At 39.4% G+C, this 66,171-nt stretch overlaps 1 protein-coding gene across 1 annotated transcript; it reads right to left on the reverse strand.

Annotated features, from left to right (window-relative positions):
• Nucleotides 1-14,688: 14,688 nt before the first annotated feature.
• On the reverse strand, nucleotides 14,689-60,679 carry TRPA1 (transient receptor potential cation channel subfamily A member 1). Its single transcript, XM_054590049.1, has 27 exons — nucleotides 60,554-60,679; nucleotides 54,623-54,782; nucleotides 52,025-52,200; nucleotides 47,959-48,066; nucleotides 44,964-45,072; nucleotides 44,643-44,788; nucleotides 44,037-44,173; nucleotides 41,243-41,291; nucleotides 40,107-40,206; nucleotides 39,354-39,454; nucleotides 38,207-38,376; nucleotides 37,957-38,121; nucleotides 36,277-36,394; nucleotides 34,991-35,157; nucleotides 33,376-33,469; nucleotides 29,805-29,864; nucleotides 29,169-29,261; nucleotides 26,240-26,310; nucleotides 25,521-25,683; nucleotides 24,638-24,727; nucleotides 23,010-23,179; nucleotides 21,357-21,486; nucleotides 20,759-20,941; nucleotides 17,930-17,998; nucleotides 17,338-17,451; nucleotides 15,443-15,540; nucleotides 14,689-14,887 (listed from the first exon to the last, which is right to left on the reverse strand). The coding sequence occupies exons 1-27, from the start codon at nucleotides 60,662-60,664 to the stop codon at nucleotides 14,689-14,691; spliced, it is 3,351 nt and encodes a 1,116-aa protein (XP_054446024.1). The 5' UTR covers nucleotides 60,665-60,679.
• Nucleotides 60,680-66,171: the final 5,492 nt, after the last annotated feature.

A 66,171-nucleotide genomic window follows, 5' to 3' on the forward strand; every position in this document is an offset into this window, starting at 1 on the left:
TCATGATAAGACAGTTTTATCTTTCCTGAAGATGGAGATTTTCATCCAAACCCTCTCTCATGGCTACCTTAAAATCAGTCTTCTAACATATTTGTAAGGCTTCTCTGTCTCTAGCCACTTGAGATTGAATTTTGATGCAGCTTCTAGAATCTGGAGTAAACCCTCCTTGTAATGCCACCCGTTGGTTCAGCAATCAGGGGCATGCTAGACCTTCCCAAACCAACGTGAGGACCTGAGGTCAAATTTTCAGGAATTTTTCAAGCATCTTCCTATTCACCATTTTTGCCTTGTGCTCTTTATTCCTGAGATTACCAGATCACAAAGAAAGTTACTAACTAGTTCTTTTTTGGCTAAGCATCCTGGTGGCCGTGAATCAGCAGCTACTGAACTCAGGGATTGAGCAGTGAGAATCAGTGGCCTAAGTACTTCCAATAAGCATAGCGTGGTGAGAAAAGGAGAGAGCTCCGGGAGTGAAGGTGGAAGCAGGAGAGGTGAGGTAGTCTTCTTTAATGTTTCTCTCTCTCCAAACTTCCTGTGTTAGCTGTAGGCAAAGTTCTGCTAATAGGGAAGGAAAGGGTGATGGACCTCACAGTATCACATCTGCAATGAGAGAACTTATTGCCACCTCTACTGCACTGGCCTTAGGTGGGCTCTGCTTCATCATTTAAATATTCTGACCTAAGTGTGAGCAAAATCTCTTGACTCAATAGCTGGCTCACAGCTAAAACAGGAATAAAACGTCCAAAAATAAACTACAGTAAATTCTTGGGTAAAAAGAGAAACACACAGAGTGCTGTGAAACTAAATAATTTGGCTTGCAAAAAAATTAAAAAATAAAAAAAAGCAAATGCTTGCTCTCTGGGCGCTTTCAACTGCTATCCCATTGCCCCTGACCTCCAGAAAGGAAAGAACACCTTGCCTCGAATGTGTCAGTGACTAGTGTCCATTGTACTTCCTTAAGACAGGTTTTCTGTTTAAGACAGGCAGAAAGTACAGACATAGGCATTATCTGAGGCCTTGCTCTCTTTTTCCTGTGTTCATGAGTATCATACACTTGGTCCCAGGCAGGAGTCCATTTCTTTCTCCATTTCTAAGTTATAAATACTTTAAAAAAGAGTCCTTCTGCGTATTCTTAAAAGCTCGGGCAGGCTTCAGCTCATCTAGGACTTTTGTCTTTCTTAAATATTTACCCTGGTGGTTAGGAATATGTGTATTTTCTCTCAAAAAGTGATAAAATATGATCCATGCTCATTAAAGAAAAATTTTAAGCAGGGAAATTTACTTTTGAAGTAAAGTTATTCAGTCTTTTCTTTATGCACCCCTGTGACAAATGAGCAAATGATGAACAGAAACATTTGTATATTTTTTTCCCTATCTATCTACTTATCTAACCGTCTGTCCATGCATCGATCCATCCATTGCTGAGGTGGGAGAGCAGACGTCTTCCGTTTTGCCTGCTTGGCATCCCAGTGGTTCTGACGGGAGTTGATCACAGGGTCTCATCTTCCTCACGGAGCTGAACACAGGAACCGGCCTGGCCAATCCCAGTTATTCATCACCCTGGCCACAGTGATTGTGGCCAGTTTTACAAAATAAACATTAGTTTACTATGTGCTGTTTTACAATATTTTACTAAATAAATATTAGTTATCTTTGATACCTTTAAACTATATAATATACTTTATAATGCATTGGTAATAAAGGGAACCATTTAACATGTGATTCTAGTGTTTTAATAATACACACATTAGAAAAACTTAAACACTGCCTATTCAGGAAACGAAAGATTGTAAATGTGCCTCAGAGACCAGACTTTTCCCTATGGCTTCTGGAGTTTGTGTCATAATTATAAACGTGGTCCCTATTCCACAGCAATGAAAATATTTATATTGGGGTTTCATTTTTCACACATAATCTTTGCCTATCAGGGATATTCCCTTTCAATAAATATGTTAATTTTATTAAAACCAAAAAAAAAATCAGTCTCCTCCTATATTACTCAGTCAGACACAAAAGGCCACATATTAGGCATAAACTGACTTACATGAGAAATCCAGAATAAGTAAATCCAAGGGCAGAAAGAGCCCATTGATTGCCAGGGACTGAAGATGAGGAGAATGAAGAGTGACTGATGAATAGGTCCTGGGTTTGTCTTTGATAAAAATGTCCTAGAAGTAGATAGTGGTTGTGATGTGATGGTTGTAAAATATTGTGAATGTGCTCAAGGCTGCTTAATTGCACACTTTGAAGGATTATAGAGTTAAATTCTATTTATTTAAATTAAATTTTTATTTAAAAATAAAATTTATTTTAGTAAATACTCTGAGAAAAATATAGGAATCCTTTAAATATATGTAAGATAAAAATAGACAACTTTTAAAATGAAAATATAGGGGTGGGGGAAAGACCGCTCTGGTGAGGCAGCTCACACAACCTGAAGCTTAGGAGCCGGCACTAAAGGCACTGCGGGAGCCGAGGCTCCTTGCAGGTTTGATGTGGCTACTTGTTGTAGCTCTTGAGTTTGACTGGAAGCTGTGCCTTGAGTTTGCTCAAGAAATGGAGTTGGCATATATGCTTGTTCTATCTCTTGAACTTGAATGAGAACTCCAGCTTGAGCTGCTCTTGCTCTGTAGCTAGAACCAAGTGAGGTGTTTTTTCCAGAGCTTGACCTTTAACAAAAACTGTGGCCTGAACATGCTCTGACTCTAAAACTGAAGCTAGTGGAGTTGCCTGTTGTAGCTCGTGTGCATGAATGAGAGCTGTGGATTGAGCCTACTCTGGTTCTGGAATTTTATCCTCATATGTGCTTGTTTTACCTCTTATTCAATTCTAAATTGAGCCTGCTTTTGCCCTGAAGCTTAAAGTGCTGCAGCTGGTTGTTTCAGAACATAAGCTTGAACTGAGATATGGCTTGAGCTTCCTCTGAGTCTAAAGTTGAAGCTGGGATAGTTGCATGTTGCTTGTTCTAGCTCTTGAACATGAATGAACTATCTGGTTTGAGCCTGTTCTTGCTCTGTAGCTAGAGATGACGCGGGTGGTTGCTCTAGCCCTTGGGTTCAATGAGAGCTGTGGACTGAGCTTCCTCTGGCTCTGGAATCCAAGCTGGCATATGAGCTTGTTCTGGCTCTTGAAAGATCTCTGGCTAGAGAAAGATCTCTAGCTTGAGCCTGCTCTTGAAGCCACTGATGGAGCAGATGCCTCTGTCCTGCTCTTGACCTTTAAGGAGAGCTGTGGCTTAAACTCACACTGGCTCTGAAGGTGAAGCTGGTGTTCTGGCTTGAGTCTGCCCCAGTTTTGCAGTTTGAACTGGTATAGTTGCTTGTTCTAATTTTTTAGTTTGAACGAGAGATGTTGCCTGAGCTTGCTTTGGCTTTATGTGGAGCTGGCATGACTGCTTATTTGAGATTCTGAGCTGTGGCTTGAGCCTATTTCTGCTCTGAAATTGGAGATGGTGTTTGTGAATTGTTTATCTCATCAGCTTAGACAAGAGCTATGGCTGTGGCTCTGGAACTGTAGTGGGCACTAGCACAGCAGTTGATGTTAGCTCTTGAGGTTGCTCTTGATCATGCTCTGCAGCTGGTTCTGCAGCTCTGTGGAGAGAAAGAATCATCAGTATGACTGCCTTTCATGTGCCTTCCGCAGACAGAAAATCTCTCATACTTATCAATGAAGTCTCAGTTCAAGAACCTGCCCCCAGGAGGTGACCTGAGCCTGCTCATTGCTCCTGGCCTAACCTTTGCTTCTGGAAGCCCATCTCTGTGTTACCTATCCCCATCCCCTCCATACACACCCAGATCACCCACCCTGAGTCCGCCTCGTCCTCTCTGTCTGCCTCCCTGGGTTCAAGGTACTCCAGTCCTGAGAGGAGAAGCTGGGCCTGGCGTTCCAAGTCCAAGCCTGGAAAGTTGAGCTCTGTGTAGGCCAACAACACCTTCAGACAGGGAAATTCTGGGGCTTGAAAAAATCCTCAGGGTGTTGGTCCAGCCAGATGCCCAGGATGGAGAAGATGGCCCTGGGGATAGACTGATGGGCAGCAGAGTCTGAGGCCTGACACTTCCCTCCACACAGCTCTCCCAGAGCACATCTGTGGGGGTCCAGGGGTCTGTGATTCCCGCTCCCGCCCACCCAAAAGCCAGTGCTACCCCTTATCTACCTTCTGCCTGGCAGTCCCAGCAGAGACAAGTCTGGTCACCCAAGAGGGGCTGGCAAAAAGCCTTTGTAACTGAGAGCTGCTAACCAATGGGGTGATGACCTGTCCCCTTCTTCAGGGAAGCCTGACATGCTTCTCTGTTTGTCTTCCTGTCCCATCTCCGCTGGAATGTCAAGCCCATGAAGAGAAGGAGGGGTGGTACCTGGTCTGTTCATTGGTCTCATTGGCACAGAGTAGGTGCTTCATGAATATCTGACCAATGAGAGAACAATGACAAACCCTGTCTCCTGCCCAGATTTCCAAGGGCCCTCCTCACACCTCCAATTTTAGCGCCTATGCCAGTGCTGCCTAATTCACTAGGTGCCCTGTGTCAGTCTCCTCCTTCCACTGACACTTATCTTTCATGGCATGGCGAAGGGAGGGTGGTTAGCTGGCCTCTGAGCCCTCACATTGTCCCCCGAGCCCCAGCTGAGCACTCGCTGCTGACGTTCTACTGCATCAGCGAGCAGAATGCTTCCCACATCTCCCGTTCTGGGCCCCAGGATGGGGCAGTGGAGGCAGAGATGTGGGTAGAGGCAAGCCTGGGCTGAGGAGGGTATGGGTATGGGTTCTCCTAGGGGCTGACTCTGTCCTCTGACCCACCCCCCCGTGCACTCCTGCAGCACCCAAAGCCATGCCTGCAACTCCCTGGACTCTTTTCCTCTTTTCTTGGAGAAGCCCTAACACCTGTGCTCTTCTGCAGAAATCCCATGATGTGTGGGATGCAGGGCTCTGCCCTCACTTCCAGTTTATAGTCCCCACACCCCATTCATAGTCCCGATCCAAAGCCCACCCACTTTTTCAGCTGGTGCAGAGGTCCACTGTCTTTGTCAGAACACGGGAAGACGCATTCATATCTAGAGGAGGGCGCGAGGGCATCACATCGACTCTCCTGAGGACAGTGCATGCTGTGAAGTCTAGTGTGACTGTCTCCGACTAGAACAGAAGCGCTGGAGGGGAGTGTTGTCTGCTCTGTGCACTGGGTTAGGGTCAGTGACTACAGGAACCTGGAGGAGCTTCATATATATTTGCTGAATGAAAGAGCCCCATCCAGCCCCACTGAAGATATCTGAGTGAGCCCACCTGCCCACCCCAAGATTTCTTCTGTGGCTTCACCTCAGATAGGGACTTACAATGGAATCTCAAATATCCTTTACAAATGAGAAGAGAGGCCAGGCTAAGGCCATGAGGACTGTGAGGGATGAGGCAGAGCTTTCATGATGGGGAAGAGGAAAATGCCCAGTTAGCACAAGCACAGCTCCCCCAGCAGACCTCGCCCAGAGAGCACTTTCCAGGGGGGACTCCACCGCATCCCTTCAATAACTCTGAGGGTGGTCTGCTGTCCAGAGGAGCAGACTGAGCACGCACAGGTAGCAGGTGGCCAAATAACCACTGTACTGTAGAAGGCCACGGTGCTCACCTTGTCCACCACCTGTTGGGTGGTGGCAAAGGCTCTGTAAATGCCCAGGAAAGTGGAGTTGAAGGTGAGGTCACTGCCCAGGAAGGCAACACCAGGTGTTCCACCAGCACATACGGCTGGAGTGCCAGGACAACATTCGCACCGTGCAGGTCTCTCTTCGGTCCGCCGGTGACGCGCCTTTCCCCTGAGGCAGAACAGGGGAGGGCCATGCAGTCATCGGCAGCAGCGTGGAGCACGGGGCACCCTAGGGGCTGGAGCTTAGACCGAGCCTCCAAGCCCTCAGGGACCGGTAGCAGAAGTGGGACAGGAGGGACCACAGAAGGAAAGTCCCCGGCATTGGAAATAGGATCGGAGGTGGGCAATGATGAAACACATTAGTATCTTGGGTCATATTTTGTCAGCTGAGGATTGGCAGAACCTCCCCTATTAACAATGTCACCCTGGGATTTCTGACAAAACACCCCTTCTAAGATAAAAACACAGAGGCTTTTCCTGGGAGGGGGGTCAAGATGTTAAGCCATGTGGACTCTTCAGGGCAGCACCATTGAACTGGCAGCAGAAGGGAATCATGTCAAGGTCCAAGTCCCATATCAGTAAAGGGCTTGGATTGCCATGGTACCCGATTCCCCTCAGGGTTGCTGTGCAGCCCAGGGAGGCCCAGCTCCTGAGCAGGAGAGGCCCCAGGGATGTGCTCCTCGGGACAGCCACAGACACGGTCCCATGAGCCTCATGTCCTTTTGGGTGAAAGCACCCCTGCTGAGCGTGAAGATGTGGAAGACTGGGAGAAGGCTTGCGAGGGTGGGTGGGGGGAGGGGATGCAGACTTAGGTTCCTTTACAAGCAGGACTCTAAGAGGGGGCCCAGGGAGCAGCAGTGCGGCGTCAGGCACCCAGGTTCCCCTTTGGATGGATGGGGTCCTAGGTGGTTCAGCCCAGCCCCTGCCCTCCCCCTGAGCCAGCGCTGGACTCTGTTGGCGAAGTGGGGCACCTGCCCCTCCCGCAGGGAGTTTGGAGACCTCATCATCAGCTTCCATCCAGTCTCCTGTCTGGAGCTTGGATAGGGCCCAGCTACCAAGTAGAAAACCTCAGTGCCCTGTCTTTGCTGATTGGCAGACCCTTGTGACTCTCTCCACTCCAGACACATGCATACCACGGCCGTCTCAGACCTCCACCAAGGAGGGAGAAGACGCGGTAGCCCGAGGGCCTTGGATTCCCAGTGGCCCAGATGAAACATCTCTCAGGAAGTCCCTTTGCACCCAGCCAGCCCTGTCTTGGGGTGTGGTTGTGACAGGACCACCAGGTTATCCACCACCCTCTAACCTGTTCCTGACCAGGGGGAACACCCCCTAGGTCCCTCTTCCCCCTACATGAAGAGAAAGGGTATGGGGGCTGCCCAGAGAGGGCTCATTGAGGTGGCCTCACCTGGACTGGCCCGACCTAGGCCGCTTGGTGTGAACTTAGGGGATCTCCTGGAGAATGGCCCCCAATGTTGGAGATGACGGTTTAACCCTCAAGGCTCTCACTGGGGAGTTTCCCAAAGCAACAGCCCCACTTAGTTGGGACATAGCAAGAAAAGATCTTTCACTATCAAGTGTCTGCTGCCAAATGAGCTGGCTGTGGGGCTGTCGCTAGAGTGTGGGTACCTGGTTCCAGGGTTCCAGGTTCACTTGGATCCTATTGTCAAGGAAGTGACTTCACTTCCTATGGTCTAACACATATCTAGACAGTCCTCTGGGCTGCTGACTGCTCGCCCCCCTCTCCCTGGAATACTGTACCTGTACACAGTGACACCAACGCCTCCCTCTTCACAGTCCCCTGGAGGGTCTAGACGGGTACAGCCAGGGTCCCAGCTCTGAGGAGACAGAGCTGGATTCCTACTTGGCTGTGCCTTCTGACCGATCTGTGATTCGGGGCAAGGCATGAACTCCTCAGGGCCTTCCCCTTCTCCCCTCAGCATTTCCCCACAATCCCTACCTCCTGGTAGACACATCATCTGTAATCCCCACCCCTATCCCCACCCCTTAAGTGAGGGCTCCATAGAGATGGCAGAGCGATCCAGTGTCACTTCCAAGATTTGGTTGTAAAAAGTCAGCGATTAAGCACTTGCTCACTCTGACCTGTGTTCTCTCTGGCTGTCTCTCCATGTCTCTGTCTCTCTCTCAGGTCCCTCTCTCTGGGGAACGAGCCTCTGTGTGATGAGTTGCAATCTCATATGGCCCAGGGCTGATGGAGACCAATAGACAGAGCGGGAGTCAGGCTTTCAATCCAAATGAGTCCCGCCCTCCCCCTGAGTGAGCTCAGATCTTGACCGACACAGATGCTGCCTGGGTTGAGACCACAGCCCCCCTGTCCTAAGGGACACTGTCCATCCAGAAGCACACAGCTGAGGTGGGCTGGATTCCTCATCCCCAGAAAGGGGGAGATACTGTGTGTTTTTTGGTTAAGCCACTGAATTTGCTGTAATGCTGTCCCATGGCCACAGATCACTAATAGAGTTGTCTCCACACCAGGCCCTGGGCCTGACCCCCTTCTCCTCCCCCTGCTCTCTTTTTACAAACCCTTAACTTCTTAAAACGCTTGTGGGTATTTGTGCCATTTCAAAGACCAGATTGAATAAACTACTTTCTGCCTCTTAGCTAACACTTAACCTCAGTAGATACCACAGGAGATGAACAAGCCACTGAATCTTTTATGAAAACCTGGTTTAGCTACCTTAAAGTGAGGGGTGGCACCTTAAAATGCCATTTATTATTACAGGTTTTATCATAACCTTTATTAAACCAACATGCATGTGAACCCAGAGTGAGGGTGTTAGAGTATGTAGCATTTCCCATATTTGACCATTATTTTTTGGTCTTTTTTTTAAATTGATGTATCAGGTGGTAATAGTGTGAATCCATCACAAGAGCACCTACTCTGACCGCGATGTACGTGTGAATCGCTGGGTCATCGCAGTTAACACGTAGGTACTGCTTCAGTGGGTCTGAGTGGAGTCTGAGATTCTGCATTTCTAACAAGTTCTCAGGATGCTCATGCTGATAATCCATTTTGAATAGCAAGGCACTAGAATCTACTAGAATCAAGAAGAAATAAATGGCATCCCAGTGACAACAAATGACACCACTGAAGCATATCCTACTCCCCGAGAGGACTACTGTTTAAACAATGATGCTATTTAGCCCTGGTCAGTGTGGCTCAGTTGGTCAGAGAGCAGCCCCATGCACCAAAATGTTGGGGGTTCGATTCCTGGTCAGGGCACATGCATGGGTTGTGTGTTTGATCCCCAGTTGGTGTGCATATGGGAAGCAACTGATCGATGTTTCTCAGTTTCACAACAATGTTTCTCTTTCTCACTTTCTAAAATCAGTAAACATACTAAAAAATTTTAAACAAGAATGCTATTTACAGGAGATAAGAGAATATGAGACAAACCCACATGAAGGGCAAGCTTTGGAGGGAGCAGAGAGCAAGAAGAAACGTGAAGGAAGAGCTTAGGTAGGGCAGGTCTCATTCAGCTGAAATTTAGGTGGTCAATTTGCTGGGGAAGGGATAAGAAATGGTTAAATAGTCTCTCACTTGGCATATGGACTAAGGCAGCTTCATTTTTTGTTATTAAAACCCAGATAAGGGGGAAAGACAGCCAGGCCCAGTATTGGTTCAGATTTAGTTACTATTATCTCTACCCACAAACTCAAGTTGCATGGTTATAAATTGTTTTATCCTCCTCCAAAGGGGATATTAATGTCAGAACTTGGAAGGGGAAAGTGAGCTGACATAAAAAGAGGTTAAGCTGGGTCAGGTAAGGAGGTAACGCTATAAAATATAATCAGATAGTTAAAGGTTTTGTGAACCCCTCCTCTCTGCCACAGACAGGCCCATCTCCTGGCCAGGCCCCGTTTTCATCTGGGAAACCAGCTTTGGCCCCGGCGTTACAGTCGCAGCTGCTGCTCTCTGCTGGCTGCCTTGGCCTAGGAGGCTCTTCTCTCCTGGTTCCTTGGCAACTGTGTTTTAACAAACTGTCGGTCACCGAATTCGTAAATGTAGAGCTGGGATTAGCCTAATGGAGGTGTGTTAAGGTTCTCCCATGGCATTTCTACCAATGATCCATTTCTACCAATTACAGCTTGACATATTTTGATAACTTATTTGAAACAAAAGGGTGAATAACTCATGGCTACCTAATAGATCAAATCCTTTATCAGTATAAAACATTATTTTTGCCTAATTTCATAATTTTTCCTTTGGGTTCTTTATGTTAAGTCCTTTTTGTCACTCCTGGAGTCTACATTTTAAGATTTATCTTTGCTCATCTTTCTTTAATACTAGTTTCTATTATTCTTTAGTTATTAAAATTTTTAACCCAAATGGAGAGTGCTTTGCCTTCAATTCATTTTTATTTTTATTGCAGGATTTATAGGCTTTATTCATGTAGTCTTCATTATGTTTTTGGATTTTTGTGGGCCTTGTTGTTTTTCTTTTAAAATAAACCTTTTTTGTTGTTGTTTTTTAGTGTACTGGTAGGTATTTATTCTGTTTAAATTATAATTACGGCTACAATTTTTAAAAGGAATTATATAATCTATATTTCTAAGTTTCAAATATTAGGTATGAAACAGTGTCTTTAACTTTGATTTGAATAGAATTGACTCCTTGCTGAGAAAAATGGGTCACTTAATATGTTTATCATACCATTTACCACTCATTGATGTAAAATGCAAACACTTGGACTTTTTTTGTAGTTGTCAGAGCTGTCATTGATCATTACTGAAGGTGTAATCTGCAGTTACGTAGTGCTGGCTTGGTCTTTGAAGTGAAATGTACACGGAAATTTATGAATGGTCTAGCCATCTCCCCATAAACATGTGTGTCCTCATCATGCACATCCATGATAGTGTTCCTGGTCTCTTGGAACTTTTGTGGATTAGTGAGAATTCATAGATTTCTCTTCTTTCAAAGTTTAGGTTCAGGCATGATCAATTAAAAATAAGTTTTAAAACTATCATAAAACAACTATCCAGTGCCCAACAAGATGTTAGAAAACATTCTTTTCATGTTTCAACCCTGTTTTATTGCCCTTGTCTTATCTAGTGGACCTGTCACAAATGTCAAACGGTGCTCCTCATTATGGTGAAAAATGAAACAAAAGGTGCTTTCCCCTATCACCTATGTCCTGAAATAGCCAAAATATATACACAGTGGGCCAGAAGGAGAGGGAGTTTGCCTTTTTCTAACTTGTTTGAAAAGTACAGTGCAGACAGGCTGAACCCAGCTGGCAATTCTAGGGGTCACCAGTGTCATTAGCAGTGCAGGGCTGAAGCCTCTGTCCAGAGCTCACTTTTTAGAATAGCTGCAAGGTAAGGCTAAATTGAAGGTGTGTTTTTGTTTGCATTGCCTTACAACTTTCCCTTTTAAGGTTATGATAGCTGTTTAGTGACTGTTCTTTAAAAAATCTGTGATATATTTCTTCTCCAATTCAAAAGCATCGGATACTTCTCTTAATCAAAAATCATAATTACACACATAAAACTCTGTATATTAACATAACAGCCAAAATCTGCAGTCCTAGTTTGCTGTTTACCCGCCTGGTTCATGTAACTAACGTTAAACTCTGTCATTTGAAATAGTATGCATATAGCCTCTTGAACTTAAGATCTGCAGCTAATTAATGTTTTCTGATACTTGGTGCATACATACATGTATTAATATTTTCTATGATAATTTTTCAAAATATTTATTTTTTATTTTTTATTGATTGATTTCTTTAAGAGAAAGAAGGCGGGGGAGGGGAGACGGAAACATGGATTTGTTGTCCCACTTATCTATGCATCCTTTGTTGATTCTTGTTTGTGTCCTCATGGGAATCAAACCCACAACCTTGGCATATCGAGACGATGCTCTAATTAACTAAGTTACCCAGGCAGGGCCTCTCAAAATATTTATTTAAAAGCAAATATTAACAATAAATGAAAACATTTAAATATGTGCTCATTTATCCAATTGTCATACTAAATGTTTTAACCAAAATAGCTGTTCTGACTTTTTCCCACTCACGCTAGGTAGAAAAGTACTTGAATCTGAGGAAACATTTTACTCAAGCAGTAAAACCTTGTGCATTATGCAAGGCCTATTGGCTCTATAACATGTTTTTCAACTTAAATAGCCTTAAACACTGAAAATAGAAGGAGAGAAAGACTAAGCAATTCAGCAATTTTCTCCTATTTTCTTCTGCTTTCAAAATGGGTTAATTGTATTCCTATCTTGGGGAAAACTAAAAGCATCAATCCAGCTTTTCACAGATTCTTTTCTCAGCTGAATCTCTGCATGCAAAGCCCATCATTGAAGCCCTCGTGGTATTATATTCATAACAAGAAAAATTGTCACATTTTGATGATTCTTATTATACATGTTAGTACTTAAAATGACAGTATCATACATATCTCAAAATATTTTCATAGAATTTAACTTTTTTTCTTACTGGCTGTTCTTCATACTTTTAATAAATATATTGAAACAACTTAAAAAACTTAAAATTTTAAAAAATTTGAGTTGTCCCATAGGTCATATACTTTCTGTTATGAACTTAATACATTCCACATTTCAAAGTTCTGTGGACTGCCAATCACCCGCTTATGGACATTTCAAAATCATTGATGTGCTTGGTCCTCTTCTTTCTGTGTCATTTGCTGGCTTGGGCCGAATCCATTTCAAAGCAAAACGTAACGGCAGAGGGGCGGCAGCCAGAGGAACGAGGGAGAGAGGGGGGAATGCGGCGGTGGGGGTCAAAGGAGGGGGCACTCCAGAGTTCAACGATGAGTCCCTAAACAGTGAGCTGCTTAAGAAAAAGTAAGATAGCTCATTGATATTCAATATTAGTTTCCCCACGGCAGGTAGGTCGCTGTGTTTCACACCTTCTTGGTAGTTGAATGAGGATCTCTCTTGTGTAATGCCACCCCAGGTTCGAGGAGAGTGAAGATGGTGAGAAGGCCATTTAATGTCATGATCGGGACATCCCTGTTATTTCTCCTGGACTGTAAAGTTCCAGGCTTTCTGTTTTAAGGAAAACAAAGGACAAAGATTTTCCACCTAGCTGAGATAAAGGCACATACATATAGCATTGCCTCTAGGCCACATGCTCTGTTGGACCATGAGTGAAAAAATGCCCAGTTTTCTTATAGTGCATATTGTCACTCAGCATTCTGTCTGTATGAGTGTGAGTGCGTTTGAAAATGTGTGTGACAGTGGGGGGTGGAAGTCACCAAGATGCCTATCTCTGGAGAGATGAGTCCAGTGGGAGATGCATACAATGAGAGGAAGCAGCTGCTGGAAGCTCTGTACTAGAGGGACAGATGGTGCCACAGCTCTATCTTACAGACATAAAGTCCATTGTAAAGAGGTAAGAAAGAGAAAAAGAACCATAGCATAATAACACCTATATAAATAAAAACACCACCCCAAGAACACCGTTCAATGTAACGCAAGGCTACATACTTGGCCAGAGATTCCTGAGAGCGGATGTCTTCTGGGGGTCATGAGGGAATGAACAGGAAAATTGGGACAAAGGGGAAAATGAAATAAATCAAGAGGAGCACCCTGAGTGAGGTGAATAGAGAATACACTACTTTCTCCCACTTATTCATGGATCACAGTTCTACCTGCCTCTTGTCTAAAATCAGTTGTTTTATATAGTTTGCCCAGTTTTGTAGTTGTGTGATGGGGAGGCAAGTAAGACCAAAGTCCATTATTTACCATAGCTGGAAAAAGAAATGCCTTTTATCTTTTAAAAATTATTTTAATAAGTTTGAATTTTTATTTTCTTTTTCTATTTCTTCTGCAGTGTTTTAATTTGATCATTTTTTACACCTGGCTTATAAATGGCAGGCAAGGATTACAGTCACAGAGAATGGTAAATACCCTTTTCAAATAATTTATAACCTATTTGTCATTTTCAATGACCTGAATATTTGTGTCCCCCCCCAAATTCATATGTTAAAATCCTAACCTCCAAAGATAACTGTACTAAGAGGTGGGATCCTTGGGAGGTAATTAGGTCATGAAGGCAGAGCCCTCATGAGTGAGATTAATGCTCTTATGAAAGAGTTTCCAAAGAGAGGCTTCGTTCTTTTCACCATTTGAGAACAGAGTAAGAAGTCTGGGTGACCCTGATGAGGCCTTCATCCGACCGTGTTGACACCTCATCTAGGACTTCTAGCCTCCAGAACTGTGAAGACTAAATTTTTGTTGCTTATTTTAAAAAGAGAGAGACCATAAAAAGATCAATGAAGAGACAAGTGACTGGCACTGGGCATCAAAAAAAAAAAACAACCCGTTGGGGGCGGCTTTTGTGATGGATGCATTTTGCATTCTCAAAGAACTAAATGCAATGAACAGCTCACACAATAATCACTGGGGTGACTATATAGGTTTTACATTTATTACAATCATTGGCAAACAAAAAATACAGAAATGACACATGCTATCTGTAGTAAAATTCGTGCATATCATAAGGTCTGTTGATTTGAGCCTCCACTCAAGGTGATATCAGGTGTGCTGGGAGCAGAGAGGTGGGGCCACTTATTATGATCAGAACAGAGCACACAGGGTTCCACTCACAGGATCTTCCAAGACAAAAAAGCACGCTGAATAGTAAAGCCCAATGTAATTCTTCACTGTTTAATGCATTACATATTATATCATTATCAAGTAGGAATCTAGTATTGACATTTGCATTCTAGCTCAACAGTTACATTTATTACTCCTTATCATCCAAAATGTATGTTCTAGCAAATTACTTTCTGCCTATTCAAATAATCAGAGGTAAAGTCCAACTTGAACATATGAGCAAGGATATCCCCAATATAGAGTGACTGGCAGAAAGTATGACAAGGAAGAGATAGTTTACTTATACATAAGATTCAGAAACTATGGTTTCATATGCAGGAAAATAGAATCAGCTTTGTGCTTTTTCCTTACTAATTTCCAAACTAGAAATTAGAGCCAGTGTGTATATTTGCATATTTGTGTTTAATATACAAGAAGAGTGTACACAGGAAGCCCTGCTGCATTAAGTAGCTACTGCTGAGGTCACTGTTGTTTGGTCCTTACCGCTTTCAGCACAGAATTCCATTTGCTATTCCTTTGTTCTAACTGCTCTTTTTTATACCTGTCTTGGAAAGAACTATGGTTATCTTCATCCTCTGTCTCCGAGATGATTTCCATCTTCTGAATGATGAGTTTAATAAGCTCATGCTGTTTTTCCAGAAGAGAAGTCACATCCTTCAGCCTAAAAGGACACACAGGTTTCATGAATTTATTTTAGCACTTCTGAGGGCACAAAGGCCTCGATACTAGAAGTGTTCTGCATCAGATTGCCTGTGCACAGACCATAGGCCTCATGGCATTGGAACCCTTCTCAGTTTAAGTGATTTTCCTACAGTTACACTGTTGGTTCATGGCTGGTTTACTCCTGTTCCCATTTTAAAGATTAAAACACTGATGCGCAGGGAGGTTAAGTGGCTTGAACTTAGGTAAATGAACCTTAAAACTCTCACATTCAACCACTGTACACTGTACAGCTTCTCCAGGGACCCTCAAACTCTTTCAGAGCTTTGATGTATGAATTGAGATGGCTCACGAGGACTGCAGCATAAATACTGATAGGCAAATAGCAGCAAATAAGTTGTTGGGCCTAAACACTCACGACTCTTAATCTACTAGCAACATCAGTGACTTAAAACATGCCTCGATATATTCAATAAACACAAATATACAGTAGAACCTTCTACTATAGATCATTATTTAAGAGTTTTAAGTTTCTCAAATGAAGATAAGCACCTACCGGTATTTCTGCTTCAGTATTTCTACTTCTAAAGCTGTATCAGCATTTGGTATTTCTTGTCTTGTTTCATAAGTGCAAAAGATATAATGAAATATACACTGTGGGATAAAAGATTAATAGTTACTCAAGTAAAATGCAATTCAGGAATTATCTCTTGAACACGTGCCATAATTCAACTACTGAACTAGAACATACTAGCAAAGTGTCTGAGAGCCATGGCCCTCAAGGAACTCACATTCCGTTGAGAGAAACAGGCATGCAAAGAGAAATAATGGACTTACATACATTATAACAGAGGAAAGTACAAGAGGTATAAGTAATGTAGAAAGAGGAGTAAACTGGAGTATTATTTAGGAAAAGGTTTAAATGAATTTTTATGAGAAAATTGTCATAAAAAATGACCATCGTAAGTGGTGGTATTTCATACAGGATTAATTACTTCTCTCAAACTGTTCCGTACTATTATTGGACACAAGTGAATTTCACATGGGGAAATTTCTGAAACGCTCTTTTAATATATATGAAAAATGTAACGTCTTTAAACCATTAGTGGGCTGGAGATGGTCAAGGGCAGATGTGAAATGACCAGGAATGAGGTCGTTTTAGGAGTCCAGGCGAGAGGAGATGGCCACTTGCTCAGGCCACCCAGGAAGGCAGCTGGCCTAAACCTGGGATTGACTGGATGTGAGGGGTCCGGAAAAGGGAGGGCGGACATCAAGGCTGACATCCTGCACAGGCAAATGGATGTTGTGGACATTAATGGACATAAGGGACCTTGGAGAAGGATGGGCTTTTCCACCCTTTCCCCACAGGGAATGTTGGGACGGAGTGACACACAGGAGGAGTCAGTCATAAGCTTTTACCTGAGTCTTTTTTAATATGCAGAATTTGAGGGACCTTTGAGACATACCAGGGAAGATGTCAAGTACCTCGTTGGACAGAGGGGCCCAGAATGCAAAGGAGAGGTCTAGGCCAGAGAAATCAATTGCTGAGCTGCTGGGTTAGGTAGTAGTTGCAACCATGGATTTGAGTGAAATCAAATAGGGAAATAGAGTCGGAATAAAGCCTAGGCTCACACTTAGGTTGACTTTATCATTTTATGACTATACAATGGCAAATGAACCTACAAATAATTTAGAATATTCGTAGGGAAAAGAGGAAGCCAGGAGATGGTTAAGATTAGTATCCAGTACTAATATACTAGTACTCTTAGTGTAGTCCCTTTTCCATTATGATGCAATGACCTTGCGTAATCTTTGTGTATTTTCTATATGTATACTCTGTTGTATGTGTGTCCTGTATATGCACATAGACATACATATACATCTGCACATATATGTGAGTGACATGTAATTAGGAAAAACAAAGCATATCTGCACTGTGACAAGGAGAGTTAAATGGTATGGCTGGTCCACCCATCTAATGCCCTCATAGGGACATGGCACATGTTTAACACTGAAACTATCACTGAGCCGCTTAGAAATGGAGACAAATATCTCCCTCTGCACTGCCCATCATTTTATCATGTTGGCTCCACCTTGCACTTTTTTTTTTTTTAAGATTTTATTTATTTTCAGAGAGGGGAAGGGAGGGAGAAAGAGAGGGAAACAGCAATGCGTGTTGCCTCTTGCACACCCTCTGCTGGGGACCTGGCCCACAGCCCAGGCATGTGCCCTGACTGGGAATCGAACCGGTGACCCTATGGTTCTCAGGCTGGTACTCAGTCCACTGAGCCACACCAGCCAGGGCCCTGCACTTTTTTTTTTTAACACAATTATTTGCTTCCCACAGGCAGAGCAACTCAAAGTATGTAAAAGGGCACCCCTAGTATGCACAATGAATGAAAGTCAAGCAATGTCCCTCTGTTTACATGGATGTTTGTTACATGTACTTACTAATAACCCTCTACGATATCTGGGTCTGTTGGGATACACGATGATGGATTTCTGATCTACTTTACGTAGGAACCAGATAGGCAGCTTCTTCTCTAAGTTGGTATGAAGTTCCACCTAAAGCACATTTTGGATTTAAATGATAGAAATGCTTAGTTAACACCTGGAATTCATACACTGAACAGACACAATCGTTAGTACAGCCCACTGAAAACTGACTCCTGTGTCCCGATTTATGCACAAGCAGCTGGGCTGGCCAGGTTTCCTTCATCTCTAGAAGCCGGTCCCTTGCCCCTACCCTTCACCTCACGCACTGACAAGACAGGGGCTAGCTACCAGGTTGGCCACATGTTAACACAGAAAGAGACTCAAGCAATTTCTCACTTTTTCTGCCGAGATTGCTGTAGGAAATTATTTTTTCACTTTTGATTTTCTGACTACGAGAGGTACACCAGAGAACGTGCACACCAGGCACAGCATGACTTTTCTCAGTACTAAGAAAATCCTCATATTCAGCAGTTTGTTCTCAGAGCTCAGCTATTCTTATGTGTGAATAGTCTGGATGGTGCTGATGTCAAATAAACATGATACTTACCTGCATAGCAATCCTCTTCAACAGTGCATGCTTCTGGACCTCGGCAATGTCACCAACTGCCAAGCCAATCTGAAGCACAACACAGCGTTGAATCACTACCAGTTTAATGGCTTATGTCCCAATGCCCTTAAGCTCTCTGGATACTGTGAGAGTGGGCATGATATTCACTAGTAATGCTCCTGAAATGTCACTTACACATCTTACGGAAAACTGCACAGCCTGTGTAACTTAGTAACAGTGATGGCCGTGTTGGTGGGTCCGGTAAACTTAAGTGTTATCATGAAAAGTTAAGACATACAAATTAATCTGAAATTCATTTTAATTTAAAGTAAAAGTATTTTCTTTTTGGAGAGGACAGGGATGATGTGATATCAGATGCTTTTGGTGATAGCCATGCAATATGGTTGGAAACTGCAGGAGTTTAACATCTACAGTAAACAAGAATGACTGGACAACATGGAAAAGTTAAAACGTTAAATTGAGGGACTGAAGGAATTTATATCTTACATACTTTTGACAGGAAAAGGTAGGGGTTTACCTTATGTTTTAGGGGTTGGTGAAGCCCCGGTTAAAAAAGAAAAGATCCATTTAGAAATCCATGGTTAGACAGAATTAGGTGAGGGGAAGGGGACAGCTCAGTTCTACTCAGTCCAAATGAAATTGCTTACCTTCACTCTTTCACTGTTAGACACTCAGTGTCTGTCTGCCCTGAACCAGCCCCCGCTTGCTGCTGCCTGAGAGGAAAAGCCAGTCCCTGTTCTCACGGAGCTCCAAGTCAAGAAACTCCAGGAGAGAGGGGCGGTGACCATCCAGGTCACCGCTGCATGCCCAGTGCTGAGAATAGTGCAGGGCACATTGTAGGCACGTAAAAGAACTGCTGCATGAATGAGCGGTACAAGTATAGCCCAGGGTGGGCAAACTAGCATTGAGAACCAAATAGAGTCAGCAAGTAGGTTTTATTTGGCAGGATAATGTTTTTGTTTTTTAATTTGCAAGCCCTGCCGGGGACATTCTCTTTGGTTTGGATTAGCCCCCCTCAAAACCAACTGTCTCACAACTGCAGCTCCATATATCAAATGTTCTTGCCTGGGCTCTGAAGACACCTGAGCTTGTGAGTCATAGACTTTTAGCTTGTGAATCATCTGAGCTGGTGAGTCTCATTATAATTTATTAATATAAGTTATAAGCTTGTGAATGTCATTAAAATTTACTAATTTAAGTAACAAATTAATAACAAAATATTAACCAAATACTATTAATATTTAATAGTAGCCAATATTTATTAAATGCATAGCATTTTTAAATGCTTTGTATTCGCTTACTTCATCCTCACAATAACCCAGGAAGTAGGTTTTATTATTATCTTCCTCTGATTTGTGCAAGATCTGAGTAGGATCCAGAGCACGAGGACCCTTGCACGCTATGCTCATGGGTTTAGACTGGATTGAAGCTTTAGAAGAGGCACAGAAAGAAAAACTAAAAGAGCCGTTGATGGGCTCAGCTTTTCATTATGAGAACATCACTGTGGTGATCATTTGCAGGAAGGATTAGACAGAGAAATGAGATGAGATGGAGAAATTCTTCAGTGCACTGCAGCAATATGGATGAGGAATCATGAAGGTGCAAGCTAATAGGGAGTAGGTATAAGGAGCAAACGTTTATTGGAAACAAACGTGAAGAAAAGGGGAGTGGGTAGATGGAGAATATTTTCCAATGATCTGAGACAGTTTGAAAGAAGGAGAACATTGTCTATCTCTGCTCTGTTGGGTCCGCTTTTACTCTAGGACATGCAGGTAGAGAAGCTCAATGGGCGTTGGACATGTGGATCTTGAATATGTCACCAGCCTATATTACTGTTCAGCCAAGTTCTCCCCTAGATAATGATATTCCAAAACATAAGCGATTCTAAGAGAAGAATGTGGGCTTTGTGTCCTTCTCTATTATTCTTGGTGCCATCCTTTATTTTTCCCGGTCACCAAAATAAAACTCTGCAGTTGTGTCAAGTAAGTGAAGCAAAACATTAAGTAGTCTGTATTATCATCATTTTTTTTTTCTGAAAACTCTGCCTAGCACAGCCCCTGGTGCACAGTCAGACTCATAAAAAATGTGTGGAATATTTGCATATTTGAATCAATGAATAAGGAAAAAACATGCCCTGTAATGCTGGCTAGGGCTCTCCATGGACCTGGGGAATGCTCCTGCCTGTGTCGGCCAGGACGCTTGCAGCTGGACAGGCATCTGTAGAAGGGCACGGTCTTGTCTGCTGGGGGTAGTCAGCCTTCGAGTGGTTGGAAGGGACACCTGAATGCTGCAGATGCCCTCCCCACTTAAATCTCTGGTCTAGGTGAGATTCAAGAGATGAGTTCTTCCTCCTTCACATCATGAAAGTCTCTGCCTAAACTTTAGCCTCCCCTTCTACCGCCTGACAACTCCAAAGCACATGATTCATCTTTATTTCCTTATTCTACCTTGCAGCTATTGAGAGCACTTATTACCCTCACGTCATCATGCTACATATTTCTTTGTTCATTACTTAACTTCATGACAAGTTTTTAATTATGTAGGGAGTGGGTATTAATCTGCCTTGTTCACTACTGTTTGCTAGCATTTGGATCAGTGACTGGCATTAGAAGATTCTTGATAAGTATTTGCCAAGTGAAAGCATCTTTGCAACCCCTGAGCACCACGCTGTGCCAGGCACATTGAAAGAATGAATTTCATAAGTGCCCCCTTTTCCCTTCATGGAGGGAGATTAAGGAAGCTAAGAATAATTATTATTAAATGCCCCAAATGATCAACAAACAGGAAATACAAGGATAAATTACTTACAAGTAAATTCATGAGGACAATTGGGACAAATATTGTGAAGGTTATAAGTTGTGCAAAAGATAGAAATGGATATGCCAATTCATTTCTCAAAAATGGTTCTAGAAAGGCATCACGATAATTGATATCTCCTAGCATCATGCTGAACGTCTGCATTATAGAAAGCAATGGGGAGCTGAAAGTATCCTGAGGAAAGATGGTAAGGGAAAATGAAATGTGAGATGCATTAATGAAAAAAAGTCTCCTGGAGATAAAATGATAAAATCATATTTAAAATATTTTTAAAGTCATAGGATTATAGCTACTAAAATACAGTGATAAAAACTACTAATAAACTGTGGTAAAGTCATCACAATGATCTTTTCTGCACATGCAACAAACCATCATGCATTATACATAAACTTTTTGACAATGGAAAAAGTCATTTAATAAGGCTATACTTTTTCCTGCAATGAAAATCACTTGAATATTAATATTGTGTCATTGAAAGTATCCAAAGTATCCAAATATTGTGTCACTATTGCTTTTATACATCAATAAGATTTAAATATAAATATATATTCCTATATTTATAGCAACAAAATTAACCACAGCTCCTCACCTGTATACTCAGGAGGACGTAAAAACTGAGTCCAAAGGCCAAAAAAAGGAAGACAAACACAACTGTGGACCTCAACAAAGTCTTCATAATTACCTCCAACATAACAATGAAAATGCCACAGTTTTCAAATCTAGGAAAATTTGAAAAATTAAAATATTTTTCACTTTTCTAGTCCAGTGTATTTCATTCAGCATCAGTGTTTACCAAGCACTAGGCACTAGTTTTCACAAATGAGATAACTGAGGCCAGCCACTTCCAGAAAGAAGACATGAGAATTCATGAATAGTCAAGCCTTATTTTCAATCTGTTCGTTCAACCTGCTTTGTTTCTTCCTGTTTTCCTCTCCTGACCACTTGGCCAAAGGGGGAGAGAGAAATAGCTTCCCAGAGACAGTGCTACCGGACGACGAGGGGAGGAGAGAGATGAGTCGCGTGGCGCATCAGTGGGGAGTAATGAGATGAGTCCATGCACCTGCAGGCACCCGCCACAGGGCACATACACATGCTTCACATTCGCCATCCTTACAGCTCCCCGAGCTTTCCTGTGTCACCCCTAGCAACCTACCCTGTAAAATGTTTGGGTAGACAATGGGTGCCATCTGGCCACCAACGTGTACTTTCCCTTTGGCAAAGGTACTCCATTACAAGGGGAGTCACAAGATTTTAAAGCTGAAAAGGACTTCAGAGACCTTAGAAACCAAGTTCCCAGAGGCATCCAGTAACTTGCTAAGGTCACTGATAATGACAAAACCAAGAGAGTATCACCACTTGGACCTGTTTTAAAGCCTCTTGCCTTCCAGGCCATTGTTCTTGCCACCAGATCATGTCCTTTCCAGGGTGGTGGGGGAGAACAGGGCTCAACTCCGGGGTTGGAAAGATTTTGGCAAAATGCTGACATCTGACTTATGAGCTGAGATCTTAGGCAAGTTACTAGCTCAGTTGCCTCAGCTTCTTCTTTGGTAGGCTGTGAGTGACAACATTTACCTCTTGTTATTGTTAAGATTACATGAAATGACATATTTAACTCAATGTTAGCAGTTGTGGGAGATGGGAAATTAGCCCTTCTTCCCCTCTAGAATTAGATTCTTTGTATTTACTTTTTCCCTCCTATCAGTTTTACTCCCCATACCTGTCACTCACTCCCTTTTGACTGTATTAATATAAAATAAATAATTACAAGATAATAACAGGCAAAAGAAGAATAGCTAATACTTTTATATGCATTGACTCCCACAGGTTTGTCTAAACCAGTGGTTCTTAATTCAAGGTGATTTTGCCACCTAGAGGAGAGTTGACAATTATCTGGAAACATTTTTTTTGTTGTTACATGGGTGGGGGATGGTTGCTACTAGTGTGTAGCAAGTAGAGACCAGGGATGTTACTAAACATTCTACAGTGCACAGGACAGAGCCCCACAGCAAAGAATTATCTGGCTCCAAATTTTAATAGTGCCATGTTTGGGAAAAAAACTGGTCTACACTCTCAACTCCAAATCTCCCTTCCCTTTTTCTTAATAGTATATAAAAGATATCTTCACAGTCTACAAAAACTGGATAAGGAATAAGCCAGTTATGCATTTATGGAACTTATAATAGTTCTTCGTTTCATATTAAACATGCCTAAAAGATATAGAAATCATTGAAGCTGTTTTTACCTCTGAAGATACAATAAGAAGTTCATCCAATAAAAGTAAATAGCAATTGCTCCACATTGCCATTGCGCATGAGCTGGTATACCAGCAAACAAGGGCAACACAAAAATTATGCTTGTTGTGTAGATAACCCACTCAACTCCATTGTTAGGATCCAAGAAGTAATTCTTTTTCTGGGGTTGAAAAGAATGAAGAATTACCACACGTAAAGACCAATACCTAGCATCTTATAGATGGTTATGTATTATATGTAACCAGTCACAATAGTTTTACATTTTTCTGGCATTGCAGCTGGGGAGTTTAGGACCCCGGAGCCAGCCCCTACCATCCTGGACTGAACTCAGAGCCCTGGGTCCATGTCATTGTTGAAGATGGCCTGGCCTCTTGTGTTGACCTCTTATGTTGCCTAAGGAAATTCTACAAATTTCTGTGCTTTCTCTATAGAGTCCACTCTGTTTTAAGGAAAAGTCAGGGGGGAGGAGGAGGCTGCAGGTTGGTTTAGTAATTCCTTTCTGTCTATGGACATGCATGTGAATTTTTCAGGATATAAAGCAACTAAGGTTACTTCTAAGGAGATTTGAAAACTATGTTAAGAATCAATTACCATAATGATTTGGTGTATTTTCTATTCTTAAAGATGTCATGTAGAGTAGACCATTTAAATAGCAATAAGAAAATGTGGAGACCAAATCTGTAATTTTCATGTTTAAAAAATGAAATTGATGAAATACTAAATAATACTCCCTAGATCACTTCATGTACAAATGAACAATACAGTCTCTCAAAATTGTGACAATTTACTGAAACTATATACATATAAAAATACGTGCAATGTATATTATGAAACAAATGTAAAGCACTATTATTGTCATACAAATACCCATGTGCTTATATCATGTAGTAAGGTAAATTTTCACAGAAAATAAAGTATTGTGTAAAAAGTATATAATTTTTTAAAAAATAACATTAATAAGAAGTGTACCCCAAAAATGAACAATAAAAGTCTTAGAAATAAAAGATTGATGACATTCATCAACTAAAACAAGGATCTGCAGATAATTCCCATAACTCTTTCATCTGATCTGAGAGTGGTTCATCCATTTTAAAAAGTAGAGTAAAAGGTAAAAATTATACTAAAAAAGTTCCCAATTTTTATTATAACCTGAAATTTTACACAATGAAGAAAAGTATTCCTTTTAGGAAAAGAATTCAAAGAAAAACACATTTGAAATGGAGTCTTGGCCCAAGTAAGTCTTTATAAACAGTTACGTTCAAAATCAGCTAATTCAAAAATCTAACTTTTATGTTAGCAAAATACTAAACCAATATCAGAGAAAACACAGAAAAGTCACTCATAAGCCCATTTGTAGCCAGACTGACCCACATGGACGTGTGAATCTGGAACATCCCTGCCTCAGCTGGGTCAGGGAGGCACTATCCAGTGCAGCGAATGTATCTAAAACCGTGTAATTTCTACATTTGGAAAAGTTTGTTTGATGTTTCCAATCTACACCTTTGTCAAGGTATGTGATTTTATTCTGACATACCTTGTTTCAATAATAATTTAGCAATTAATTTGTTTTGCATATTAAAATATTTACAACTTTATAGATACAAAATGCATTATTTACCTGTTGGAAAATTTGGACCACTTCTTTGCAATATCCAAATAAACTTGATAAAAAAACTAAAATCATACAAACTTTTATAGAATATGAATTCTGAAACAAAAACAATATAAGAAAGCATGTATAAGGAAATACATTAAAACAACACTAATTTCTTAATAATTTCCACTATCACATTTTTATTTTGTTTTTCTTTTGCTTCATTTTTATGTACTATCTATGTTTGCTTTAAACAGAAAACTACAGTTATGCCAATATAAAGACAACACATATTCATTTCATAATGCCCTAATTAAAAGAGTTTCAAAAATTGCCAACTGAATTCTGAAGGAATATGAATCTGAAGATCCATGTGAAAAATTATTTTACTCTAGTAAAACACACGTAATATAAAATTTATCATTTTAAGGGTTTTACATTTTATATGTACATTTCCATTTTAAAAAGTGCAATTCTGTGGCATTAAGAACATTCACGGTGTTATACACCATCACTACTATCTAGTTCCACAACTTCTTTGTCACACTAAATGAAAATCTTGTACCAACTAAGTATCTCTCCCCTCTCTCCACAATTCCTGGCAACCACAAATCTGTTTTCTTTTTCAGCTATTTTCAAATTTCATACTTCAGCATTCAAGCTAGTATCTCATTCTTGTTAATTCCTTTAACTTAATTTTCAAACTCATTTACTAAGTCTCTCTCATTCCACAAAGGATTTTAGAAGAAATTGCTACCATATATGAATTCTATAGGTTATTTATAATAATAATCAAAGTCCTGCTATTTCACCCTTATTATGGGGTTAGTATTCCTAAGGTAAAAACCACATTTTTAATAATTTTTTACTTTAAAAATTTGGAATATGAAAATAAATGAAATAATACCTTGGTGTCTAACAGTTCTGAATGATCACTAGTTTCATTGATAATTCCAGTTGAGTTGAAAGCCAGACCTGGCTTTATATTGACAACAAGAAAGGTCATAGGCAGGAGACCAAGACAGTAAGATCCGAGGTTCAAAATATGGGCTCTAAACCCATAAGCCAACCTACAAAAAAGTAAGTAAGCCATAATTGAAGCGTTTCAACAAAAAATATTTCCTTAAGATACCTGTGGAAAAGTAGTTAGGATCTCTCAGAAATCTATTTTGTAAATGTACTGAACTTTAGAACCAGGAAGTTCTTTGAATTCACGTTTTTTATTTTCAAAATATTAATCTCAACTTCCCAGTAAACCATGATTTAAGAATTTCTCACCAATTAATGGCAGAACAGAGACATTAGCATGTATCTTCTGACTCTTAAGTTAATTGTTCTTCCTGGGAACATACCTCCCTCTTCACTCATGCGCACTAACCTGCAGGGCCCAGGAATGCCTCTCGTCTTACGTAATGATCCCCCCAAATATGTTATTTAATATCAAAAATAACCAATATAATCATTTTAATAACAAAATATGCCTTCAACACTTTTCTTTTTCAAAGTATAAAACATTAAAATAATAAAATCTAAAACTCTAAAATACTATTAAAACAAAATCATTTAGAAGACTTTTAATGCATTTAATGGAAATATCATTAACAAGAAATATTACTTAATACCCACCATTTCATAAGTAAATATTCTTTACACACAGGATGGTTGAGAAGCTCTATGCGATTATGTTGTACCATTGTCTGAAAAATAAGAAAAGGTCAATAAAAATACAATCATATTAAGCTACCAAGTATAAACTAAGCTTTTTGTTTGTTGGTTTTATCATTTTACTTGTTATTATGAAAGTAACAGCTGTTTATTTTTAAAAATTTGAAAAACCAAAAATTATAACAAGAATGTGTTTTTTTAAAAAACACAAGCTAGAGAGAAACATTTTATGCAAATGTAAGTATTTGATTCACTTTGTCTCTTTCAATTTCCCACTTGTTGAGCTAACACAAGCTTTTCAATCTTACAGAAGTTACAACAGGAAAGGACACTAAAGACAAACAAGCAAGAGCTACACCCTTGGTCTTTGCTTGAAGAAACTCAAAGCTTATCTTTCTAGAAGGATTTTAAACAGTAAAGTATACATAATAGTAGTTAAATTAGCCTGTATTTTATAAGTCTTCATGAGTTATTGGGAACTACTAGTATCTATTTCAAAATTAATTTTAAAAATTTTATTGTATTTTTCTTTTTATTTATTTATTTCTTCAAATACATTTGTCTCTGCCTCCCCCCCACCACTTTCCCTTGCCCCCTCCCTCTTTCCCTCCCTCAACTCTTCCCCTTTGGTTTTGTCCATGAGTCCTTGCTATATGTTCCTTGACTTTCCCCTTCCCTTCCTTTTCCCCGCCCCCCCCCCCTCCTTCCCTCTTGTCTCTGTTGATTTCTTTTCCTTTCAGTGTTGCTGGTCTTATTTTCCTTGCATCTTTGTATTGTTGGTTAGGTTCCACTTATAGGTGAGATCATATGGTATTTGTCTTTTCTCCATTACTCAAAATTAATTTTTAATTTTCAGTAAATACATAGAGGAAGGATATTGGCCAGATAGCAGAACAGGAAGCCCCAGACCCTCCTTCACCCACTGGGACTGAATACATCAACTTAATAATACATGGACCTATTGCCTTTATGAGAAATCTAGAAAACTAAGTAAAAGATTCCTGCACCACAGGTGAGCCCTTAGCCAAAGATAGTAGGAAAATCATGGCATTTACTTGCTATAACCCTCCCCCAGCACAGAACATTGAGATTAAGAGAGAGAAAACTCCCAACTCCTTGGCTTCTCCCTGAGGAGGGGAAGAGGAGAGTGGAACACATGTTCAATGTTCTAACTTTTCGGGGGACGGCCGAGGGTCTGTTTCCTGTCTTGCCTGAGTCTGAGTGCTGACACTCAAGCCCACCTAGACTTTTAGATTCTGTGCACCATGATTTCCTGTACCAGACCTGCTGTCCCTCCAGAAGACCCTTGGCTGTCCTAGAACCAAAGCAAGGTTTGCTATGTTAGTAAGGCACTATCCAATCATGTGCTTACATGCTGCCCACTGAGTGAGGTGTTTTTATTCAAGTGAGCCTGTTTCATATAAATTATTCTGAGTCTATATTATTCAGAGTCTATTTCTTTTTAAAAGCTGCAAATATTTTATTTCCTCCTATTCTAGTGGTGGAGACAATAAACTCTTTCTGATAAAATATTGCCTGTTCTTCCAATTACAATGGGGAAAAACCCACCCATAGACAAAAATTCTCTAAGTGTCACTGTAGTTAGTTACCTTTAGGCACTGCTATTGAGTCTGAAGGCCAAAATATAAACTACTCCAGCAGAACTAAAATGCTTTGCATAGAGCAAATGTGAGAGTCGCTGCCGTCACCAGACCTGTGAGTGTCAAATCCATATGCCTGCTCCTTTCACATTCCAAGTGCTCAGTAAGCCTTTTAGAATTTCACTTTAGGTTATGACTGGTAGCATGGTCTGTACCAAAGGCTTTCATGTAGAGAAAGGAATTGATTTGAGGTGAATGAAAATTCTGAATTGGTCTAGTCCAGTGCTGCTCAGTGGAACTTTGTGCTGTAATGGAAATGTTCAGTATCTCTGATATTGAATAGGAAGGCCACAGACTCCCTTGGTTCCTGCCTGTTAGAATTGTGGCTATGGCAAATGAAGAAATGAATTTTTAACTTTATTTAATTTCAACTTATGTAGTCACATGTGGCTCCTGCCTACCATATTAGAGAGCACAGACCTAGGTCCTAGATCACAATTTACAAATCCAGCCCTCAAATTGCTTTTATTTTGCCTGCAGACAATTTTATTTGTTGCCAGTATTTACACAAGCCTGAGCTGCCATTCCCACATGGCAACAATTGGTCGATACAATAGCCATTGTCCTTTTACACCAGGAGCTCATCACACATCTGTTACCTGTTTCCTCTGCAGTCATTTGAGACCCCTGGTTTAGACTGAAGTAGATCGCTTGCATGGCTTCCATTGTCTCATCTGCTAGAAATGTAAATGCACTCTTTGGGATAAGAACTGGTTTGGAGCAAGTCACTTGGGAAATTTGGGTCTGTACTGAGCATTTAGGGCCTGTTCTCAGAGTGCCTTTATTTTTCCCGAAGGTTCTAAAAGCTTCTGAAAGTTCAGTTTACTGTGGAGCCCCGTGGTCAGCTGAACTTGGAAGCTATGATTATAAATGCCAAGCCCTGTATCTTCCTCTGGTTCACACTGGAGCAAATTCTTAAATATGTAGCATGTCTGTATGTAGATGGACAGCTTGTGTTATCCATGGTTTATTGGATTCTGGGCTGGGACAGGTTTAGCATGACCGTAAAGGCTAAAGTGATCAAGAGTATGGAAGTTTAAAGAAGCCAAATTGTAGCAATTGTAGAAAATGATTGCTTTCTTTACTAAAAAAATAAAGGGTTGTGCCGCATGACAGATAGACATAAAAGTATAAACCTGGAACTCTCCAGGCCCCTTCCTGAACTATTATACCAAAACATTACAGAGCTGGTGTAGAAACTACCCGGATAATGAAAACACTGGACTTACATTGATGATCGTGAGAGGTTCATATGTAATATCCTGTGCATTTTTTTTCGTGAATTCTAATGGACATTGAAGATATCTGAAATTATACTCAATCTGTAGAAGATACAATTTTTAAAAATTATAGTCTAGTATAGACCCTAAAACTATTCTTAACAAAGCACATACACGAGCCTACAATTCTGCTGAAAATTAAGTGATTCAAATAAAGTGGAGTCATTTCATCTGAACAAAAGTAAGTTATTATTGTATCTCAGTTTCAAAGAGTAAATATTCTTAAAAAACAAAAAATAGATATTCTAGAAGGCTGCTATTCAATTGATTTTTAACTTATAGTCATGGAACAAGATGAATTCTCAAAAAATCAGACCTTTTAGAGCTTCATTCTTCAAGCAACACTATGCAAGAAAATATAAGACTAGAAGCAACCCTAAATAATGTTATTGGAAGCAAGTGAAATATTGGGTTGGGGGAAACTGAAGATCTAAGAGGGAAATTACCTTATAAGTAGATAATTTAGCAAAATGACAAATGAAAATAACTACCACCTTTGGAGAGTGTGAAACTCTAACACTTTTAACATTCTTTAAAGAATTATAGTAAAATAAACTTCAAATAATTATGGTAAAATAAGCTTACGTGGTAGTTTCGGCAGGACTTGTCTTCTGTGGAGTGTGTCATGCAGCAGTCTAAAAGTACCTTTGAGAGGAAAAATGGCTAAGACATTGTATGGGAGAGTAGAGAAGAGGCAGCATTTGATCCCATTTCTAAAAGAACACCTGAGACATTCCTTTCCCTTCCATTGCTTCCTGTGCCTCCAAGCTACACTGTAATTCATGTCATTGAGAAACAAAGTTTAAAAAATAAAATGTTACGTCTACCACTGCACACCACAGAAACACAGTGGATTCAGAGAAAACATCAGGCACTTGAGAAACAAGTTGCATTTACTGAAATTTGAATAAGAAATATTCCACTAATTCTGCCTAAGATTTGATGTCTTCCTGGGATTCTAGAGAATACATAGATTATTAAGGATTCCTTTAGTCGGCATCTTGCAGTGATAATTTATCATCCCTAATCAGCTCTCAGCCGAGCGCTGCAATCTTTCTTTGGCTGAGGTCCCATCTGCATTGCCTGAGCTGAAGTTCTGTGTTTGCTTCCATACCTCGCTTGCTGAGCAGCACTGACAAAGTCTTCTTCTCGAGCAGCACAGACAGGATAGTGGCGGATAGCTGTTACAAGGATGAATGCTGTAGGCCCTCCAGATGCTTCACAAAGGGCTCATTTAACACTTATGGGGTCATTACAGCCTCCCCTAGGTTGTGTGGGGACAAATATTTTTGTGGGGCTCCTGTTTGCAGAAACGATTTGAGGCACCCCGATCTGTGTGTTAGTACTTTTCTGATGGCCCAAATTCATATCCCAAGAAAGAAATAATGCCCAGTCAGGCTGTTCTCCTGGACCTGGATTTAGATACAAGGCCCCAGATGACCTCATCAGTATGTCTCCCAGAGCTCCTAAGGCATCTGGTCAACCCTTCCTGAAGGACTCAGGGGTGAAGAGTTGGACACCACCCTGAAGGGGAGACTCAGGGAGCCAGGCCCCACGGGCTGGTCACCACGCCAGAGGGCCTTAAGAAACCGCGAGGAAGTCTCTGTTGGTGATGAGGTAGTGGTACTAGGGGTCATAATAGACAATAAAGACTAAACTAGTCAGTAGTGCTATGCAAGCCAGAACCAGAGAGGCAGATCGGGCTGCTACAGTTTGAGAACCCTGGACTAATCAGCACAGGCACAGTGAAGGGTGGGCTGGGGAGGGGCCAGGGCACAGAGAGAGGGATTGTGCAGGTTATTCAAATATGTGATGTGAGGCCAAACTAAAGCACCTTTAAACTTAGTTACCCTATTTTTAAAACATTTCACAATACTAAAACAATACAAAGTCATTACAGAAAACTAGAAAATATATAGTAGCATAAAGGGAAGAAAGAACAATCATAATGTCACACCTGTGATCATTCTTATTAATATTTTGGTATATTTTTTCAATTCTTTTCAATGTTTATTATATGTAAATATTTCTAACACTTTTTATTACTATTAATAATGTTGCAGGAAACATCATTGTATATAAATCTGTCCCTCTGATTATTCATTAGGACAGATTCCAACAACTGGAATTACTGAAAAAGAAAGTCTGAGGTCGTTTTCTTTTTTATTCTTGTAGTATTATTTATTAATTATTGTATTATTTTCCACATGAACAATAAACCAAGTTTGTTTTACATTTTTGTATTGTATTTTTTTCATTACCATTTATCCCCTTTTTCAATCCTGAATATTTATATGACTTTTGATAGAATTTATGCACCTACACTGCTAATCTACAAACTAGACCTGCTCCAATATCCATTAGATGTTATAAAGAAAAAAAGCACATGAAGTACTTAACACATACTAAGTGCTTATTAAATAAATAAAAACAGTGTTTATAGTGATAGTGCTAATAACCACATTAGCAGTATAATAAGACATGTAATATTGGCTAAGCGCTATCCTAAGTACAATATATAGTTTACCTCCACCTTTTGTAATACTTTGCAACGTCAGTATCAGCATCATTGCCTTAACAAAACCAGAAAACGGAGCTCAGACTGGTGAAATGACTTGCCTAAAACAAGAGGCCGAGTCAGGACTAAATCCCAGGGCCACCAGGCTCCAAATCTGTCTCACTGTCTCCTCCAGTACTTGAATATATTTGTCCCTATGAATGACATTCACAGTCATTCCTCTTGTCTTAATTATTCGCTACCTGTCGCAGTCTTTAAATACTGCATCCTTTATACCTTTATACCTACATCCTTTAACACTCACGTGCTCAGTGTGTGCAGGCATTTCTCTGGCAGCGGGTATCCAGTGAGGTGCTGCGCTTCCAGCACAGACAGTCACACACCCCGGGGCCCACAGAGGCCAGGCAGGCAATGTAACCGAGAGAACCGAGCCAGCCTTCAGAGCTTTCCCGCTGTCCTTCAAATGTTGGCTCTCCTTGGGCTGGCTTTTATCCTCACAGTTTGGGGTTCTTTATTTTACTTTTTATGTTCATTTTTAATTGCATTATTGGGGTTAAATTGGTTATAACATTATATAGATTTCAAATATACAGCTCTGTAATATGTTGTATTGTGTGTTCACCCCCCAAAATCAAACCCCCTTCCATCACCATTTATCCCCTCCTTACCCTTTCCTACTTGCTCCTCATCCTTCTTTTCCTCTGATAATCACCATACTGTTGTCTGTGTCTATAGTTGTTTCTTCTTCATCCCTTCACCTATGTCCCCCAGCCCCTCAATCCCTCCCCCTCTGACAGCGATCAGTTCGTTCTCTGTTTGTATGAGTTTGTTTCTATTTTGTTTGTTTATTTTGTTCATTGGATTCCACATATAAGTGAAATCACATGGTACTTGTTTTTCTCTGACTGGCTTATTTCACTTAACTTAATACCCTCTAGGTCTATCCATGCTGTCACAAAAAGTGAGATTTCTTTTTATTTTTTTTCACTCTTCGCAGTTTGGATAGAAGCATACATAGAGAAGTATCACTCTTCTATAAGGAAACCAATTGCACAAAAATGACACTACCTGGCAACTAACAGCTGGCATGAGAGCTGAATATACAAAAGGAGGAGGCAGGGTGTGAGATGGGAGATGCTGGCTCCGCCCAAAGGAAGCAGCTGCTACTCACTCACCCAGCGATTCCTGCCTTGTGCACACCAGACCCAGTCCCCAGATCTGATTTTTACAGGAAGCCAGATATCTAGATCCATATGGGAGCCTCCTAGTTTTAAACGTAAGCAACTAATGGAAATTTGAAACACTAACATGCATTCTATTAAAAATACATCAAGAGAGTTTGTGCAGCCAGCAACCACAATTAGTAGCCTCTGCTCTAGCCTTGGATTATTTGAATAAAAAATCTGTTGCCCATATTTTCTATATTCTACGTAACAACTAATAGGATAGGCTTCTCTAACCCAAGTAGCTCCTTCTTAAATATTTGTTGGTCAAGTTCCCTCATAGACTATGTAAAACTAGGAACTTTACTTAAAGATGGAAATTACTATTATTCAGGTTATGATTAGAACAATAAATTCTCACATTATATCATATGCCAAGATATATGCCATAAGGAGTTTTGTTTGAAGAGCTTACTTTCATGCATTCAGGGAGGTATTCTACCAATTCCATGACTGGACATCTATTGCTTGGAGACTGATGACTAAAAACACAAAGACATTCTTCCCATCTGTAAAAAAATAATATTATTATAAAAACACCTATCTTAATTCTGTTCTGTACAAAGCTACCAGTTGATGGTCAAGATGATGTCTTTATGAGAAACCTGAAATGATCCCAGTGGAACCAACATTTGAATCAAGAGGAATCCATTAATAGGGTCCTTGTCCATTCATGGAAATCAGAAATGTGGGCAAATTCCAGGATGGCTGTTATAATCGCTGTTCTCGTTCTCTAAATGCCTTTCAGGAATGTTCCTCCTGAGATCATGAGCTGGTCATGCTGGGTAGTTATTCACATTCACATACATATGACAGCAACACAGTACTGGGCACAGGGTATTTAGCATTTAATCCGTGTATACATTATGTATTTAATTAAGCTACAACATAGCATGTGCCAAGTGTCTTAAAAAGCACAGGTTCTGCCAGAGCATTGCACAGTCTGCCCCTTTCTTCATTTCCATCCAGTTGCACAGGATAAAAAGATACATATGATGCCAACAAGGAAATAGATCTACAACAGGAAGTAAAGAGTCCATTTACCTCCAAGAGCCCATCTATGTCATAGGAGACTAGTTCTAAAAGCTACTCAGACAAATTTTCTGTTAACCCTATCAATAAAATCCATCTAGAAAATCTATATAATCAGTAGAAAACTTCTGCTTACAACTTCCATTGACAAGTGCTTCAAAAGAATGATCAGCAGAATATCTTGAGACTGTCTCATGCTCAAAAACACAGGACTTATCTGCCTTGAACATGAGACTGTTCACCTCTGTGTCCACTACTGGGTGACACTGGGCCCTGGCATGTATCTGTCTGCTATTATATAGAAACATTTATGCACAAGAAGTGGGACAAATTACTCTCCAGCTTCATCATTAAAGCTCCTGGCAGTCTGGTTCAAAAACCCACAACCACAAAAGATCACGTGTTAATGGAACTTCCATAGATAGCACTAGTTACAACCTCAGAGGATATTCTCACCAACATCCCTTGACAATGACTATGGTGCCAGACACTACGCATGTCTGAACCCCTGAGTCTTCTGAGACAACCACAAAGGTGATCCAAGCCCCCATGATTTGAAAATGGAAACTGAGGATCAGAGAGGTTAAGCAAAGTTACCCAAAGAGCTCATTAAAATTTTCTGTAAACAACTGACATTTTTAAAAATGTTTAAAAAATGTTGATTAATCTCTGGCCAAGTAGCTCAGTTGGTTAGAACATCATCTCAATACACCAAGGTTGTGGGCTCGATCCCCAGTCAGGGCACATAAAAGAAGCAAACAATGAATATGTGGATGGCTGGAATGACAAAATTGATGTTTCTCCCCTCTTTATCTCTCTCTCCGTTTCCCTCTCTCCCGCTTTCTCTCTCTCTCTAAAAAGAAAAATAAATAATTTTTTTGAATGTTGATTAACAGCTACAACTTATTATTCTCTTTCTCTTCTTGTTTCCTCTCAGAATGTGAATCATCCCTCATGCCAGGAGACACTCAGTGACAGTGGACAGAAAGAAAGCATACCTTTCGTTTCTGATGGTGGTAAGAACCACCTCCTTCCTCCAGTTGTGAATGGCAAGGTGCAGAAAGGAGGCCTGTTGCTTGTTCAGGACGATGTCAGCACCATAGCTCAGAAGGAGAGCAACGGCCTTGGCATGGCCTTCCCTTGCAGCAAAGTGAAGGGCTGTGTTCTTTTAGAGAAAATAGAACATGGAAATCCAGTGACAATAGCTAATCATACTTTGGTTATTTTACTACTATGTTTCATTATTGAACTGCTTAAAAGAAATTATTAACAAAACTAAACATACCTAAATACATACCTAAATACCTAAAATATACCAAAATACCTAAATACCTAAAATATAAAACTGGTGTTCAGAATAAAGCTTCAAAATACTGAGTTTATAGTTCAAACATGGTGTGTATGTGTATGAATTCCAAGGGGTTATTTTGCTTTGTTTTTGCAGTGGGATGATTCCACAAGGACTAAAGACAAGCTGACAGGGTAAGGATGTTGAAACTACCACAGGAGAAAAATACTTCTGGGGAATTTATCATTTTATAGAACAGTAGTTCCCAGATTTGGGGTTTTCACAGGCTTGTAAAAAAAAAAAGAAAAGAGAAGAAAATCAGAGCTTCAGCCCTAGCCAGGCATCTCAGCGGATAGAATGTCATCCTGCTACACCAAGGCTGTGGGTTTGATCTCTGGTCACAAGACAACCACTGAATGCATAAATAAGTGAAACAACAAATCGATGTTTCTCTCTCTCTCAAAATCAATCAATAAAAAATTTTAAATGAGAGCTTCTATAAGATTGCCAATCTTTTGTTTTGCTGCATAAACACATTTTTAAAAAACAATGATGATCTTCTATCTCCATTTATAGTGAAAGAATTTACATTTCAATACTTGCCCTCCAAGAATAGATGAAGAGCATCCTATCAGAATAAAGGTCAGTCCTTCAAATCAAATACACTTAGTTTTATGAAGACTTACCCCTGCTCTCTTCATTTTTCTCAGTTCACCAGAATGGTGGAAATTTTGTCATCAGTCCACACAGGCCTGTGAACCAGTCTCTGTGAGGCTAAAGAGGTGTCCTCAACATGCACCCACCTCTTAGTATTCTCCATATTCTTTTTCCCTTTTCACACTTTCCTCTCCCTAAGGGTCTGCATAGTAAGAACCCAATAAAACGCTATGAATAGGTCAAGGGAGGGAAGAGGTTGGGCTAAGAAGGCTTTCTTGCAATGTTTGAAGTTGCTTATATGCCAAGATTTAGGGCAGGTATGAAGAATGCAGTACATACCCCTTCTTCATCTGGCTGATCTGTTGTGCACCTCAAATTAGTGTCAAGAATGACCTTCATGGTCTGCGTGTACCCGCCTAAGGAAGCATGATGCAAAGCAGTCCAGCCATTGTGGTCACTGTTAACGAGTTAAGGAAAGACATGTGCATTCCCCTTACAGAAGAAACACAGGATGGTGTATCACCATTGCAAGGTAGGCTTAATGACCAAAAAAATGCAATCTAAGTTCTAGCAACTAAATATTTATTACATATTTATAACAAATGAGCTAATTTCAAGCCAAATGGTCCTAAATGATCTACTTACAATGTGATTCACACATAGTTTTTAATTTAGCAGATTAAAATATAAAAGTTTATAAACACAATATCAAAAACCTGGGGACAGGTAAAACTAGAGTTAGCATGTCTGTGTCCTCCATGTTTTTCCCAAGGTTGTAATATATTATATGCACTATTTTAAATCTTGTTCTCTTCTTTCATTGAACATTGTATCAAAAATTTCCATGATGGTAGTATTAGTCTTCATGACCACTATTACTAGTAAAAATGATAAAAATATCATCATCTTCCAATACATCACTGTAAGATTCTTAACTTAGTGCCACTTAGTCTTCTAAGAGTTCAGGTCTGAGGACATCTTTCCTCTGTGCTCTCTGAGACACTTATTTGATCCCTTTGGAAAATGTTTATCTTTTCTTACAGAAATTTAGTATTAAATATAATGAAGTCTTAACTTTTTTTCCAAATTATATATAGAGAAAATGTGTGAGGTCTTGACACAACTTAATTTCAATGCTGGTGAGGAACTCCATTAGGGTCCAAGAGCCACCTTGCTATTTCAGTTACAATGTCGGTAAGTACAAACTCTCTGGCCTGGGTCCACTGGGGGAGGGTGGGGGGCCCTCTGCAGGTTGCTGCCTGTGTTCCCATGGAAGCAGGAAGGAACTGAGCAGAGCATGCAGTTCCCAGCTGCCTCCCAGCGTTGCTGGGATTGGCAGTCTGATAAAAAATATGTGATTTTGAGCATTAGCCTAATGAGCTTTTTGCGCATTCACCTGGTTGACATTAGAAGATAGCTCATCATACGTTTATACAACTTCTGCGTTTTTATTTTCCTTTTACAAAGATATCATTTATTTATGCTACTTTTTTACTATGATTATTTTCATTTGATTTTGCTCCTTGTGTTAGAGTTAAGTATAATGAAATTCAGGAATATGTTATAGCTCATGTTGTAGTTTAAAGGGTGCTTTTTATGTCTACCATTCATCAGATGGAATGAAAAGGAGAGTCTTTGCATTTGTATGGGGCATGTGTAATGTACACACACAGTTTTGTGTCTGCATTAAAAGATGGTAGCATAATGAAGTATAATAAAATATGAGCAACTGTATTTCAAAGCTCCTGGGAACAACTCTGCACAAAGCCATTTAATCTGTGACCCTGAACAAGGCCTTCAACTCTATAAATCTCATTGTCTTCATTCATCAATTGGCAATAATACTGACTTGTCTTTTAATATTTCAGAAGTCACATATGTTTTAAGGAGTAAATTAGATAAAAGTACTTACGGAGATAGAAAGTTAGGTACCATAATTAAAAATAAAATAGAAAAACAGACTGGAAATGGCTAACTAGTTAAGAAGAATATATAAATATTCTTATGATATAGCCTCACCTGAGAAATAAGGCACCTTTTTTCAGAAGAAGTTGAACTACTTTATCATGCCCATTTTTTGCAGCCAGGTGGAGAGGAGTCATTCCATGAAGGTCACCTTCATTCAAAAGTCTTGTATCACTCATGTCTTGCAGGAGCCTCTGACAGGTATTGATACGCCCATAACTTGAAAAAATTAGGTTTCATATGTTCAAAGCAAATATCAAACAGACAGATGACACGCTCATATGTCACATAAGCTGACCCTTACCTGGCTGCAAAATGTAGGGGTGATTGCTTATCTTTGCTTTTGGAATAAATGGACACGTTAAAGCCAAGCAGGTTATTTACAGAGACAGGGACCCCCTGTCTACATGCATAATGGAGAGGGGTACACCCATCATTGTCTTCATCCATCACCAGCTTTTTAATATGTGGCATCTATGAGGAAAAAAATCAATATTCTAAACATAATTCTGCTATTGTGCTAGTTATATTGTTTTTCAAACTATTTTATAGGATAGTATTTTCCAACAAGGGTCAATATGTATCCCTTGAGGACAAAAATATAAATAACCTGAGGGGTAACTGAGTAAAATAAAGAGATTTATTGTACCTACAATGTACATTACTGTAATTACAAAGGCGCTGGGAAATCCTAGGAGTAGGCAGTGTACTTAACATGTTTGCCCTTGCATTTTCCAATCCTATTTAACCACAGACCACCCTCCATAGCCCTCCCTTCACATTTCTCCTCACATTAAGGTTCATATGTTCTATTAGGAGAAAGTGATGAAATATTAAATTAGGTTCACTTTATTTTATATGAATATTGAATTAAAAATGAATGCCAAATGAGCACTTTAATCCAATAAATAAACGAATGTTTTATTTAAAATATTCAAATACATACATCTTTAATTCCTTATTAAAGATTTTGGCAACATTGAAATCTATTATACAAATATGATGCACTTCAGATACACCTGATAGTCATTTAATAAATATTAGTCAGTGAATATAACTAGGGAAATAATGTTTTCAACGTGTCAACAAGTATGATGAACAGTTTTTTAAAATTGGTGATGGGGTACGGCTAACCAATGCAAGTACTTGGCCTTGCATCTGTTACCCAGTTCCTAACGGTCAAAGAGTGAAGGGAAGCTGACACAATATATACAGATGAGGATGTATGGAAATCCCCCATAACTTGGAAAACTCAATCCCAATGTAATTGATTATCAGCATGACCACTATGGTGTAAGTCAATACATAATTATTGCATCTTTATTTTAAAATAATTTTTAAATTCCAGAAACAGCCTTGATCATAATGAAAATCATAATAAGCAAAATCATTTTACTTTCTGTTGAGCCCAACCCAGTTTCTGGGCATCCACACACATACATACATATTACCTGCATAAACTCAGGTTGCAAATTTTTTAATCCATTAGGTTGCTGCACAGTCAAATGCAAAAAATTGCGTCCAAGATGATCTTTTATGTCTACCTGGGCACCTGAAAGAGCACAGTATAAATATAACTTCTATTCACTTATTTAAAGCATGGCCTATGATAGAGTTTTAATTTAAGAAAAAAAAAAGTTTGATTTAAATCTCTCCCAACCTTTGACTTACAGGAAACTTTATTTAGATAAGAAAACTAAATACAGTTAAAAATGGGTTTACCTTACCATGTGTGCACTGCGCATGTGTGTGAAGGTGGGGAGATAATATGACTTATTACATTAATATATGAGGTCTTACCTTTGAAAATAAAAACTATAAAGACAGAGAGATTAGAGATCAAAAAAGAAGAGGAGATGATACTTCTGTTCTTAGTTATTATCACATCAGGTTAGTATCTAAAATGGGGACAGTTATAGTATTTACATCACGTAAAATTAACCATTGAGAGAATACATAAAATGTTCAGCAAAATGCCTGGGACATGGTAATTGCTTTATCACTATGATCTATTATTGTTCTGAAATTATCTTTTTAAATATTGATCCCTTACTAGACTGAATATTTTTCTAGATATGGGAAAATATTCTGTTCATCTTTGTATTCAAGCACCTGGCTTGATTCCTAACCCACAGCAAATGGTTAATAAATGTTTAATGAATTAAGCAGTAGTTCTAAAGGTTAGTCTTGGTCCCTTGTGGTACCTTTAGAGAGTAGCAAATTTACAATATTCCAAGAGGAAGAAGCAGTTGCTAATAAAAGTGGAGAGCGTCCTTCCGAATCGGTGCTATTAATATCTGCTCCCTAAAATAAAACAAGTCATTCAACAAAAAACTTATAAACAGACAAATCAACTTACATTACAATCTGTAAATAATATTAATTCTTTGGGATAGAGTGCCCACAATTGGCTAACACCCAAGCATGTGACTAACTATAGAACTGCTTGAAATTTCCCTATAATTTGCAGGTGGTAACGTCCGAAACTAAGGCATTCCTTAATAATTTTAACAACAAAAATTATCTTTAAATGTTAACGTTTTGACTAACATGTGACAATAATAGATCTATGTTACTTCCTAAACTATAAAATCAAATCCTTTGACCTTTAGTAATAGTTGAGGTCGACTTTAAGAAAAGATTTTTTAAATGTCCATAATTTTAAAAAAATCTTCCAAATATATGGCATAGATGATTTCAAAAACATTCACAAGAAATTGTTCACTTTTTTAAAAAATCATCTGAAATAGATGTAACTGTCACCATATCAAGTGTTGCTATTGACAACAAACACAGTAAATGCTACAAACAAAAATCCATTCATTGCTGATATATTAGGACTTAAATAAATTCATTATATATTCATCTGCATAAATGGCTTGTTAAAATTTAACTCCAAGTTAATTCCTCAGTTTTTCATTATTGCAAGATAGCGCTGAGGCAGGTGGGGGCAGAGACTTACAGTGAGTGGGCAGGGGGGCGGTGGTGCCTGCTCCTCGCCCCACCTCAAAGCCTCGTGTACTGAAGAAGGGTCAGCAGAGTGGCCAGACCTTGCACTCCAGAGCTTCTCTGGCCATGTACCCACCCACTCCCCACACTGGACACATTGACACAGGTATCAGAATACCCTTTGGTACTTCTAACTTCATGGTAATGGAGTTTGGTTGTTATTTATTCATGTACAATGTAGTTTACTTGCAAATGTGTTGATCATCTTTTTATAAACTTTTTCACTGATTAGCAAAAAATTAAAATTTGGTTTATTTTTTAATTCGTATTATGTAATTATATGATTTTTCAACTATACATAGTAATAAAAAGCTGTCAATGGAATAGTTACCACTGAAATTAAGTATTCTGCTAGTTCATGGTGATCAAATAATGAAGCCCTGCAAAAAGAGAATTATAAGCATTTTAAGCTACTACTGATATAAAATAAAGCCATTATATTCAAAAAGTCAATTTAAATGATCACTTAATAACATAATAAAATGCTAGACAATTAAGAACATTTCAAAATCTGTAATTGGTTCTGATTAGGGTAGTGTTTTCAAAGTAACAATAACAGAGAAACGTTAAATGCATCACAAGATTTTCTTCCTTGTCTTTTAGTAAACCTATTTTCTTCCTGTGAAATCATCATGAAGATGTTCTGAAATGGGCAGGAACATCTATCCTAAAGGCTTAAAGTAAACAACTGATTGTTACCAACGTTAACCCCGAGGTATAACAACAGTTCATGCACCTAAAATTCATCTGCAGGATTCAAAATGCTCCCTCTTTGGCAAAAGTAAACAAGGCAGTTAGCTTTCCTGAGGTTTTATGAAGCCAAAAAAATTGTGGTGAGAATTGAAGTCATTTTCACATTACCTCACAGCTAGTCATAAGGATAATGTTAATGGGCAAATAAAAGTTTTCAATCTATACTGAAGCATGACCACAACAAATGTTGATGCTTTAAAACTTTGTTTCCTATGGCAAATCTTATTTCCTTGTTCCTGTTCAAGAGATTATCTTAGCTGTTCTTAGCTCTTTGTATATAAATCTTAGAATAATCAGCTTGTTAATTTTGACCCAAAATTTACAAGAAGTTGTACTTAAATTATATTAAATGCATTTAGTAATTTTAAGAAATGACATTAAGATCCCATTTGATTTTTTCTTTTATCTCCCCAGTCTAGAACATTGCTATTCAGCATGGGAACTGCAGACCAGCACAACTGGCCCCACCCGGGGGTCCATGAGAAATGAAAATTCTCAATGGATTTGGAAGCTAAGGCTCAGGGAGGTCAAACGCCTTGCCAAAGGTTACATAGGCAGGTAGGGCTGGAAGCCCAGGCCTCTGATTCGAGAGCTCACTGCGTCAGCCAGAACAATGTACTGGGGTCCTTACACTATAAAAGTAATAAAAGGAATTCTAGCAGGAAAAAGCAAACTTTTCTATGAAGCTCAATATAAACTCTAAATATCACTGGCTATTAGGTCATTGTAAGATCCTAAATCAGTATTTGGCTAATCCAAATTGGGCTGAACTAGTCCAAGAACCTTTAGCCAGTCCAAGGTGAATATGTCCAGCTAGGGTAAGGATACTTATGGATCCGCGAGATGGAGCTATTTTTCTAAAATAATTCCTTCTTGTGCATATTTACTTATGTACTAATTATATATATTAAAGCTGTATTCTAAATGGACACTTTTTAACTATATCCAGATCATTGTGTTTCTAAAGTGGCTAAATATTAGAATCACTTAAGGAGTTTTGAAATTCCTGATACCCAACCCAAAGATTCTAATGTAATCTGGGATATGAATTGACATTGGGATTTTATAAGCTCCACATAATTCTACTGTGCAGCAGTTGGGGAATCTTCAGGCTAAAAGTTAGTCTATCTATTGAGATACATTATTTCAAAGGCTTTTTTCCTCCATTTCTAAGGTTTCTAACTCTTTTTCATGTAACAATCTTCAATTCATACGTCCTAATTTCTTTCTCGTAATGTCATCTGCATCTATGTATTTTTATATAACTAGTTTCCCTTACATTTCCTTTAAATTTCTGAAAGTCTTAAATAACATTATTTTAAAATTATTTTCAGATTATCATATTATTTCTATTTCCTTAGAAATAAAGTAGTCCTTTGTTGATTTTATTGTCTTTTATGAGTTTTCCTTTATGCTAGGAAATTTTAGTTAGCAAACTCATCCTAAGTGGGGGTTCCTTTCTACCCTGGCAGATGCCCCTGTGCCTGATGGTTTTGCTAACATGCATTCATTCCCTACCGCCCCAGTTTAGAACAAAATCTTGTATCGGTAGATAAAGCTTCTTTCACCCTGCGGGATATTGTAGATTTTCCTGAGATAGTGTAGGCTTCCAGCATGATCAAAGTTGTGTGTGTGTGAGTGTGAGAGAGAGAGAGAGAGAGAGAGAGAGAGTGTGTGTGTGTGTGTGTGTGTGTGTGTCTGAGAGAGAGGCAGAGAGAGTAGACAAAGAGACAGACGCGGCACGTCTTAGCCACCTCTTCTGCTCACATAGGAAACATTAAGTCCTCTTCTTCTTGAAGGAATTGTTCTAGCATCTAGGCTGCCTACAGGGTCAGATGCTGTTTTCTGTCATATGCATTTTTGTTAAACTCTGCAGAAATATTTTTCTTGTTCTGAACATGGATATCATTCCCTAAAATGATGTTTTGAAAACCTTTATCTATAATTTTGGGGGTGGGCAAAAAGAGGAATGGGGTGGAAAAAGTGGAACATTCATGTGTTCCATTATCGTCACTAAAAATGAGGATAAGACACAGGAAGAATTGGAAAAGACTAGAGAGGGTGTGGAAAATGATGTGCGTTGACCTTCTGAACATACAGGCTATTAGTCTTGAACCTATATCCACTGGACCAAGAAGTGACTCAGAATATGCCACTGGTGATTTTATCCTTTCAGTCTAATTAAGGTTTTACTTTGATTCCAGAAGAGCATGTAGTTTCCGGCTGAACCCTAGGATCTTTGTTATCTCTGTTCTTTTCTTTTGAACTGTAGAATTGTGGATGTATAAGTGCTAACTTCTTCTTGCAGGATATAATTTAACACCTGAAGACTGAAAATCTGTACACAGGATGGTGAGTTTCAGAGCACTTGCCTGTGCAGCATTGTCTCCTGGTTCCCGTCCACTGCATTAACAATATCACCGCTCCCAGTATAGGAAGTTATCATCAGTTTCACAATCTCAGTGGCTCCCTGGGTGGCGGCAAAATGAAGGGCTGTGCACTTCCCATTCTGTAATGAGTCGTGATACCAGAATCAATGTCTAAGTCCCAACTGAGGGATATAACCTAAATTCAGCTGTGCGTTTTCTCCTTCCCATGTCAACAAAATCAAGGAATATGGAATTTAAGATGATGAATGGTAATCGGTTTCATCTCCTGAAAAGTATCAGTATAAAAATCAGAGCGGGCAATTTTGCTTCCTTGCAACCTGACAGCTCTTGACAGCTCTGACAATACTTCTATCCTTGACAATATCCCTCTCTTGACTGGGCCTGCTTTTGTGTTTGCAGTTGTTTTTGATGGCTCTCAAAATTCTTTACACGGATTGAAATCTGGTAGATTTTCTTGTTCTGCTTCGACACGAACAGTAGGAAATATCTGTTTCAATCTAATTAACTGTAAAAGAGCTTTAAAGCATTTTGGAAAATAACTTATGACAGTTCTAAAAGAAAAGGCTTGTGTAGGATATGAACAGTCACCTCCATCAGTTCCATCTGCGCCCCATTGTCCAGGCACATCTTAATCATCTCCAAGTCACCACTTTGAACTGCCATGTGCAGAGGGCTAGCTTTGCCACTATTCACAAAATTAATATGAGCCTGTCTGCTAAATCCATGTTCTTCACCTTGAGAAGAAAATAACATTCAAGATGACAAATATTATAAATAAATAAAAAAATTTTTAAAAGAAAGGATGCTTCGACTTAAAAGCTCATGTACAGATTCTGTTAAATTCTATTGAATGTTTTTCAAGTTATTAGCATCCACCACTATGTCTAATATAGGAAAGCCTCTACTCACCAAATTTTAATATTATTTCCATGCATTTTTTGGCACCTGAAAACGCTGCCTGGTGAATAGGAAAACATCCCCATTTATTTGATGTACATGGCTTAGCTCCGTTTTTTAACTGGAAGAAAAGAAAGTACAACAACAACGAAAGTCAAAGGACACAACTCAAACCCCACATTGCAAGGATGGACAAGGACTGATATGCTTCTCCAAGACCATTTTATTATTCTGTAATTATATAAAACTATACAGAAAAGCTTCAAATGACAGAAAATCTAAGTAAGAAGATAACTTTGGAACTAGGCTGATTCTGAAACAGAGACACTCTAAATTTTCCAAAGAAGAGATAACAATGTAGACACAAAACATCAATCTTGATAGCCCAAAAAACTAAAGATATTTTTCAGTGGAATTAATGAGATATTTTTAAACAGTAACACGACTCCTCCTGTACCCATTCTCAATTCCTATACAAATAAAATGATATAATAATATTTCCCAGATTCTTTTCCTTTTATTTATGTAAAATCAAGAAATAATTAGATCAGCATTCTTGTTAAGTATGAAAATCAGGTATTTTCACTAATGGAAATTCTCCAAGAAGAAAGATGTTAGAACTGAATCATATATTACCTGGACCCCTGAGTCAGTCATTTTCAACTGTCATTTTCTACAGATCACTGAACTTTGGTTTTGTTTTCAGTACCTTTTTTATCATAAAAGAAAAGATTTTGAAAAAGCAGGAAAGTGTGACAAAGCAAATATTACCTGTAATCTCATCTTCTAGGGTCAGCATTGGTTTAAATTTTAGAAGACAATGCATTTTTTGTCTTATTTGTTTGCAAAGGTAATTTTTATATGTATTCTTTGTGATCATACTGATAAGAAAAGTTTTTACTTACCGATGTTCTTTAAAAATACAATTTTATCAAGTCCACATTTCATTTTAGGGTATACAAAACTTTATACAATGAAGCCTATTAAATGAACTTCAATTTTTTTCAGTTTTTTTCCTTCTGATATATATATATATATATATATATATATATATATATATATATATATATATGATGTTAACATCAGTGATAGCTTTAATTATCTCCAGGATGTATTCCCAGAATTGGAATTGGTGAGTCAAAAAGTATTCACACCCACAGTGAATGAAATTCCCCAACTCATGAAAATTTCTTTAACACTGTATATTGACAAGGTTTTTTTCATCTTTACAATGTAAGAGATGCAAAAAACTCTTATTGTAACTGTTTCTCTTTGATTATTAGAGAAATTAATTAAACTTTACATGCCTCCCTGCCAATTTTCCATAGAGAATTGTCTTTTCTTTATATATGTGTAAGAATACACATATATAGGTGAATACACATTTATAGATGAATTTATACCCATTTAAAGATAAACAAATATGTAGATATGACATACTTGTCTGTCTGCTCAGGCTAATTGATGTGTCATAATCCAATATGGAACTATCCGTACATGCTCTGCATAAGACCAGCATGTATTTTGTGTTACTCTTTCAATTATTTTGATGAGTTAATTGCTAGTACTTTGAATATTTTACATCTGTATTTATTTTTATATATTGTGAAATTCATCAGCACATAACAGCATGTAACATTAGCTGGCTCCAGAGCTTTGATAGTGCACTTTCTAAAAATGTTTTATGGTCCCTACAGGTCTTTAACTTTCTAGTTAATTTTGAAATTTTAATTACTTTCAGATATGAATCCATTAAAAGTGGACTTACAAATTTGTTTTAGACTTGTGCATACTGATCTTTTGTCCTTTAAAAATTACCATCATATTCAGGTAAAACCCTTTGTTATTTCTAATTTTATGTATTTATTTGTATTTTATCTTCTTTTGTTTTAGTTAGACTTGCCAATCTTTTCCTATTCTATTATCTTTTTCAAAGAATAAATTAATTCTTAACACAAGGTTCACTCAAAGGATTTGAGGCATGTTCACATTGTGTCCTTAATTTATCAAATAATTTCAAAATTATTATTGTTTTCAACTTTACTATTTAATCCATTTTATTTTTGTTTTATTTAAGGCTCCTTTCTAAATTTTGTGTTTGAGTGTTATTTAATTTATTTTTATTCTCTTTTTGGTTTAATCATGATAGCTTATAAGAATACGCATTTTTCTCCAAGATCCAGTTAGAATATATTAGAACATATAGTAGATTTAAATATTAGGAAGTTATTTTAAAATTATTTTATTTCATTTTCCTACTCTCTGGGAAGGCAGAGAAGGAAAATCTAGTGGTAAAAATATAGAACACAGCTCAAATAACATATAAGTGATTAAGGAATATTAGGGAAAAGCTATTTACTGGAATTCCAGCACCACACTTGATGGGGCACTAGGTGGAGCAGGAGCCCGTCATTTGGATGGGCAGGCCCAGTGTCAGGGGACCACCGCAGAGAAGCGTCTCTCCTTCAGTGCTGTGGCCAAGGACCTTAGCCATTATTGTCACCAAGAGCTCCCTTTTACAGAACACATGGCCGCAGTTTCTTCTCGTCTTGGTAACATGAGTGACTATGTTTGTCTTGGCTTTTATTTCACGGTCCGACAGTAAGTCTGCAATTGACCGTACTTATCTTTCCTTTGTTCAGAAGTTCAAAGTCAAAAGTATGATCCACTTTAATTAACATACAAGCTATTGTACTTTGTATTTTGTATTCTGGCTTGATCACCAGCTTCATCTTAATTTACCTGTCTGTACTTTCTTTTCATTTTGATCTTCTCACACTTTCTTTAGTGTTATCCTGTTAGTCTTCTGTAAGCAATCTCAGATCCATTTAAGATTTAAGGTGTGTGTGGGCATACATAAAAAACACAGAGAGTGATCCTTATGACATATTTTCTGTATTTCATATTTTGCTAAAAAGAGAAACTAAGAGTTGTTGTAAATAACAATAATCCATGTTGTACTAATGAAAAGGGAGAGAAACAGAGAAAACAAAACTAAAATACAAACCAAAAGCTGCAGTGCTTCACTGTTATCTTTGGAGCATGCGGTAATCACAGCTGTGCTTCCATTTTCTCCTTCCAAATTAACATTGGTACTGCTGTGCTCAATCAAGACCTGCACAAAAAAAGGGGAACAATTGTCAAAAGTTAACCTGCAGCTTTCCAAACAGGATATTTAGATTGCAAACTCTCAGATGCCAAGCGCCATGTCCTTATTCATCATTTCTCAGCTCTCTCCCATAGAATCTGCCACGAAACCTTATGTATAGTGGGTGCTATATGAATTTCTCAAACAGATGCATAGTGGCCATGTCTACATTACATCCATTAAGGCAATATGCAGTTGTGGAACTGGACATAGAGTAAGAATTGTAGATACTAGTTAAACTAGTTTGCTTAATATTTCCACTTGTATTAAGTCAACTGTGTAAACTAAAGTCTTCAAGAAGATCAATCTAGTGAATGTGCAGGTTAGGGAGGAGGAAAGGAGGAAAAGATGAAGGGAAAAATGGAGGTGAGGGAAAAGGAAGAGGGGAAGAAATGTGTTTTTTTCCCCTCCAGTCATTTTTTTTTTTTTTACCTAGATTTCCAGCATTCTGGGAAACATCAATTACAACTCCATTTCCTTCAGTAGAGAAGAGTTTCATGTGACACTGGTATAGCTTAACTCAACTAATTCACACTTAGTCTGGAACAGAAAGTTATTCTATGATGTAAGGAGTTAGCATGCCTGACAAAATGGATAAGCAATTTTTCTGATGGAACTTAACTAAAGGCCTGTTACTGCCTCTATCCAGTTTGTATCCAGCTGATCATTGTCCAAGAATCTACAGATCTTTAACCAGTCTTTATTTTATATTAAATCTAACAACACTCATCTCATATAAATGTCTCTCCCACGAGAGAAATGTTGGGATTGGCCTACTAGAGGTCTTTTCTCTTGCAGGAAGCACATTTTAATGTGCTTATAATTAAATTGTTTAAGAAGAATTTATTAAAACAAGCTGTTTCCTAAAACCTTGACTTTTTCAAAAAGTACACAACTGCCTACCAGAGTTTCCTGTTAATAGAATGTGTGCTGTGTCAGCAAATGAATTAAGCTTACTAAATTGCTCCTAAAAGAACATTAAACTGAGATTTTCATTCACAAGAACATATAGGAAATTACTGATGGATGAAGGAAAATGAGAACAAAAGGTTCACTCAAAGGACTTTAGGCATGTTCACTTCTGTCCTTAATAAATGGTAGATTCAAACGCAAAGTCTGTAAGAAGAGATTTTCCCATTTTTACGCTCTTAGAACTGTAGATCATAGATTTGCAGCATGTGTTAAGGTATTATTTTTTTTATTACCATAAGCACCATCTTTCATAAAGCTGTGTTTAATTATACGTGGCAGGTATCCCAGGAGAGAACTACACTGTGTATCCACTTCAGATTCACTCATGACCAGGCAAGTCGGAAGCTCTCAGATGAGGCCTCCAGACATCCGTTTGATGAGAATCCAAGAAGCCTCACGGGAGGGTCAAGCCAATGGATAATTTGAGGTTAAGCCCCAAGGACTAAGGCCTGTAGGCAATTGAGAAACAAGGCTCCCTCCTAACTACCAGGCCAGAGCACCCCAGGGAACACTAAGAATGCCAACAGAGTCTGAAAGAACTGGAGGTGATCATGGGTGATAACTTTTTAGTTTGCAACTATACGGATCATGGCGGAAGGTTTCGGGAAAGGCTGGCAGAGCAGACAATGGGAAAGCATCCGAAACTGGCCAGAACTGGCTGAGGAAGGCCGTTTGCAAGTACATGAGACACTCCAAAATTCCTCCTCCTTCTTCTATTCTCTTTATCTTAGATGAAGCAGAAGGGTCTGAAAATATTTTTTAGAGGAAGTTACGGTTGGTAACACCAAGTACGGGAGAGACGATGTCATTCTCTTGTGACCGTTTCTCTTCTTGTTCTGGTGTCACCCAGGAACATTTGTTATCTCCTCCATTCTAATTTGTAAATCACTTAGGGGCTTATTTCTCAACTTCTTTTTCTATTTCTGTGTGATACCTATACCTACCTTTCTGGATTTGCTGGCCTGAAGAGTTCCAATTTCTAATTAGCAATAGCCTTTCAACTGTTACCTGCTTTTTAATTCCCAATTCACACTGTCAGAGCCAAAATTAATTAAGACAATGGACATGTGTTTCTGAAAAGAGCCTTCAGAGGAAGCCCAAGTGTTCCTTGGGGGAATACTGTGTGACATCTTTGGGGGTTGAGGGCGAGGTCCCTGCAGTCACTAGTGGCCCCATTTGGGTGATTCAGAAGCAGCATCTGGTCCATGAATGGTGCAGACATTTAAAGAACAAATAGGCCACTGGCAGAGGCCTTTCCAATAACCTTCTCAAGGACCCACCTCAACTCCTTTTCTTAGGTGCTGATACCTAAGCTCTCCCCTTCTCGTTCAGCCAGAACCCCGATTTACTCATTCATTCTTTTTTACACAGTCATTCAAAAGTTGTCACTTATCAGCAGTGCTGAGGACTCGAGATATTGAGATGAGTCACATACAGTCCTTCCTCCAAGGATAAACAGCCAGAGGGAGAGAGAGAGGCACATGAACATGTGATTACAATACTCTGGGCTAAGAACCAAGATACACTGGGAGAGTGGAAAGGGGGCTCCCCTCACACCTTCTATGCCTGGAGTAAAGGGAACAAGAACTCAGGGGGCTGAGAGGATGGTGTTTGGGCTGAAGGGAGTATGAAGCTCATGGGCACCCTGAGATCTCTTTGGTGATTTATAGACAAAATAGGTTTTGGTGTGGTGTGATGGACCGAATGTTTTTGTCCCTCAAAACTGAAATCTTAACCCCAACATGATGGTTTTAAGAGGTAGGGACTTTGTTAGCTGATTAAGTCTTTGAGTGCAAAGGCCTTATGAAAGGAATTAAGAGACTCAACGAGCTCTCTTGCCCCCTCTGACAGGAGAGGACACAGCAAGACCATAGCTGTCTCTGAACCAGGTGGACTCCACATCTCGCCGGATGTGGAGTCCACCTGTGCCTTGCTCTCGGACTTCTCAGCCTCCAGAACTGTGAGAGATAAATGTGTGCTGTTTAAGCCATGTGGCCTCTGGTATTCTGTTATAGCATCTCAAACGGACACAGACATGTGGCTGGGCACAATAGCCAAATGACTTGCAATATTGTTTCTACAGGAAAATTTCTTATAAGTTCCAAATTGCCTGCCTTAGAAATGAATTTCTGGAACATGATCCATTTGTAAATTGCAGTCCTCTTTACGTAAGCATGTGAGTTTCCCAGGGGGTCTGCGATCTGAGATGTAGTTTGAAAGCCAGGGCCTAAACCTTAACCTTTAGACATTCACCAGAGTTTCCTCTATTTGACCTAACTTACCCTCAAAACAAAGAAAGAGAGAGGGAGACAGAGAGGGAGAGGGAGAGAGGGAGTGGAAGGAGAGAGAGAGAGAGAGAGAGAAGAAAAGAAAAGAAAAAGAAAATCTTGGGAAAAAAACCTAAGATATTAACTAATAGTATCACAATGTCTTATGCTAAGATTATCACGTCATCCACTTGAAACAAAATAGTAAATTATAATTCTGTTTTGTGTCTTCACTGAGACATTTGTCACCTTCTTTTAATCATCAAAACAGTCAGAAGAAAGCAGTAAAGCATGAGCTTGCCAACATCAAGATAAGAACAGAATTCCTAATTGGTGCTTTTTTTTTTTTTTTTTTTCCCTCCCCCCCCCCCCCCTCCCCCCCCCCCCCCCCCCCTTCTTTTTTTGCTTTCACCAGTTATCTGATAGTAGCAAGCAATTTAATTTTCTTTGCCTCAGTTTCCTCAGTTGTGAAATGATAACAACAGTCTTACTTCATAGTTTTGTTTTTTTTAAATGAAGATTCTAAAACATATAAAGCCCTTAGAATAATGCTTGGTAAATAAGAACTATTTAATAAAGATAAAACCATATCATCATCATCATCCTCACCACCACCACTGCCTCGCCCTGGCAGCTTAGGCTGGCCATGCAGCCGAGGCAGGGATGCCGGCCATGGCCCAGCTTACCTTCACCACCTCGTTGTGCATGTTCTGCACAGCGAGGTGGAGGGGTGCCATCATTTTGATGTTCCGGAGGTTTGGGTTGGCTCCTTTGCTGAGAAGAAACTTAACACTTTCAACCTGGTTTTTTTGTGCAGCCCAATGCAGAGGTGTATTTCCATAATTGTCTGTCACATTCAGCACTAGAAAAAGATGTCAAAATATGGGTAAGGGTTCGATTGGACTGGATTGAACATGTATTTCATCCCAATTTGTTTCAAAGTTCAGTGCCAGGTGCTACTGTGACACGCTTCACCCTTGCTATGAAAAATAAAAATATACCTTCAGTTCTCAAGAAACATCTAATGGACTCCTGAAGGGGATGCATAGAATTATGATGCAGACTTTGTCAAATGAGTTAGATGTCCACCTACGGCGTCGATAAGAAACAGATTCTCCTATTGCCTCATGTTTTTACCTATGGTATGAATCTGGGGACTGTTGTATTGTGTTTAATAAAAGCAACAGTTACATGCCAAGCACTCTACTAGGTTCCATATAACCATTATTTCACTGAGCCCTCCAAAACCCCACTAGGAACCATGGCCGTTTTTCATAAAGATGATGTTGAGGTCTAGAGAGGTTCAAAATCTTGCCAACATTATACCACTTAGTAAGGAGTTCAGTAAGTTGCCTTACTTCTTTGAACCTCAATTTTCTCATTCAAATTTGATTACCAAAAAGAGTGTGTGTGGGTGTGTGTGTTTTGGGAGAAGAGAATATGAAATCATGTCTTTATGCAGAGTGTTTGGCCCATAACAATGCTTCAAAAAATGCTAATGAGAAAAAACAAGACACACCACTAATAAACTACAAGACTGGAATTACAGCTTGAGCCTCTGATAGCACCCATGGCTTCCATGTATTCTACAATATGACACATTGTACTGTTTTCTCTGTGGGCTCAGCATTGGAGTGAGCCGCATCTGAGATCTATTCTCACATAGACATGACTGCTTTATCAACCATTTTAATTAGTGGCAAGACATTTTTATGTCTGAGAAAAATACTCACTCATGACAATGATTTGGGGATCCTCTACAATACCTGGAGCCATGCTATAGCCATGTCTGTTCTTTTTAAAATTTATCTCTGGACTATTTCCTTTCATTCATCCAAAAGCTTCATTCTCAAAAACACACACACATCCACTCACAGACTCACACAGCTTAAGTCTCACTCATAGACACACACACACACACACACACACACACCCTCTTGTCCATTGTGTCTGATCAAGACTGAACACTTGATTGAGCACTTGAGTCAGCACCAAACTTGGTTAAACAGTGGCCTAAACTTACACACTTCCATTCACTCATTAAATAACTTGAATTTAGCTTTTATCTCCACACTTTCCAGAAATCATTTTTACAAAGGTCCGGAGGCTTCCTAATGTAAGGGTATATGTATTGTGATCTTCTTCCTACTTGATGTCTTTGTGGTAACTGATCTTCTAACTCATCTGTCCCAACAACTTTTCCCTTGTTGCGTGTATCATCACTCTCTTATCTACCACTCTCTTCACCATCCTGCTTCTGGCTTTTCCTTTGCCATCTGACCCTTAATGTCAGTGTTCTCCCCTAAGCTACCTTTAGGGGCAATTTTATGGTCTCCCAAATGATTTCCATTCATTTCCACAGTCTCAGCTACTTCTCATGCAACAGTGGCTTTGTAGGGCTGGCTGCTTTCCTTCTATATTTATAGTTGTCTAGTGGATATTTACAATCGGACATACCCTGGGTCTTTCAAACAGTATGACCCAACCACATTCAATTTCCCGTCACATGTCACACTTGCTCTTCTTCTGTTTTCTTCAATGTCTCTTTTTCTGGGTGGTTATACTATTAGCCTCATCTCTTTAAGAGTCTCACAGTCACTTCTTGCCACTTCCTCCTTACATTCAATCTTTCATGAAGCATTAGTGACTCCACATGCAAAATTGCTCTCGAATCTTTCCCTTTCTCCTTATTCCAACCTCAACACCCTGGTGGACTCTCATCTTCTTTTCACATCAAAGTAGCTTTCTAATTGGGATTCTACTTCCAAAACATCTTCCACAATATTGACACAATTACCTTAAATTATAAAGGTCTTAGCGCACCATCTCACTACTTATATCTCTGTGGCCTCCACCTTCCTTATTTGACTACAGCTGAGTTACCCAAACGAGGCTGGGAGAACAAGGCTAGGTTGTGGGAATATGCTACATCTTCTTAGAGAGTCAATTTTATTCAATGATAAGCCATTTAAATGTAGAATAATCTCAATGCAAATAGTGTAGAAGGACACATAAAATGTGTATGAATTTTTATGACCTTTCAGAAAAATTTAAAGAAAATCTGTGCTTGCTATGCAGTCCCAGATCTCTGCGCTATCCTTGGCAGTATTTCAGTGGAAAGAATTAAGGAAGAATAGCCTATGGGGAAAATCACACTCCAAGAGAGCTATTCAGGACCTGTATAATCTGGAACTAATTTACCTTCAGAGTAACCTCATACTACTTTTTTCAATGAAATCTAATGGGGTAATGGATAGGGAACAATCACTGTAACATTTTGTTACCTTCACAAGAGGAGTCATTGAGGATCATCTCCATCAGCTCAATTTGACCTTCTTCTGCAGCACAATGCAAAGAGCAGGCATTCACATCATCATATTTGTTTAACTTCTTTCGTCTCTTCAAACAGCTTTGGATTTCATTTGCATTTCCTTCAAAAAGCACCTAGGAGTACATTTTGAAAATGTTACTGCAAACAAACATGTAAAAGTTGGTATAAGTTAATCTTTAAGAGTTGTCATCCAAAACTGCTTCTCATGCTTACAATAAGGTAATACTTTTTTGAAGAACACAAAATGCTCACACACATAAAGTGCGAGCAAATGTCTAAACACTGAATAAGTACATTAAATAAATGACAATTTTCAGATCATAAATGTGTATATACTATAGAAGTAAAGGTCTAGAGAAAAGTTTTGAAGCAAAAGTGAAGAATGGTGTCTGAGAACTAAGGAGCACAGTGAAACTATAGAAGAATTCTCTTCGCCAGGTGAAAATGTAAACTATAGCACAGGGAATTTTGGTAAAACAAAAAGATTTTCATGAATGCAAGAATTAAGTCCAGGAACCTATATTGCTGCCCTTTCTTTGGCCTTCAGCCTACAGTTAATTCCCATCCCCTGTGTCCTTTCTTATACCCCAGAGCTAGAATCATGAGCATTGTCACGCCATTCACTTGGTCAGTAACTTAGAATGGCTTCCCGCTCAATCCTGGCAGTGAGTATTCCTGTCGCTGGGGTCCTGCAGCAGCCAAGGCAGGCCAGGCCACCTCCTCTTCATTCTCTGCAGCCAGGAAGAGCTAGTATTATTTGCATTTGCTTATGGCCATATGTCAGAGCATAGAGAACTTGTGTCATTTGCCCAAAGGCACTGTAAATGGCAAATTCAGAATTTGAGCAGGAAATGCATGGAATAAATATTCTGGCTGATCATGAATGCTAAAAATTGACATACACCAGAAGCTGAAGTCAAAACCACCATCATACAATGAACCACCATGCATCAATAATAAGAAAGTATTATAAAGCCTAAGAACAGTCTCTGTAGAGCAGGCCCAGTGAGCTTTGGCACCATCAGCCGCTCTCACAGGCCTGTAAACATTTAATTCCAAACAGATGCTCATGACCAGTAGTGTCAAGGAAGGAGCAAGAGTTTTTTTTAAGTATCTCATTTTTCTCTAATACTTTATTTTCTTCATGCTTTTTATATTCTTTATTATGACTGGATTGAAAATGATTTATCACAGATGACATTATATTTCCCCCTTGTGAAATTTTAAGGTGACAATGTTGATATTCTGTGTTTGATTAATTCTCACAAGATATGAAAAAAAATTCCCAGATAGGTCTTTCTCTTGAAAAGCTCGTGACATATAGAATTAACTTACTAAATATTAGATAAATCTTCTAAAATCATTTTATTCCATGTTATTAATGTTACTAGAGCAAACCCAATTTTACAGAAGCCTTCTGTCATAAACTTGCTTCTATAAGTCTGCCTTGCTTAATAATTTAAATTTTTACTAAATATTTTGGATCAAGAAGTATATTATGTTCTTACAAAAATTAATTCATCCTTTCTTAATATCTGTATTAACTGACAATCTAGTTCCCTATTCAACTACTTGAAAAATCTTCATATGTGTTCTATATAGAAATAAAGAATTTTCAAAATCATTATTTATAATTATATTTAAGCATATTTCAATTGACAAGATTTTTATTCAAAGTTGCTTCTAGAATTCCTGCCTATATTTGAAAGTGAAAATTCAGGTATTATCAATCAATATGAATGACATACCTTATTCTATTGCAAACATTTTTACATTGTTAATTATGATGGTATCATTGATCATACACCCGTTCAGACACCCCGAAAATGGCATTAAGTTAGGTATTCTGATAATGGTGCCAAAGGCAAGGCCAAAGCCAAAATTAAATTGCAGATTTTGACACCAATTTGAGGCTGAAAGGGCCAGCCTCAGCCATACCCCTGCACTGAGCACAGTGGTCTGATCCAGAAGCCAGGTTCTTGAGCACCACACTGTGCTGCCCTGTGCATGCGGGCTTGACCTTCACCTGGCTTTCCACCTGGATGAGGCGCCCTTCTCTCTGACCTTGTTTCCAATCCACCCATCTTCGCATAGCCCTCCTAAATCTTCCCTCCTCCTGCAGACCTCCGGGAGGGCTAGAGGACCCCATCCCTCTGACCAGCCCCTCATCGTCTCTCGTGCGTGCACAGTGGAGTATTCCAGAAGCCACGGATGTGTGGTGACATCACAGCACTGCCAGTGACTGGGATGCATGCAATGTATTCTCAAGTTTTTAAATGTTTCTAATGTGGTAATTGGTGCCTATAACCTCATTTGGAATCCTCATATTGTTTAAGTTTAAAGGGCTCTAAGACCAAAAAAAAAAAAAAGTTTGAAAAACTCTCTCTAGTTCTTTCTTAACACTGTCTGTGCTAAATGTGCACTACACATTTGTATATTTATTTGCCATGATGCTTTCATATGTAAATCATATTCTAGAAAGAGGGAAGGAAGGAAAGAAAGATGGAAAGAGGGAAAACCCAGAACTCTTCCAGAGCAGCAGGTGAGGCCATGCAGACTATTGGACACACCAGAACTTCCCAAAACTACTTGGTGAATTTCAATTCCCTCAAGGCTTAAAAATCAATGGGGAATTAATGGAACCTCATTCCAGTCCTATGACAACATAAAGATTAAAAGTTTTCTCAGTGTTACTTCAAGCTTTGCAAATATATAACCAAACAATACATGTGTCTGAAATTTTTCCGAAGCTATTTCTTAGCAAATATTTCATCACATGAACCAAAAGTAAAATTTTCTACAAGATAGTAGCTTTTCAGGGAACCCACTATAAAATGACTATTTTCTGAAAGTGCAGAAACCTCTCCAGATGATCCAGGCATTTGTTTTAATTATACTTTTGACTGTGACTTGTCACATTTGACACATTGTAATATATGTGTCAAAACCCATGATTAGTTATCTTAAAGATAACCAGAACGTTTCTCACTATTAAAATTGCTTTATTAAAATAAAGTGAAGTGTTAAAGTACTTAATGTATTTTAATGTAGTTAATAAATAATTGAGCATTTAGGATTCATATAATAAATGTCCGGTTGAATAAATAAAACAAAAATCTCTTAATTTTGATCTTTGATTTTTGCTCTCTTAACACAGAATAGTACCTAAGGCATCACTCTTTCATGGTAGCTCCTTAAATGGAGCTTCCATTTTTCAATTACAAAATTCTATATGAGCTATATGTACCTTTAGTGAACACAGGATATGACAATGGGTATCGAACCATTTCCAAATTTATACATATTCAGTAATAAATTAAAAAACGAGCTTCTTACAGAAATAGGCTTTTTCTTAATGCCTTACCCTATCAAAGAAGTGTTTGCTGAAATCCATTTGGAAGTATTTTAGAACCTGAATGATATGTTCTCCCAGTGATAACAAGGGGATTATATTGCTCGCCTCACAGAACCAGGAAGGGCAACATGTAGGTCTGTTCAGTAATGTGCTTCCAACACAATCCAGTTACACACTCTTGGGAACAAGTATGAGGTTCAGATGCTCCCCAGGAACTGCTGAATTCATGGGTGCATCAAAATATACAAGATCATCAGGGGCACCACACAGTCATCCTTCGAAGGATTTCTTAAAGTTTTGCAATAAGTGAAAAACATGATTAAGGCTAATTATTACCCATTTGTTCAGTGCAGTTTTGTAGTGTCGACAGGCTCACTTTAGATTCTTTTGGATTCTGAACTATGTGACTACATGCAGAACGCAACAAACTAGGTCACCTTTAAAGAAGCAAATTCTTTAAATTAGAGATATCAAATTCTTCTGTTTCAGGTTACTTTAATGAAATGTGTATACGTGGTAACGGGGCAAAGAGGAGGGATGTGAAGGTGGGTCATCATAATGAATGAAAGGTCAAATGCTAAAGGATTCACTCTTGAAGAAAAGTCACTGGGAGAGGATAAACTTATGTCAGATGGCTTTACCCACATTTCTCGTCTTGTAAGTTTTTTGCCATCCTTCAATTTTGTTCCTATGCCTAATATACTATGTGTGGAGAAAATATTATACACAATGGCTTTTAAATCAGGAAATCCTTAGAGTTCAGAACTACTGGGAGAGTTATATGTATTGATTTCTAATCATCTCACCTTGAGATTTCTACAGAATGATCTGGAATTACTGAGTATAATAAAATACATAAATTCATCTAGCTCTACTGTGGCTTCTAAAACAATGTAAATCGCTCTACTTAGGTGAGCAAAAAAAGTATTTCTGTAATGATTTTCAAAATTTTGTAATTTCTTCCTATGCCATAATATTAATTCCAGTGACACTGTCCCAGTGTTTGACATCTGCTCATGACCTCTGGGGATTAAGCCAAAAGACCTTGATTAACTTGTTAATGTTGAGGCGGAGGAAAATAGTTAAGTATTCAGTCTGGATATGCAAATAGACTCAGCTTAAGAAGCCTGGTTTTGGGGTTATGTGATTTTATTGCACATGCCTGGCTAACACATATGATTAGCAAGTGTCAATTTGTGAAAGCTGCTTAGAGAGCAATTTGGCAATTTCTACCAAAATTAAAATCCTACATACCTCTTGGTCTTGTTAGGACTTTAACATACAGACATACGCACTGAGGAACCAGTGGGCAGAGGGACGAGACCACATCTCTCCTCTCAGATACAAAAGAAAACCAAACCAGACACAACCTAACAGCTCATGGATGCAGAATTGGTTAAATGCATCATGATACATTCAGGTAAGGGAATACTACACAGCTGCTAAAAAAGAGTGAGGTCCATCTCCAGGTGCTGATTCGAAAAGCATTCTGAAATATACTTTGTGAGGAAATCAAAGTACAAACCTCTGCGACATCCCACTTTTGTGAATAAAAAGCTGTAAGTTATTAACATGTGTATCTCTGTAAGCAACCCCCCTCCCCCGGGGAAATTCATAGGAACTACTAATACGATTCCATTGCGGAAAGGGATTTGTGGTGGAAGTTTGCGAAGACATTTGTAAAGATATATTGATGTCTAAAAAGAGACCCTTCTTCTTGCTGAGAATCTGCGGAAACCCAGTTGAGTCTCTGAGCACCTATAGCCTCTGTCCTTAGGCTGAGCCATCAGAGGGTGGCCGTAGCTAATGAAGGCTTCAGATCAGATGTCCAGAGAACTGTTTAAGAAACAGAAGCTCCATCCTAGTCCTTGGAATCTCCAAGGAGCACTTACCCATCTTCCAAGGGTCGCCCCCTCCTCCCTCAGAGCCTATCCCTACCCCCCACTCCCTGGAGGACTCTCCAGTCCGGCCATTCCGGCCGCGCTTCCCTGCCAGGTGCTGGTTTCTACGGTTTACTCCACGGGACCAGGATGCTTCTCACAGCCAATGCACTTCTGGAAATCTGACTACCAGGGACAGCCATTTGGCTCCTTGGTTTGAAATAAAACCTACAAAAAGGTCTAGCGAAACAGCACACCCTCCAAAATTGTCCTGATCTCAGGCAGTTGCCTGCTTGTGCCAAAAGTAAAGGATACTTTATTGGGATCGGTCTCCCCAGACTGCCATTGGCCGTCCACGAGCAAGAAGAGGCTGAACAAACGAGCGAGCAGCCAGGACAGAGCAGGCACAGTGTGGGCGCCTTAGGAACGCCGCCCTCGGCCCCTCGACCACCAACCTCCCCCCACCCCAGCCAGGTTCCCAGAAGGTCCCCGCGGGCACCGCACCCCCCGCCCCAGCCCTCACCTGCCGTGCTCCCCGCGCTCCCATCCCTGGGCTGCCTGCTAGGAAACCTCGAATCCAAGACGGCAAAGCGAAGGAGAACCTTCGCCGCCCTGACCTCGCCGTGCCACCGCCGGTCGCCCAGGGTACCTTAAATGAGTCCTTGGAGTCGTCCATGTCGTCCTCCACGCCCTGGTAGACCACGCCCTGGGGCTCCTTCTTCCCCCCAGTGCGCAGCATGCTCCTCAGGATGCGTCTCATGGATCCCACCCCGGATGCCACCTGCTGCTGCAGCTGCTCGCCACTGGCACCTGGAGCGACAGATCGCAGTGAGCCGACCCGGAGCGGAGGCGCCAGTCCCGGGAATGCGGCACATTTGCTTTGCGCGAGGCCGGGACCCTTTTGCGAGTTCTCGGCACTCCGCTGCTTGTAGCTCGGGAAGGCGAAGGGGCGCGGGGTGAAGGAGGGGATGCGGACCTATTGGTTGCGCGCACGGAGAGGGCGGCCACGCGAGTGTCCCACGGGATCAATGATTTAGGCTGAAAGCGTGAATTTCCTGTCTCTCCCATCCCCCCCCCACCCCAACCACGACCACACAGCCCTAGTTTGAGGGCCAGGTCAGGGTGGATCCAACTGAAAACACACACACGCACACACACACACACACACACACACAAACTAAAAATTCCGCCCCCCATACCCCACTCTGCCCCACGACTATGGCAGGGAAGAAAGAGAGAATAACTGGGTACATCGGGAAGATTTCTATTTTTTAGAATTTTTTTTCCTAAAAGCCATTGGGCCTCGTTTTTCCTTGTCCATCCTATTTTAGAAATCTCTTTGATTTGGAGATACAGTTTTTAGAAAAACTTCCATTTTCTAATAGGTCTCCTTTCCTCTGTATAACAATACTAAACCACTTAGGGTTTGGTTTTTCAGAATGGCTAATAAAATGACTGCTAGGTTAAGGCAAGTCAGGCTGACTGCTGTTTTCCTTCAGCTTTGTTTGGAGGGCTTATCTCCGTGGGCCTGCACTGCGTTACTAATCAACAGCTGGGTGTCAGTCGTGGCCTGGAAGGTGCGTCCTCTTACTTGGAGAGGCTAGTTTTTCATTTAGGTACCGACAGTGGAGCATCTGAAATATATTGCCACTACGTTTAGGTCACAAGCTCAGTAGACTTCCTTCCAAAGCCGATTACACTTTGCACAGGAGAAAGCGTTGCGTCTTTTAGGTGGACGCCGTGTGTGCTCCTGTGAGACCCTGACACAGTCCAAAAGGATGCAGGTGCTGGCATAGACCCAGGACCGAGTAAAAGTATGTGGACTGCCTGACTTAGTGGCAGGCCAAGGGTGAACTCAAGGGTAGAGTGGTGACAACGATACTGAGGCATTATGGGAAGGTCACCCCAAATCCTCCAATAGCTATGACAGGTTGCCATCAATTCCACCCCTGAAATGAAATTCCGTGGAAGGTTAATTTTGAAGCTCTAGCCAGTCATCAACCCATGGGGCCTTCTGAGAGGTTAGTGAAGGATACAGTCAGTATTCAACTCTGCCACCTGGAGTTTTCCCGTCGGCGTTGTGCTCACGGAGTACAGACCAGGGATCAGCTGCATCCCTTACTGTTACTAAGTTGAAGTGGGAAATGTATTTGGGGGAAAAAAAATTTAAATAAAGATTCAGAGCGATAGGGAAAGAATAACTTTGAGTCACTGTTGTCTGCTGGCATTTTACATCTATTAGGTCCTCATTGTAAAAAGAAAATGCCTCAGAGGAATAGTAAGACTTTCTATTTGTTATTGTCAGTTTACTTTGATCGATTGCTTTTCTCCTAACACTTTGCTGAACAGGGTCGTTAAGGCAAACAGAGAATAAAGAGGAGTCTGAGAGAGGTCATTCTGGAAGCCTGGCAGAGGGCGTGTCCTGGTGGCAAGCATCAGTTGCCCTTGAGAGGGGAATGTGGGGGCCGGAGGACTCAGCCTCAGAGGGGTGCTGGGAGGAGGTGCTGGGAGGAGGGCTTGGGAGGCCAACACCCTCCTTCCTCCCCTGTCATTCACGGGCTTCAGCTGCCAGCACAGAATCCCTCCACAATAATACCTGCTGCATTCTTGCTTCTGAATCAAAAGTGTACAGAGAGGGGAGGCGCTGACTTGCCTCTTTTTGATGCTGCTCCCCAGTGACACTTGCGCAGCATCTCTGTATCCCTGCAGTCACTGGTTCCCGCATCGTTCTTCCTATCACAGTATTCCTTTGCTACATTTAACTTGACTTTTCCTTTATTTTTATAGCTCTGTAGATCTGGCCCTGTCTGCCTTCCATTTTTCCAGAAGTCTTTAACATTTCTAGACTGTTGGTGGCATTGCTTTTTTGTTTCCCCACATTGGTTTGGATTTACTCTTTATTACAAAAACTTTTTTTTTCCATTTCATAACCTCAGATGGGAAGGAAGGTAGGTACATGTACTCAAACAAGCATCTTAATCAGATCATTTTTTCTTATAGGTAATTTTTTAAAATTTTACCTTATTTCTGCCAAGTTGTATGGAAAGGAAAATTTTTTTATACAGCACATCTTGAGATGTGTAAGTTATATTAGAAAAGGATTGAATCAGGGGGAAGGGATCAAACTAATGTTCATGAGGCTCCACCACTCACCAGGCCATGTTGTTAGTTTGGTGGTAACCAAGTTTCAGATGGAAAATTCTTCAATATGCATAAATCATGAGATAAATTACACACACATATTACTGAGAAATGCTTTTTTTCTATCAGGGAAACAGAGAAACTCCATGTACTTTGTCACAGGGAAACCTGAAGCAGGTTCTGTCCTGTGTACTTCCCACGAGACCAACTGATACAGCACCCTTAGCAACCATGGGCTGAAAAGATTATTGAAACAATTAATAAAAATACAAATCTGATTAGATTATTTAGAATGTCATATATTTTAAAAGATAATTAAGTTGGCTCCTTAGATAACGAAAACCTTGCTAAGAGTTCATTGTGTTATGGCAAATAGTACTTCAACCTTTAGAATAAAGTATATAAATTTATTTTATTTGTTTTAAATTCTTATAAACTGGCACATATTTTATTCCTTAACTTTCAGACAATGGGATTAACCTTTATGTTCTAAATTTCTGTTCCTATTTAACCTGAAGCAACAGCTGAAATCATAGGATGGAATTAATCTTACACTTTGAATATTTTTTTTTATTTCTAAGTATTAAACTAGAATCAACAGTCAAAATTTAAAATTTGTTTCTATGCTATCTGCCAAGTCTCTCAACAAATTCTGAGCAACCATAGCTCAAACAATTCAAACAGAATTCAATATGAAATAAAGTTTTATTTCCTCCAATTCATGATGAGAAGGAACTAGAGAAGACTGAAACTAAATAACATCAAATACAAAATGAGAAAATACATTCCTTACAGTTGTGACCCAAACTGGCATTTCAGATATATAATCAGTATTACAATTAATCTAATTGCTTATGTCAGCCTTGACTCATCTAACATCTGAAATATATATATGATTCTTTAAAAATATGAAAGTTACAAGATGTTGAATAAACATGCTTACCTTTATTCATGGAAATTGACATCCAGTTTCTGGTGTTACACAGGCAAAAATATCCAAGAAGAGAACTCTTCCTTTTCTCACAGTCTGTAGGTGGCACCCACTTTTATAGACCCGTGTAATTTTACAAGGGGTGGTTCATTCAAAGAGTCAATATTATGCCTCTTTATTGTACTACTTAATATAAATGATGGGTGAACATTAAATTTTCATAATGAGCTTTAAAATTTGATTTGATCAGCTACTGAAAAGGAATCAATTTAATTACTGCTTACAAGTTTATCTCACCTACATGGCCTCTTTTATAAATGCTTATTCTAAATCAGAATAACTAATAGGTAGCCTTAGGAGAATTATCTAGCTGTTGCAGAAAAATAATGACTATCCTTCTACTGAATAAAAAACTGATTGCCAAAAAAGTACATGAAAGATTGCAACATTGTCATTTACTTGTTTAAATCCGTTATATACTAGTAAATTGGGGACAAAACTGAGTTACCCAGCAGAAAATTATGAGGACAGCTATCTCATACTATAAGCCTGTATCTGTATCTACCACAGACAAGCTTCAAAGAAAAATAAACTTCTAAAAAGAGACCTTATCAAGTTACCCTGTGAAAGCTATAATGTTTTAAAGAGTAAGCTGGCTTTGGACATCAAATATGACAGCTTGATTGAAGATGCTTCATATGATACATTCTCTGTTTTCTGATCTAAAGCATTTTTATTCACTCATTCAGTTATTAATTCAGAAACATGTATTGAGCAGTAACTACATACTAGGCAGTCTTACTATTGTAATAAGAATTGGTCCCTCAGTCATGAAAAGTCTGAAACAGGTATTTTTAATCATCCAGAAACTTTTCTTCAGATGGTATCTCAGAAACCCAAGTCCCTCCCATTCAGTGACCTTGTCTTCTTCATCTCACAGCTTCCCATGTGTCCGTGTTCATTTGTGTCAAGCCCGGAAGAAGAAAAGGACTGGAGCAGCTGGAAGGGTATTGTTTTGGGCCAGTGAGGGGAACAGGAAATATCCCCTATGCAGGTGCTATGGGACCACAGCTATAGGTGGGAGATTTGTCAGGGTAAGCTCCCCGAAAGAAGCAAAGTTTATCTTATTTGAAGAGTAGCAGCTAACTGAGAGAAAATTGGGGTGGCCTTGGAGGATGCTTGTGAACAAGATCACTGTAGATCAAAAGAAGAGTGTGGGCAAATCATTGAAGTGAAAGAGGATGGCGGAATGAAGGAATTGCAGCCTCATGGGTTCTCCTGAGGAAACAGAAGGAAAGGACTGTGGATGCTTTTATAGTCGAGTTGTCCATGGCAGAGAGTTTAAAACTTTTTTTGAGCTCTCTCCAACAGCATTGTAAGGGATGAAGCAAGCTGGATAAGAGTGAGGTCAATAAAATCAATGAGAATGGCATAGTGATCATACAGTCAGAAAGGATGGAGTCCTGACCCGTAGTAGTGGAAATAAAGAGGGAGGAAGGATTTGCTGGACCTACGGGACCGGGACACCACAGAAGCTGGAGGATAATTTGAGGGTAAGATGAGTCAAGGGTGGAGAGTCTAGAATGACTTTGAGGTTTCTGATTTCCTGGGAAGGAGAGAAGAGGAAAGAAAAGTGGGGTGTATTCAGAAAGAAAGGAGGAGGAAAAGATTCCATCACTCAGGAAACCATGAAATGAGAGAGTTTCAAAATGGTAGAAGTATTTAACTTTTCTCCAAAATCTGCATAAAGGTGAAGAGAATGAGGACCAAAAACTATCCTTTCAAAATGGAGACTAGAACCTCACTGATGATCTTGTTAAGAGCAGGATGAGGATTTAAATCTATAGATTAATAATAAACATTTCAATAACATTGGAAATAACGCATCACATTTGTTATAAGTGATAGTACAGTTTAATGTTTAAGTGATTTGGTGATTGATGGAAAGAGCTTTGATAGTTATCACAATAATATTGGGTAAAGTTTAAAATGAATCTGAATACATCCTGAAGATATTAAAAAATATTAATTAAAAATATTTAAAAATTATCTCTAGTTCATAACTACTGAAGCTCCAACCCTGATATTTCTCCATGTGAAGACGTTCACTTCTGCCTAAATTTGTTCAGAAATTTGGTGATGATAATGCACATCGTTATTATTACTAAAACAGCATGGTGAGTGTTGCAGGTTGC

Source organism: Pteronotus mesoamericanus, unplaced genomic scaffold (assembly GCF_021234165.1).
Source record: "Pteronotus mesoamericanus isolate MK-2021 breed Mesoamerican mustached bat unplaced genomic scaffold, CSHL_Meso_final scaffold_174, whole genome shotgun sequence".
NCBI classification, from domain to species: Eukaryota; Metazoa; Chordata; class Mammalia; order Chiroptera; family Mormoopidae; genus Pteronotus; species Pteronotus mesoamericanus.

What these genes read in the sequence shown, in the direction of transcription:
- TRPA1 (XM_054590049.1), bottom strand. Translation starts at nt 60,664, where the DNA reads ATGAGACGCATCCTGAGGAGCATGCTGCGCACTGGGGGGAAGAAGGAG. An exon ending in TGCACAACGAGGTGGTGAAG is followed by an intron (nt 48,067 to 52,024) that starts GTAAGCTGGGCC and finishes TTTTTTGTGCAG; the next exon opens with GTCTTGATTGAGCACAGCAG. An exon ending in TGGTCCAAATTTTCCAACAG is followed by an intron (nt 23,180 to 24,637) that starts GTAAATAATGCA and finishes TTTCAACCCCAG; the next exon opens with AAAAAGAATTACTTCTTGGA.